The sequence below is a fragment of the Channa argus genome, chromosome 17, assembly GCF_033026475.1.
Source record: "Channa argus isolate prfri chromosome 17, Channa argus male v1.0, whole genome shotgun sequence".
In the NCBI taxonomy this organism is placed as follows: Eukaryota; Metazoa; Chordata; class Actinopteri; order Anabantiformes; family Channidae; genus Channa; species Channa argus.
Genome location: NC_090213.1, coordinates 20,342,661 through 20,396,625, shown reverse-complemented (window position 1 = coordinate 20,396,625; position 53,965 = coordinate 20,342,661). Strand labels below are relative to the sequence as shown.

At 39.5% G+C, this 53,965-nt stretch overlaps 2 protein-coding genes across 14 annotated transcripts; one reads left to right on the top strand and one right to left on the bottom strand.

Annotated features, from left to right (window-relative positions):
- The first annotated feature begins 703 nt into the window (after positions 1 to 703).
- Positions 704 to 4,160, top strand: lyrm2 (LYR motif containing 2). 2 transcript variants are annotated; one of them, XM_067481845.1, is made up of 3 exons: positions 704 to 780; positions 1,293 to 1,433; positions 3,256 to 4,160. In XM_067481845.1, the coding sequence occupies exons 1-3, from the start codon at positions 736 to 738 to the stop codon at positions 3,334 to 3,336; spliced, it is 267 nt and encodes an 88-aa protein (XP_067337946.1). In that variant the 5' UTR covers positions 704 to 735; the 3' UTR covers positions 3,337 to 4,160. The 2 variants fall into 2 exon arrangements, with proteins under 2 accessions (XP_067337946.1, XP_067337945.1); XM_067481844.1 differs by having other exon boundaries at positions 705 to 795.
- On the bottom strand, positions 3,754 to 44,971 carry ankrd6b (ankyrin repeat domain 6b). Of its 12 annotated transcripts, none has more exons than XM_067481834.1 (16): positions 44,513 to 44,970; positions 38,511 to 38,590; positions 36,349 to 36,664; positions 34,141 to 34,239; positions 32,845 to 32,943; positions 26,088 to 26,186; positions 20,583 to 20,681; positions 17,995 to 18,093; positions 16,234 to 16,332; positions 13,783 to 13,860; positions 12,461 to 12,565; positions 10,567 to 10,680; positions 10,255 to 10,425; positions 8,246 to 8,398; positions 6,621 to 6,734; positions 3,754 to 6,354 (listed from the first exon to the last, which is right to left on the bottom strand). In XM_067481834.1, the coding sequence occupies exons 3-16, from the start codon at positions 36,472 to 36,474 to the stop codon at positions 5,512 to 5,514; spliced, it is 2,298 nt and encodes a 765-aa protein (XP_067337935.1). In that variant the 5' UTR covers positions 36,475 to 36,664; positions 38,511 to 38,590; positions 44,513 to 44,970; the 3' UTR covers positions 3,754 to 5,511. The 12 variants fall into 12 exon arrangements, with proteins under 12 accessions (XP_067337935.1, XP_067337937.1, XP_067337939.1 ...); XM_067481836.1 differs by having other exon boundaries at positions 36,349 to 36,661; XM_067481838.1 differs by lacking the exon at positions 38,511 to 38,590 and having other exon boundaries at positions 3,754 to 4,341; positions 5,487 to 6,354.
- Between the last annotated feature and the right edge of the window lie 8,994 nt (positions 44,972 to 53,965).

The window sequence follows — 53,965 nt, the reverse complement described above, 5'->3', positions numbered from 1 at the left end:
GTAGCTGCAAAATAACAAAATTGAACAAATTTAAGTTGGAAGTTTAAGCTGCATAAAGGCCATTCAGGTGCAAGCTAATTATAAAACTTGTTTGTCTGTAATGTTGCTATTTCTTGGTTTAAAAGTATCTAAGTGCAACATTTCTGTGTCTCATTGTCAGACTTATTTTTCTATATATGTTATGAACACTGAAGCTTACTTTACACTCTGGCCAGTGTCAAGCTGGTAGGCTGAGTGTCATAATCTGTGTTGCCCTAACTGGATCAGGTGTGCTGACAGGTGGCACCGTGGATCGTGCCTTGATGTAGAGCTGGCCAGGAATGTTCTCCTCTCCAGGTGTTAGTTCTTTCTAACCCGCCTTTCTCATTGAAATGAAGCGTTGGTTAGACACACTCTGCAACAGGACTTATACCTCACCAGGACTTTCAGATGACTCACCTGTTGCAAAACACGGCTGAAATGAACATTTCTCTAGTTATGTGCACTGTTCTGTCTGGAAATGTCTTCACTGCTGACCAATAATACCCATAAAATAATTAGGAATAACTAACACAATGAATTAACTCACTTGTCACAGCACAAACTGAACATATATCTTAAACTTACTAAAGTACGTTCCCCAGTCTCCATGTTACACCTGTTCTGCTTCCTCCGCTCCGTTAGAGGGAAACACTGAGTTACTTTAAACGAATTGAGCGTCAGCTTCCGCCTGTGAGGCTCATTAGCCACGTTGAGATGGCCGCTACAAGGTTACCGCCAACGTTTCTTTCTTTCAAACAGGTAAAGGGACATCTGGTGTGTACATTTGAACTTTTAATGAAGCACTTGAAAGACAGGAGGAAGAAGTAAAAAAAAAACAAAAAAAACAACGACGTTATTTTGTTTGTTATTTCAGCGAAACAAACGAGAAAACAGTTTAAATTGATTTCGGGCTTAAATTTAAATGTATGCCTCATTTGAATTTCCACGTAACTGGTTCTTAATACTGGTTTCTGCTGCCAGTTACAAAAGGACAATACAAGTGTTTATGTCATTATCTTCAAAAACGCTAAAACAATTATACAGAATATGTCAGTGCATTTCAGTTCAATTCAACTTTATTTATACATCGCCAATTCACAACAAAGTCATCTCAGAGCACTTTACAGAATAATTTGAATGCGACAAACGCATGTTCTGACATGGAATGTCTTTAAAATGCCTAACGTTAGACAAATACGCTTTTAATGAAATGTAGATAATAAAGTAAATGGAAATTTCCTGTTTGGTCAAAGCTTCGGATTTCTTCTTAGTTTTTACAGAGACAGAAGATTTTGGGGATATACAGAAATATGCTGAGGACCATACAGAAAGTACCAGATGAGGTGGACAGGAAGTACCTCAGAGACTGGGCTAGAGATGAGTTCAAGAGGAATAAAGACACCACAGACGAGGTAAAGAACGTGTATGAACGTTTGCCTTTCCATTTTAATTCTGTCATGTAGAACAAACGAGAGACCAAACACAAGTGTTTGTATCACATGATTGATGAGGCAAACAAATTGCTGCTGCTCTGACTATATCATTACATGCTTTGAAAGGCTGGTCATTCAGCAAAATGTTGCCTTTAGTCCAGTTATGCATATCATTCATCCCACAACACCTCATTGCAATAGTCAGTCAGTGGGTCCTCAACTTTGCAACTGTGTGCTAAATGGTGCAGCAGAATCTCCGCTTCCTTCAGGATCTGAGGAGGACTGCTCTTTCAACCATTTATGCCACTTTCGTACTCATAGAGACACAATCGAGAGCACTGCGATTAGGTGCATCAACATCTGCTTTGGGAACTGAGATCTTCAGGCACGTCCAGCTAACGGCAGACCCTGGGGTACAACTAGACCATGCTGGAAAGCTTCTATATCTTATCTGGCCTGGTAACTTCTCAGTCCTGCCAGAGGAGCTGGAAAATGTTGCTGGGATGAGGGATGTTTTTTTTTTTTGTCCTTTCGGCTTAACCCGTGAGTTCAGTGTCGCCACAGCGGATCATTGTCCGCATGTGGATTTGGCACAGTTTTTACGCCGGATGCCCTTCCTGACGCAACCCTCCCCAATTTCTACCGGGCTTGGATCAGCACTAAACAGCTGGGGAGGGGGAATGGGCTGTTAGGGGTTCAGTATCTTGCCCAGAGACACTTCGACATATAGCCAGGGCTCTGGTCCGTGGACGACTGCCCTTACCAACTGAGCTACAGCCGCCCCGGGGTGAGGGATGTCTGAAAAACCTAAATAAAGTTGCTGCCATCGTGACCCAGCAGCAGAAGATAATGGATCTGTGAATGGAATTTTGTTTGTCTTGCTTATGTGTTGCACTAGGAGCAGCAAAGAGACAATTCCCTGTATGTGTAACAGAGTTAACTTGATTTGTGATATGAGTATGTTATACTGATATAACTGTTTGCGAGTGTGTTAATCAGGATATCAGAAAAACTAAATCAAACTTAAGCTGTAGATATGTTTGAGACATTTTACCACTAAAGAGCTCGCTGAGTTATTTTGGGGGTAGTATTAGACATTTGGCCACATGGTAAAAAACTTGTGCAATTCACCAATTTCATTGTGTTTAGTTATTTTTCTCTTGGTTACAAATTAATTACAAGCTTTCCATTTAGGTGCACAATATGTCAAGTGGTATAAGATGTAACTGCCTCTCCTGCTTTGCAGCTTCTCCTTTTCCGTAGTTCTACGTTCTTTATTCAGATCTTCATTCCAGTCTCATTCTGACAGTGTGACACCATCAACTCTGCACTTTGGAGAAATCTCTACTCCGATATCTCAATGGCTGTCATCCCTTGATCTCCTATGAGCTGTCAAATTCTTTGTTTCTCTCATATGACACTTTTCTGAATGAAACTTTTGGTAAAGCAATAAAGCTTGTTTCACTTGGTTTCTGGTAAAACCAAGTGAAACAAGCTTTATTGTTTGAGTATTAATTAAATTTATCAAATCTTAAAAACACAAAGCTTCTAATGAACAGGTGTTGTTTGTACACTTATAAGAAATGATTTATGCATGAAGCCCATTGTTTGCTTGAATGTCGGAAAACTAACATTTATTTATCTGGAAAAGTTTGCAAATAGGGTTCTGTCTTAACAACTCCAGACCATGATATGTGATTGAAAGATCCAGAAAGTGCTAGTAAATAAAGCTATGAACATGCAGTTATTGTCCCAGTATCCCTGTTCATTAAAGTCGCTGTTCTTCTCATTATTCTTTTAGGATGCTATCCGTATGATGATTACACAAGCTATAAAACATCTCGAGGAGCTTCAGAAATCTCTAGCACTGGCAAGAAGTTGATGACTGTGCTGTTGGGAATCCCCACTGTGGACAATATGTGGACTGATACTGGTGAAGGGACAAAGGTTGAAAATTAGCTTTCTGGCTAACACCAGCACATTTGTGCAATGCACCTAAAATAAAAACAGTGTTTGTAAAGACCCTCATGGGGTCTTTATGGAGAAGAGGCTCTTTACATGCTGAGGTAACCATGGAGACAGCACAGTACTCTTGTGACATCTGTTAAGGTGTTAGTCAAGTGTTGCATGGATGGATAGGAATAACCTGAGTTCATCATCTTACATCCTCTGCTGCTGGGTAAAGTGCAGTAAAGTAAAGCTTTTGAGTCTATCAGCTGTCAATAACCTGTAGGACTAACTGAGCTCAGTCACTAGACCAGTTCTTTTCTGCTATAACAAATGAGACCACAAGCAGATAAACATTCATTGTTTTTTTTAATAATTAAAACATGTTTGCTGGCACTCATTCAGTGTGGGTTAGCGTTCAGAGTTATCCATTTAAAACACGTATGAGCAGACCACCACTATTAATGTAGGGATTGTTCTCAGAGATACAATAATATACAGTTGATAATCAGCTGTTTGGGATCAGAATGTGGCTTTTCACTGACTGTAAATAAAGGATCCTCTGCTTGTGGCAGATACATTGGATAAAAGAAACAGTCTGCAGAATATCATCTTTACTGTCCATTTATGTGCCTTGTAATCACTATTTGATTCTCACACTACTTGTGTTAAACTATAAGTGATTAGGCATAATGTTTAATAACAACAGTACAATCAAATGTTTAGTGTTTAATCAATTTTACATTAAAAAATGTCAAACATTGTAATTTCCTATGAGTAAAACATACAAAAAAAACCTTGACATTTTTCTTCAGTCTCCAGGCCCAGAGAGGCAGGTCAGTGTACCTGTGCCATCCAGTCATTGAGGCGGCACACTGCATCTGCCAGTCCCCTCATTAAAAGCAGGAAACCTTGGATCCCTCCAAGCATCATTGTGGTTCTTTAAAGACACAAGGGATATTCCAGCACTAAAGACCAACAAAAAGCTCATTAGACTGTAATTTCCTACACTCAAATACGTCCCTGTGATCCAGTTTCACCGTAGTGTACATCATTAATGCCTGATGTTAATGAACAGTGTTTACACATTTTTTTCCCCGCTTGTTGTGTTAAATGAACCAGAAGTACACGACCTATAAAAAGTATTCACCCACAGCGCAGGTGAAAATCTGTCTACAACTAGCCATCACAAACAGAGTGAGTGTGCAGTGATTATACTTATTCACCATCAACTGGACATGGCCATAATCCATACTACAACCTTTTGAACACATTCATTTCACTTAGGAAAGCTTCATTTAACCTGCTGTGTGACTTAGTTATGACTTACGTGAGTCACTTTACAGAGGGGGAATACTGATGTAGTTTTATATATTTAATGTATTTGGTACAATTTTCACTTTGACATGAAATCTTTTTTGTACAGTTTTGTCAAAATGAAATTCAATATCAAAATCAATTGATATAAAATAAAAAAGACAATAATTTTAGTAACTGTGTGTATGTATCAACCTCATTGTTGAGGGTGTTTGATGTAACAGCACATATATAAATGTCACACTAGATCAGTAGTACATCTGGCTTTCAATGTAGATACAATTTTAGTTTATCTACAAAACACAATCACAAGAGCTCCACTCTCTATACTCAGTAATGTATGTAAACATACCAATGCAGTGCTAATATGACAATTGTGCAAATGTGAATGAACATTTTTAACATATATAGAGACAAAATAGCTGTGTTCCATTTTGTGTTTTTTGTAGTTCCAGCCCCCCCAGCATTAGATATGATTCACCATCATTATTATTGTGGTTGTCCAGAAATACATGACAGTTCCATTTTTGTTATAAATGATGCCCTTTGAAAAACGACACCACACTGAATTTGTATGGTTTTAAAGGTGAGTAGAGTGTTAAATGTTCTGCACTTATATAGCACTTTTCTACCTATTGGCACTCAAAGCGCTTTACACTGCTTCTTATTCTCACCAGAATCAACTAAGTTGAGGTTTAGTCTCTTGCTCAAAGACACTTCGACATGTGACTGGAGGAGCTGGGGATTGAACCAACAACTTCAGATTACCTTCCTGCAGCACAGTCGCCCAGTGTTAGTAGTCATCATCCCTGTTGCTCCTCAGCGTACGAAGCTCATCCTCCAAGAAAGCAATTCTTTGAATCAGAGTGGCTCTGTCTGCTTGAGCCCTCTGATCAGCCTGCCATTGAGCCTCCTGTACCTTCCTTTCGTACCACTGCTCCATTTGCGTCGACACTGCTTCAAAAAAATACTGGGTCACTTCCAGAGCATGAACTTTGTCCCGTTCCTGATCAGTGGTAGGTTTGTTTGGCTGGTCTCCAAAATCCTCAGTCCTCACTCCTGTTGCCTCTATGGACTTAGATCTCACCTGGAAATGCTTTTTATGATGTCTCTGTCTTTCCCTGCCTTGTTGCCTGTCTCTGTGCTCAGCAACATTCCTGCTGCTGCTGCGGTGCTGTGTGGCCGGAGATAGGCTACTGGTTCTGCCCCTGCTTGCACTGTACTCCATGTCCACGTCCTGCAGGTCCTTGTTTTTCCTCTGGGTGTCATCACATATCGCTGTACGCTCTTTTGGCCGAACCACCTGGACATTAGTGTCTTTGTCTTTGTTTTTAGTTGTTGAGGTCATACCTGGAGAACTCTCAACATGAACCACAATGTAGTGGTTGGATGAGGCCTCATCTGCCACACTGGGATCCCTGCAACTGGAGCCTATAAGTGCAGCGTTGTTGCACTTCAGGTTTGGGCTTCCTATGTGTCCAGCAGGCAGCTCAGTAAGTTCAGCTGTATCAACTTCATTCGGGCCCTCAGACATAGAAGGAGGCAGCTTAGTGCTGTCCAGGCCCTCTGTGAAAGAAATGTCCATGTTCTGCAATTTGGAAAGACACCAGCTCTTCAATTCACTGACCAGAGCAGCCTGCAATGTTAGAAGCATATACCATTTGAAATAATCTTTTATCTTTAATATCCCACCGAACACATTTTCAGTCAAGCATGACATGTTCCACTATGATCAAAGAATATGTGGATATAAAACATACCAAAAGTAAAATTTTCATAACACGCTGTGGAACTTTTTAAAAGTTCATATTTTTTTTTATGTGATTCACTCTTTGAATTGTATATGAACATTGGTTGTCAGATGAGTTTGACCGATACAGAGGTGACACTTGTTAGCATTACCTGTTTCTTCTCTACCTCCAGTTGCTCCTGCAGGGCCCACTGCTTAATCCTCTGCTGACAGGCTCTCTTCGCTGCTGACACTCTCTCCACTGTCTTCTTATCAAGAGAGCAGATCTGAGGGAAATACATTTATACATACACACACTCACACAGGTAAAGATGTCTTTGTTGTCCTAGTTAGTAACTGTATTAGTTGTACACAGTATTATAATTCAGTCTACATGCTATGTTCCATGGTCATATATTTGTGATATAATCATACACTGAATGTCACAAATCAATTCAGGTGATGCTGTGAAGCAGGGGTCGCCTGCAAGGACCACATGAGTAGCCCACAGGCCTGTTCTAAAAATAGCTCACCATAGCGCCACTTACCAATGAGCTGCATGTAATTTTTTTGTAGCTATTATTTTTTAAATCACATTTGATAGTTATTGTGAGAAATCATTAACATGATTAGTGTCTTCACATAGATGAATATCATTAATTATTATTATTATTATTAATAATAAGATATAATTAAAGGTAAATTGAGCAAATTTGTTATTTCAAAAGTGCGTATTAAACTGGTAGCCCTTCGCATTAATCGGTACCCAAGAAGTAGCTCTCAGTTTCAAAAAGGTTGGTGACTCCTGCTGTGAAGTAACACACATTATTTGTACATAGTAACGTAGAATTACTTTCTACTTGGAGCTAATTAAGAATGTGTAAAAATTAAATTTTGAGAATGGCCAAAACCCTTCTCATAATGGTAGAAGCGGAAAAATGGAGAAATATTTTTATGCAAATTTACAGGCAAATACAAAACTTTTTGGGAGGAGGACAATGATCCAGCACACTGTCAACTGAACAAAGGCCTTTATTTAGACTAGGTCTTAATCCCTGCACATGTACTTCACCTGCTGAAAAAGAGACTGAAGGGAGAATCTTTACTAAACTAACCAACTAAAGGAGGCAGCAGGAAAAGCGTATCAAAAGATAAAATAAACAATTTGGTGATGTGAGTCACAGGTTTGATTCAGTTATAAACAAGGGATGTGCAAAAAAAAAAATGTATTTATTCAGATTTATAAGTTTTATATTCTTTAATTTGTAAAATCACTCCATTCAAATACTTTGTTAAAATCTGGAATATCTGATACCAGAATATGACATTTTAAATGTTGTTAGAGGTTTAAAAAACAATTACTTGTATCGCAGAATAAGGATGTTAATTCACATCTGTGAATCACACTCATTAAACAACAATGGCAGTAGTGCAGAGACATTCCCTTCGAAACGTTTTTGTGTGAGGCTTGTCCTTCTAACTAATCAGAGGTCAAACTCTGTGTGTCACATGTTGATGAGAAAGGGTACATTCAACTTTTTTATGGGACATCACAAGCTTTGACACAACATCAGTATTTGACAACCTGGCTGGACTGATTTTGAGTCTGAATAATATAAATGCAAAATAATGGGAAACGTCAATATTTCATAGCAACACAGAACAATAAAGTAGAGGGGTTGCAAAAGGAAACTGTACAATTCAATATTAGTGAGTGTGATTCACAGCAACTGAGTCCTTTCCTTTGCTGAACAAGTAAATCAAACTGCTGCATATCTGTACTGTATGTGTACGTTACCTGATGTTTATTCTTGCAGTCCAGTTCACCCATTTTGATGTTCATCAGATCTTGGACAGTGTGGATCTCAGTCTTCATTTCTTCTTTAGTTGCCTTCAGCTGATTCTCCAGTTTATTGATGAGAGGTTCACAGCGGCAGCCGTTTAGAGGAGCCTGCAATGCAGTCAGCATTCAAAAAGCATATCTCTACACTTACTGTGAGGACTCGATTCAATTCTACTAGCAAGCACTGGCGAGCTTCACCATTAAGGGCTTTTTTGTAATGAGAATTTTATAAGCCACAGAATCTAACGAAGGAGAATTATGATCTTTTTTTAATTCCAGTCATTGCTTTTACTGCAGCATTTTGGAATAATCAGAGGCTTTTTAAGTAATTAATAGGACACAATAATTGTAGGGAATTACAGTATACAAGTAACATTTGCATGGAAAAGAATATCTGCATTATTTTGAGAAAGGATGCTTCCAATTTTGGCAATGTTCTACTGATGGAAGAAGGCTGTTTTAGAGATTTGTTTTATGTGTGAGTTAAAGGAAATATCTTGGTTTAAAATAACTCAAGCATCTTCCCTGTAGTACTGAATGTCAAAGCATACGGCATATTTAAAGAATTTTAAGCCCAAATACGAAGTTGGTTTTGTCTGAATTTAGAATTAGTAATTAACATAAGACATCCAGGCCTTTATATGTCTTTTAGGGATGCTTGAAGTTTGACTAACTGATTTCTTTTAACTGGTTTTACAGATAAATATTGCTGGGTATCATTTGTATAGTAATGTTTGAAGTGTTTCCTAATAATGCTGCTGAAAGGACACATGTATAATGCTAAAAATGGTCCCTGAACAGAGCCCTGTGGAACTCCATAAATGACTTTTGTGTGCATGGAAAATTCATTATTAACATGAACAAATTGCAGTCTATGTGACATATACAATTTTAACAATTTGAACCTCAACTTAGTTGCTCCCGGTGAGTGTTGGCCAGTGTTGGTGTTTGATTGTGAGTGTGAATGGGTGAATAAGAAGCAGTGTAAAGCGCTTTGAGAGCCAGTAGGTAGAAAAGTGCTATAAAAGTGCAGTACATTTACCATTTATTTGTGGGAGAAATCATAAAGAGAAGCTGAGAGTTGGCAAAGGAAAATTTAGTCACAAGAACATATAATTAAAGAGGCCACATTGAGCTCATTGTGACAGTAATTCTATTATGTGTAACTATTAGTCATAGAGGACCAGAAGGATCTTTATTTTGAGTTCCCATACCCACTAAATACAGCAACAGGAAAACTTCAGCAATTTGACCAATCAGACCAGATTTGGTTTGGGGCATTAAAGATCCAAGAGATAAATTGTAAATTACCTGCACTTATATAGCACTTTTCTACCTATTGGCACTCAAAGCGCTTTACACTGCTTCTTATTTACCCATTCACACTCACACACCGATGGGGGACAACGCTCACCGGGAGCAACTAAGTTGGGGTTCAGTGTCTTGTTCAAGGACACTTCGACATGTGACCGGAGGAGCCGGGGATTGAACCAACAACTGTGAGATTGGTGGATAACCGCTCTACCTTCCTGCGCCGCAGTCGCACATAAAATAACGTCCGCTCACTTGACCAGATAAGCTGTTATCTGTTGTTAGGCAACTATGATACAGCAACAGGAAACATTTGAAACATTTGAACTTTGAATGAATAATCATACAGCCTGTTTCCAATAGAGCTGAATAAATGCAACAATTCTTGCATAAAACATGTAATACTGGCTCCCTAAATTGTTTAATGGGCCAAAGGATAAAATGAATGAGTTGTCTGAGAGTCTCCTTTCAAATGCAGTTAGTGAAACCACATTGTCGTGCTAATTTTTGTAGGGCTTTAGCAATTTGCAAAAGGTTCAATAAATATCCCTCTTAGTTTTTCTCTACGCAAGTCACCAAATAAATAATGAATTTAATGAGCTACTACATGTTATATAAGTCTGACTAAACAGTTGAGAGTGCATTTACAGTACCTGCATGATTTTACCATCGCTGCCGCGGTACAGCGTGTAGAGCTGATAGGCTTTAAAGTTGTGTGGAGGGATAAATGCATGCGGGGAGGCTCCTTGCAATTTACTTTTCTTCTTGCCAAACAGTTCCCTGTGCCTGGTCCTTCTCTGGCAGTGCGTGTTAGACAAAAATGGCTGCAACACAACAGCACGCAAGATTAGTAATTATTCCAACTCTTCTTTCTGATGATAAAAAAGAGAAGACTTTGTCATCCATTGTCCATACATTCAAAGCACCAACATTCAGCTTCTCAAGCCTTGCATTCAGCGACTCACCTTTTCTTTCTGTTTCCTGTTCTTTTCCCTTTTGGTGTTTAAATCTGTCCCTTCAGTGTTCTTGCAGGCAGCTTTTTCACTGTTTTGGGTATCATCTGTGGCAGATGCACTGTCCTGGGGGAAACAGTAAGATGTTTGGGTGTTTTAGGTTAGTCTGGAGATTAATTCATCACACAGCAAAAAAAAGACAAGCAAACCTCATCAATGAGTTCCCAATATTCAAAAAACAGCTGAAAACAGAACTCTTCTGCTACCGATAGGGAGGGAAAAAGTACATGTGTATATTCTCCAGATGAGCTTTTCTTCATTATCCAGCTGCCATTAGGTCCATTATTATTCATGTAATGTTGTGTTTTTTCTGTAGATTGGCAGTTTATTGTGTTACTAAACGTGCTTGAGCAGCCATTTTTGGGGTTGATAATATTGAAGTCTCCTGCGATAACTATGTTGTTGAATCTCATAGTAGTAAGAAAAATATGGAAAAAGGTGGATCATAATTGTTGGGGCCATAGATGTTGGCAACGGATAAATGGTGATAAACCTTCATTCTGGGTTAATGATAGATGTTATGTGGACAAATGGAATCTTTGTAATAATTTATACCTCATTGTTAACTATTGTCTATTTAGAGTATATTTTTGTATGTCAAGTGTATCTCAGTTTTTATGATATGGTTGTCAAAGCTTGTAATTTTGAAAATGGTGTTATGTTGGAGTTATGGTAGACTTGTCATTTTATGCATAATGTGTCCACAATGAGATATGCATGTTTATTGTTTTGTCTTGTGTCATAATTGTAAAGAGGATTTTGCATGGTTTATTTCTTATGTTAATCGGCCATTGATTCTATATTTTGTGCCTCTCAACCAGTATTTTATGTTGGTTATCTCGAGTTTGGTAAAGATGGATCAGAGTGTTTTGTTTGAGGATTCTTAAGGGAGACCCACATATATATGCAGCAGAACAGTAGCAGTATTTTAGAAGCCTGGTGCACAGATTTTAGCTGTATAGTGACAGAAAACGCTGCTTTTTGACTTCTCTCTCTCTCTCTCTCTCTCTCTTTGCATGTGTCTGTGGTACAGCAGTGACAACACAGGGGGAGAGAAAGGAGAGACACATGAATCCACGAGCGAAAGTGACTTATTACGACTTCCACGAGACACTTTGTGTTAACTTAATTTTCTGTTGGACCTTAGGCAGACTTTGTTTAAAATAATCAGTGTGACAGAAATCTACCTGGGGAACCAGGTTTCCCTAATCCATCACCCTGATTTTGGAAACGAGCTTTCCCGAGAAAGGCGATTCTAACCTGGTTACTTAAGTCCATGTAAGGAGGCTTCCAAGTCTGATAGCTTCTCTCCAGAACAAAAGAAATCTCTTCCAGATATTATCAAATATGTTCCTCGGTTCCCAAAAAATAATAGTGTGATTAAACAGAGAGATGTAATACAGCAGTAAAAACACCTCTGTCCCAACTTCTGTCCTAAAGGTGGGGCAGACACCAACTTTAAATTTGTTTAGCCATGGAAAATGTCCCAACTTGCTGGACATTTAGTTTAAATTATGGGTCTTCATTTTTGCTATTTAAATTGTGTATAAAATTCAATTCAATTTTATTAATATTGCAACAATTCACAACAAAGTCATCTCAAGGCACTTAACAGAATAAAGTCAAGACTATAAAGATGTATAGAGAAAACCCAACAATTGGCAACAGTGGAGAGGAAAAACTCGCTTTAATGGAAGAAACCTGAAGCAGAACCAGGCTCAGGGTGGGCAGCCATCTGCCTTGACTCACTGGGGTGAGTGGAAAGTGAAGAGAGAACAGAAAAGAGCAACAAATGCATACAAATATAAAATACATAATTGCTTTAGCACAATAATTTACTTTTTACCTTACAGGTCTGTATCTCATCCCTGGGCACAGACTGAGCTCTGCCCTGAGCCTTCAGCTTGTCTCTACTCTTCCTTACACTCCTGCCACGCATAAAGGTGTGCACCTGAACACACAGAGACGAGATGTAAAAAAAGGAAACCACAACTGTAATTATAAGGTATAGCCGGTAAATAAAAAAAAATTATGTTTACTGAAGGTAAACATGCATATTTTGTAAAAAGCAAATTTCACACATAAATAGGGTTCACTATTCAGTTTTTTTAACAGACTTTTCATTTTTCTGAATTATAGTGCAACAAATCCAATACAATTCCAAAAATAAAGCCAGACTATTCAGAGAATAGACGCAGAGTTCCAGGATTGTTCATATTAAAATGACATTATTTAAATAATATAGAGAACAGTCAGATTGCATCAGAGCATCAAATGCAAATGCTCCGGGTACTGAAACTATAGCATTGGTAATGTCATCTATAAAGGCTTGAGTCAGTGGTTGGCAGATCCCTAATCTTAAACATAGGTTATTCTGTTTCTACAGGTTTCACCTACAGTTATGGCCAAGTACAAGAAGATTACCAAAATGGTGCAGCCTGTGATGCCAGTCTTTAGTCTGCACCAATCCAATATTTCAGATGTATATAATCATATCATACAACAACATCATGTGGGATTGATCTATGGGCAAAAAGATGCCAGTGTGCACTAGACAATATGAAACTTTTGGAACAGCATCCTTTTGATGAGAGGTATTAATGTTATATTAATTTTTTCAAGAAGAACTCTTTTAATTATGAAGTTAGAACAGTGACTTTATTGTTTGGCACTGAAAACAAAGCATTAACTAAAAAAATGAAACATGAATGAAATGAAACAATTGCAGTGATCCAGGTTCCACGGCAAATACCAGGCTATCTGTCAGACAGCTAAAGCTCGGTCCAGACCCAAACCCAATTGAAATGCTGTGGGGGGACCTTAGGAGAGCTGAGTTTAAGTGAATGCCCAAAAACCTTGATAAACTGAAGTCATGTAAAGAGGAATGGGCGAAAACTCCTCCAACGACGTGAAAGATTGATAAAGTCATACAGCAATGATTACTTCAAATTACTTTTACTACAGGTGCATCTAGAAGTTAATAAATGATAATAAATGTTGTTATTTGTCTGAGGTTATATTTGCCTCATACTAAGATGATCAGAGGATTGTTATTATGTTTTTACACAAAATAGAATTTTAATAGAATTAAAATAAGGACTAAAAACTTTTGCATCTTTAAGTGTTAACGCTGCCCATATTGTTCAGACTGGAAGTTCCATGTTTTACCTGGGTAGCTTTAGTTAGGAGAAGAGCCACATCTGCATTGTTGTGTTCTCTGGCCTGGTCCAGAGCAGTTTCACCTGCCTGCAGAACACACAGTCACAGACAAAACACAGTTTAGGAAGAAAAAGCACCACTTGAAAATACATAATTCTAAAACAATTGATGTATGCTTTCAACTTGTCCTTTTAGGGGTCGTCACAGCAAAATGTGTTCTGGACATTGATTGGCATGACTCTTTATGTTGGATGCCCTTCCTGCCGCAACCCTTCCATTTTATCTAGGCTTGCGACCGGCCCCCCACCCATCCACCCTTGGTGGCTACACCTGGTGGGTGGATTTGATCATGATGCTCTAACAATTGAGCCACTAGGTCCCCTTGAAACAATGTATATAATGATGTATTTAAGGTTACTAAATCATTTTTAATACACTTTTGGTGTGTAAGGGAGAAGTCAGCCTAACTCTAACCCTCAGGAAGAGAAAGAAGGTAATGAGAGGACATGTTTTTAAAGCTATTGTTAGCCAATTTTGCCCCCCACCAAAACCTCTTTGAGAATACATATGTAGATCAGTTTTAGTTTAGGGAGGCTTCTTACATGTTTGCTTAAAAACACCTACCAAGTCTGGTTCCAGCAATTCTCAGTGATATACAGTGGCAAGCAGCAATTCTCAGATGGGTCTCTTCAGTCAGTTAATGTGTTGATAAGAAACATGCTGTAACATTAGTACATTTTATTTTATTATGACTTGAGGTCCAGGTAGCAACATATACTGAACTAGCTGGTATAAATGTACCTTTTAAATTTTACTTTTTAATACTTCATTTACGATTCTGTAAGAATCACTATTTCTACTTTTACCAGAGTCACTTTTGTTATGGCCTTAAGGGGCCTGGACTGTCACCATTCTCAGGGTGACTGTGTAAGTGTGATTCCTTGTCTATGTAAATTAGACCTGTCCAACCCTCGTCAAAGATTGGAGGCCAAGGCTTTTTTGCACCTGTCCAATTCCGTCCTGATTGGTCCGGCATCTAGTCCAGAGAACTAGTCAACTTGTGCTCCACCTGCCCCGATTCTGTCTCTGATTGGACCTGTACCTTGCCCTTGCACCAATCAAGCTAGCACAGAAGATCTACACCTTCTATAAAACTGAAGCAGGCCTTAGAATTGGGGTAACTGGGATTTCATGTGAACAGCTTGCCTCTGACACTCTGTTGTGAACATTATAAGCCTGTGTTTGAGTAGTTGAAACTTTGTAAGCCTGTCTTTGTGCCTTTGGTGCTCACATTGTAAAAGCCCTTTAAAGTTTAGTCTGTGAAGAATGAGCTCTTGTTTCTTACTTTCTTTTTCCAATACCACAAGAATTTGTTAAGATTTAGTTTATTACTGATGGTAACTGTGCAATTTTCAACAACCTCTTAATAACCTTGTTATAATAAATCTGGCAGAATAACCACCAACATCTGGTTGTTTATGTTGCTTTTCAAGTAGTAAATTATTGAATGTTAATATGCCACAAAAAATATGGGGTCCAACCAGTCATCCAGGCCAAATGTTTAATTGCTAGGATTATATTTTGATGTAATAAAATGTTTGTTTGCTGCACCGTATACAGATGCTGGAAGTACAGGGGTGGTAAGGTGGTAGTGATCTCTGAGCGAATGTAGTTGGGGGGTATTTGGCTGTGTCGATTTGAGTGCCAATAGGTAGAAAAGCACTATATAAGTGCAGAACATTTACCATTTACATTTACCATATCTGTTCTGCAAAGCCTTTAGTTAAAACTGTGAAGAGATGGACCAGAGAGGCAGAGCAGCAGCTGCAGGACTGCTTTGACTGCACAGACTGGAGTGTGCTGCACCTGATAACCTGGATGAACTGACTGAGACTTTGACATTATATGTCAGTTTTTGTAAGGAAGTGTGTGACCTATCGCACACGAAAGACACAGCCAAATACCCCCCAACTACATTAGCTCAGAGATCACTACCACCTTACCACCCCTGTACTTCCATCTCAAGACATACAGGGAGCACTCCCTCAACCACCAGACGACACCAGGACTGCATACACCCCCTTTCCCCCCCGCACACCCAAACTGTATATACCCCATAAGCAAATTCCTTGTATGTGTTAGCATACTTGCCGAATAAATCTAAATCTGACTCCAAAATTCATCTACAACAGTTAGGTGGGGTTATAAAACATAATCACAATTATCATCATAATATGGATTAGTGTATTGAATATTTTATATACAAACAGCTTCACAATAAATGCAGATGCACATTACCAGCAATTATGTGCTCATGTGTATTCAGCATCTCATCTGTGAAGAATATCTTTACACTGTGATTCATTATGAGCTTGGTAAAAGAAAAAATGAGCTAACTCGATGAACCAATAACTAGGTTGATTAAGTGCAAATATAATGTAGGAGGCTGCAGGTGCTCACGTAGTTGCAGAGGTGGCTATCTGCCCCTGCCTCCAGCAGCAGACGTACTATCTTCTTATGATTCTGAACAGCTGCCACATGTAGTGCTGTGTCCCCAGCCTTTAGACATAAACACAGAACAAGAGCTGGTGATGTGAAAGTGGATCTTTTCAGAGCTCCATGACAACTAACGGTTGTGTTAACACATCCATCTTATATAAAATTACAAACACTATAAACTAAACATATAAAATATGCATTATAATTTGACAAACTACAACCCCTATTTAAAATAGTTGGGACAATGACTAAAATGTAAATAAAAACAGAATGCAATGATTTGCAAATTTCATGAACCCCTATTTTATTCAAAGTAGAAAAACAACATATCAGATGTTGAAACTGAGACATTTTACAATTTCATGTAAAATATTAGCTCATTTTGTATTTGATGGCAGCAACACATCTCAAAAAAGTTGGCACAGGGGCAGCAAAGGCTGAAAAAGTATTCGCTGCAAATAAAAAAACAAATGGAGGAGCATTTGACAACTAATTATGGCAATTGGCAACAGGTCAGTAACATGACTGTGTATAAAATGAGTATTTCAAAGAGGCAGAGCTTCTCAAATGGACAGAGGTTCCTCAATCTGCAACAAACTGTCTAAAAACAAGCAAAACAGTTTCAGAAAGCTGTTCCTTAACATAAATTTGCATACAGTATATAACAGTATGTAATATCATTAAAAGATTCAGAGAGGTTTTAGAGCAATGCACAATATGCCCCCATCCAGGACAATGTCTCTTTCGGGGAAGGTCTTGCATATTTCAGCAAGACAAATCTAAACCACATACTGCATACATTACAACAGCAGGGCTGAACTGGCCTTCCTGCAAGTCCAGACCTTTCACCAATAGAAAACATATGGAACATCAGAAAACAGTCAATCTGGCAACAAAGGTCCAGGACAGATGTTTACAGACAACTGTTAAAAGAGGAGTGGGTGCTGCACTATGGTAAACATCACCCTGTTCAAACTTTTTTGAGATGTGTTGCTGCCATCAAACTTAACATTTGTTAATATTTTCCTTGAAATGGTAAAGTGTCTCATATTCAACATCTGATATGTTCTATTGTGAATAAAATATGGTAAATGGTCTGCACTTATATAGCGCTTTTTCTACCTATTGGCACTCAAAGCGCTTTACACTGCTTCTTATTTACCCATTCACACTCACAATCACACACACATTCATACACCGATGGGGGAGCTGCTATGCAGCTGGCCAACACTCACCGAGAGCAACTAAGTTGGGGTTCAGTGTCTTGCTCAAGGACACTTCGACATTTGACAGGAGGAGCCAGGGATTGAACCAACAACTGTGAGATTGGTGGACAACCGCTCTACCTTCCTGTGCCACAGTCGCCCCAATATGAGTTGATGAGATTTTCAAATCATTGAAAATCTCTGTTTTTATTGTGTTTTACACACCATCCCAACCCCAACCTTTTTTAAAATTGGGGTGTAGCTTAAAACTCAGATTTTGTTTCTTAATTTAGTTTTACATGTAACAAGTATAAATATGGTAAGATATGTAGGGAAAGTCATTTTTTTATCTTATTTTTTTTTATATCATATTAGCAAAAAAAAAAAAAAAACAGTAGTTAACAGCACTGGGAAAAAGGTTCCAATGGCTAGTAATGTCCAATATTTCCTGACAGGAATGACTTCTTAGAATTTAGCTGGTTGAAACTGATCATTTTCTGTACAGTAAGTAACCCACCAGGTTCCTCTCTGACACAGAGCAAAAGGCTCCCAGCAGGGTGCTGATGATAGCCATATGGTTGTAACGGGATGCCACATGCAGACATGTATCCCCTCCCTGAAAAAGTGTATATAAAGATTAGCAATTTGACAGTATTTTAATGTATAACATAATGAAAACTAATTATAGAGCTTTGTAAAAACATAAAATAACTTTTATGGCATGATTGTGTATATTTTAGAAAATGTTAAAACTGTTAAAAGATAATCCTAGATGAAAGAACTTGAGTTCCCATCCGTCGTGAATATAGATAAAGAGGGGAAACGGTGTCAGCCCTCTCCATGCCATTGGTCAAAACTTGGTCACATGGTCAAAACTTTCCGGCAGCAAGCTGCCAGAGGACTAGAGTCATGTCATCAACACAGTTAGGCTTGACCAAAGGTTTGAGCTAACCACACGGACAGAGAAAATGCTTCTTCGATTAATGGTGAGATGAGTTTGGAATTGGGAGAAGTAAAGCTGAGGAATTCAACCCGAAGAACACTGTATCTACAAAGTACTTTTAAACACAGTAATTGTAGGGTCATGCTCTGAAGCTGTTTTACTGCCAGTATCACCATCAGCTATGTGGTTTAAACTTTCGAACACAAGACAATAACCCCAAACACATCAAAGGTGGTTGTCAGTTAGTCAGGTTAGCTTTGTATAACCATGAACAGAGAGGTTGCCCCTACTCGAACATCAACACCGTAAGGCTTGACTAAAGGTTTTACCCTGCTTTATCCATTTAGATCAATATATCCATAAGGATAAAGCAGAGGCAGGAACATAGGATAACGTTCAAGAGCGGAGGTAGAAGTACTCAGGTGGTGTGTAGACATTGTAATCTGAAAGAGATCAGTGACTGTAAAGCATTGGTAGGGGAGAGTGTAGCCAGACAACACAGGATGGTGGTGTGTAAAATGACTCTGGTGGTGAGGAAGATGAAGAGGACTAAGGCAGAGCAGAGGACGAAGTGGTGGAAGTTGAAAAAGGAAAAATGTTGTGTAGTTTTCAGGGAGGAACTGAGACAGACTCTGGGTGGTTTGGAGGTGCTTCCAGATGACTGGACCACTGCAGCTAATTTGATCAGGGAGACAGGTAGGAGGGTACTCGGTGTGTCATCTGGAAAGAGGAAAGCGGACAAGGAGACTTGGTGGTGGAACGAGGCAGTTCAGGAGTGTATACAGAGAAAGAGGTTAGCTAAGAAGAAGTGGGACACTGAGAGGACTGAAGGGAGTAGACAGGAGTTCCCATTTTTAAGAACAAGGGAGATGTGCAGAGCTGTGGCAACTACAGAGGAATAAAGCTGATGAGCCAAACAATGAAGTTGTGGGAAAGAGTAGTGGAAGCTCGGCTAAGGGCAGAGGTGAACATTTGTGAGCAGCAATATGGTTTCATGCCTAGAAAGAGAACAACAGATGCAGTATTTGCTTTGAGGATGCTGATGGAGAAGTAGATGAGATTTATGGATGTAGTGAGGGAGGACATGAAGTAAGTTGGTGTGAGTGAAGAGGATGCAGAGGACAGGGTTAGATGGAGGAGCATGACTCGCTGTGGCAACTCCTGAAAGGGAACAGCCCAAAGGAAAAGACGAAGAAGTTTCATGGACGATTTTATATCACATGTGGTGTTGTGGTTTCAAACGAGTTTTTTAAACTTTTACAGTGGGTAAAATAAGTATTGAACACGTTACTAATTTTTCTCAGTAACTACATTTCTAAAAATGCTACAGAACTTGTCAATTCAATTAGCTTTAATTTGTATTGAAGTAAATACCCTCTCATTTCTAAAACATGGCCCTATGGGCATTACAAAAAAGCAAAGACAGAGTGCTAATCAGACAATGTGTTTATGCAAAGTGGGGTTGACATTGATGGTAAAATTAAATGAGGAGTGTAAAGGAACACTGTTGAAGGCCTTGATAAGATAAAGAGACAAAATGAGAAGAAGACACGGATTGAGGAAAGGCCTTTTGGACCTCAAGAGGAAGATTTGGAATGATTAAAATCCTCTGGAAACTCTCCACACCACCGGAAGTGCACCAAAACTAATATAGGATATCTCAGAATCCACCTCACCTGGTGAGACTGCTAAGGGCAGTTAGGCTCTCAGGCCTGCAAATGATTCCAATACTAAGTAGACACCCAGACGAATTCACAATGAAGAAGCTAGAGACGCTTTCAATAACCATTTAATGTCTAAGTATTAAAAGTATTCACAGCCTAAATATTTTCCAGCAGCCATAACAACTATTACTATAAGAAGGAAGCTACTGTTAACCAGTGCGGCTCCATTAGTGTCTGTAGTTTCAGGCCAATGCAGGTGCTAGTGAAGAGGCAGCAGGGAAATATTTAATGTTTGCTTCACATTCACACACTAAGAAGAGCAGCTAGAATTAGTCTCTCTTTCCTTCTTAGCCATTGGCCAGAAACGTATTGTTAAAATGTATTGGATGTATTTATTTTTATTCATAATCTCTGTTTAAAAAAAGAAATATAAACATCTAATTAAAATATTATAAGGCAAATATTATAAAAAAACATTTTTAGTTGTTGGAGACTTACATGGTTCTTGCTGTCTGGCCTGGAGCCTCCAAGGAGCAGAACTTTGGAACTCTGAGCATGACCATTTTGACAAGCAAGGTGGAGAGCTGTGTTTCCTGCCTGTTAACAAGAGCAGATGGAGTCAAGATACACAACAATCATAATAAATGCAAAAAATATTCTACTAAGAAAATGTAATCTGATTTATTTAAAAATGGAAAGAGATCTAAAGCCAGGATTAAGTAAATATGGAGGTACGTTTTCTAAACTTAGGCCATTCTAAAATGGGTAAAATGCATTGAAATACTATGATGTGTGAATTTTTTTCATAATTACAGGATAAATGTTCTGTTTTCTATGCTAGTCTCTACTATCTATTCTTATTAACATTCTTTTCTGTCTATTCTTATCAACATGATAAAGAATTTATTAAAGTTGGGTTTATAATACGGTTTTGGGTTTATAATAGGTATAAAAAATCTGCAAATAAGAGATTTAAATTTTTTATATGTTTTTAAATTATATTTTTAAAAATAGAATTATACTTTGTCATTATGGGTTGTTGTTAAGTGCAGAAGGAAAAAAACGAAAAAAATCACTATTAAGTAAAAAACGGATGCCTGACACAATCCTCCCCAGCTTCTAACGGGCTTGGGACCAGAGCTGGACGGTTGGGGATGGGCTGTTGGTGGTTCAGTGTCTTGCCCAGGGACACTTCGACATGTAGTCACGAAGAGCAGGGCAGAACCTCCGACCCTATGGTGGCTACTCTACCAACTGAGCCACTGCGGACCCTAAGTACGCTGAAATTGTTACTTGTTAAAAAACAAAAGTAGTCGGGGCACATCGCAGCACATTTAGTAAGCCATTCCAGATGTCCCCAGCAACAATTTCCAGCTCCTTTGAGGGAATTGTGAGGTGATTCCAGGCCAGATGAGACATATAATCTCTCCAACTTGTTCTGGCTCTACCAAAGGGTCTCCTACCAGCTGGGTGTGGCTGGAAGTCCTCCAACGGGATGTTCACGAGACATTCTTAAAATATGCACATTAACATGAAGGAGCATCGACTCTACTTAAAGCTCCCTTTGAAAGTCCAAGCTCTGCACCCTTTCTCTAAGGCTGAGCCCAGTCACCCTTGAGAGGAAAGTCATTTCAGCTGCTTGTATTCGTTATCTTATTCTTTCAGTCATTACACAGGACTTGCCACCAAAGGTGAGGTCTGGAATGTAAATTGAGAGACTTGCCTTTTAGCTTAGTTCCCTTTTCACCACAATAATTTGGTACAATGTCTGTATTACTGCTGATCCCTCACCAATCCACATGTCCATCTCACAATTCATTTTACCCTTTACTTAGAAACAAAAACCCAAGTTGCTTAAACTCATTCACTATTGAGAAATCCCAGCTACTTCACACTAGCAGCAAACCATCCCAGTGCATGCTGGAGGTTAAAGTCTCAAGAGGCTTACAGAACTACATCATCTGCAAAAACCAGAGAAGATAATCTGATGTCCCGGAACCAGACAGACACCTCCCCCCAAGTTCTCCCCTGCTGAGTAGAACCTGGGTCTAGCCCTGCTTTCCCTTTCTAAGGTGTTTGATGGTTTTCCATAACTGATGGCCTGATGGCCTCCTTTACCACCAGCAAGTCCCCAGGCTGCTTCAAAATTGGGCATCAGCTAACTTCTGACAACAACTTAGACTGGCTGCTTCAACAGTGAAGGAATAAAGTATGGTCCACTCGGATTCCATGTGCTTAGCCTCCCCCGGGAATGCAGGAGAATTTCTTCTGTAGGTGGGAGTATAGATCCCATGGACAGGGGCCTCAACCAAGTATGCTGGGAAGAGCTGATTGAAGACGGTACCACTAGGTGACTCCATAGTTCTACTGGGGGACTGGGCAATGATGGAGAAACCTGGAGGAAACTGAATTGGTCTTGGAAAAGGAATTGGAAAAGAATGGTCTACTTGAACTGGGTATCTGGGATCTGGGAACCTGGGTTGTGCTTTATTATTCGACTCCTGTGCATGTCTGATGCAAAGACATAAAGAAAGAAAGCAAGATATTAAAAAATAAAACATATGTGAGATCAACTATTTTATCAATTCAGATGCATAAGGACTCAATATGGCAGCTAACGGATGGGCAGATTGCTAGTTAATGGGTTGTATGACAACACATCTGTTCCTTGTAGAATGTCGATTTAAAGCAGCAAAAAAGGAAAAATAGTTTCTACTACTAGCTTTCCAACTATAGTCAAAAACAAAAGGGCTGTGAACAAATCACAAACTCTTAGGTCAGAATGCATAACTACCATTTAATTACATTAACATAATAGTTTATAATTATAATAAGATTTTATAATTACAAAACAACTTTGAGTAAGACAAGGGACACTTTTTTTGCACTGTTTGCTTAAAGCAATGTGTAACGAGGGAGGGTCTGGCCTAAGGAGATCAACACCCTATATCAAGGTGTGCATAATTATTAGGCAGATTCTTCTCCTCAGGAAAAATGGGCCAAAAAAGAGATTTAACTGACTCTGAAAAGTCAAAAATTGTAAAATGTCTTTCACAGGGATGCAGCACTCTTGGAATATCTAAGATATTGGGGCGTGATCACAGAACCATCAAACGTTTTGTAGCAAATAGTGAACAGGGTCGCAAGAAACGTGTCGAGAAGAAAAGACACAAATCAACGGCCAAAGATTTGAGAAGAATCAAACATGAAGCTACCAGAAACCCATTATTCTCAGGTGCTGCCATATTCCACAACTGCAACCTACCTAGAGTGTCAGTTCCTACGCAAACCTATTTGTTACCCCCTTTCTACCCCACACTTCCACACCGGAGCCTTATGAACGCATGCAAAATGGCTCGACCAGATTTTATAGGATTGTAAACTAAAAGCGAGGTCTCGCCAGTATGTGGGGGGGTGGCATCTTTTTTGTAGAAAAGAAGGATAAAACCCTATAGGGATTAATTAGTCCGCACTTATATAGCACTGAACGGCAATACCATAAAAAACAGCATGTTCACCAAAGTAGATCTATGCAGGGGAACAAATGGACAACTGCTTTTAACACTACATAACTTCAGTCTGACTAATTCCCCAGCCTTGTTCCAGGTACTGGTGAAAGACATTCTCAGGGACTTGATAAACCATTATGCTTTGTCTACTTGGATAATATCTTGATTTTCTCCAAGAAAGAATATGTCAGTCTAAATGACTCAAACAAAGACCCATAGTTCTGTTGAGCCCAGTATTCTTTTAATTCTCAGCAGCGATGGCAAGAAAGCATGGCTTTTTTTAGATATAAAAGTGTAGCCATTAGAGAAAGAATTCACAAGATCCTCTCCATATCTTTGACAAAGTACTTGCAAAGCAATTGTGTGACCACCTCTGCAGGAAAAACTTGCTTGAAGATTTAGTGTCAGAATTAGTGTCAGAGTGCTGTACAGTATATTGCGGACAACAGTCACAGCAACAGGGTGTTGTAATAGCTTCAGCCATATCTGGGTCTTGCTTTTGTCCATTTGTGGTTGGCTGTGTTTTTCTTGTCCTGCAGGAAGTCGGAGGGTGGAGCTAAGTATTAGACATACAGTACACCTGTGTCAGCTGGGTTGTGATTATAAAGGAGGCCTCAAAGATCTGCTCACTCTCTTCCCCTGAGCCTGCCTGCTGAATCCACTCTTTGTCTTGTCTTACAACTAGAAACACTTTTTACAATAACCATTCAACATTGCATACAACACTGAATAGCTCACAAACATAATTTGGATCTTTATGTATTCCATTAAAACATGTTAAATTATTGGAGAACTTTGTGTGGTCTCCCTCGTATGTCACATACTGTTGAGCCAGGCTGTGACAAAATGGGGGCAGATCACAATTTGACCAAAATTGTCCTCTAATACTTTGTGAATTGTTTGTGCTAATACTCCATTTGTGTCATTATTTTATAGTAAATCTATAGTGTTTGCCTTTTGAATATACAGTGACTTTGTGACTTTATTTATCTGTGCTACCAGTAAACTATTTAAGGTGCAGTTTGTTTCCTGTTTACTCATCACATTTTTTTGGTTTAGGATGAATATAATGAGAGTAAAATGGCGCTAAAACAATTTGCATTATTTATTTCAGCTTTGTTCTTGTGTTTTTTTTCCATGAGTCAGAAAACACCCAGACTGCACCCAGTTGCTGCCAGCTGAATATTGCGTGCGTTATCAAAATAACTTTAGTCTGATTAAGATTAAAAAGCATCAGCAGGCCACAGTAAGGTAAGACCAGTTACCCTTACTTGGGAATTAAAAATGATGCATATGATTTAAACTGGACATTGTTAGATCAATGTGATCACATAAACAGTGATACACCATAGAATATAAGCCTCGTTTTTCTTTAATGTAAGATGCTTTAAAACTAATAAATCTGGCTACATCTGTAGGAGTTCACCCAGCAATGCCAATAAATGAGATAGATAGATAGATGATTCTGGGGAAAGATTTGCCTGGCAATAATGTTTGGCCTCGTAGTTCTTCACCAATGAAATCAACACCTGTGTTTGAAAGATTTGGATTGCTGTATTTAATTACTGTAAGTTTCCTGATGTATTTACATCTTGTGCTGTCACACAGGCCATTGCTAGAGCCCATTCACGTTCTTAACTCAGTGAAGAAGAGTGTGGTTTGGGTCCAATTCAGAGTATTAAGCCTGCTCCGCTTTGCCCAATTCCTGCAGTGGGCAACCGGTTTGAACATCTGATAATTGACAAAAATCAGGATCAAAATATCTATAAACTGTTATGTGCCAAGTACAGTATGTTCGTATTAGATATCATCAATCTATCTTTAGAAACAGGCTATGTACCACAGGCCTATAAGTTAGCTGTAAGCAAACCACTACTTAAAAGACCCTGTCTTAACCCAGGTGTTTAAGCCAATTACAGACCAATATCCAATCTCCCCTTTATTTCTAAAATTTTTGAAAAAGTAGTTGCAAAAAAATTATGCCACCACCTGTACAGGAATAATTTGTCTGAATACGTTCAGTCAGGATTCAGAAATCATAGCACAGAAACAGCACTGGTAAAAGTCACCAACGATCTTCTCATGGCCTCAGATAATGGACTCGTCTCTATGCTTGTTCTGTTAGATCTTAGTGCTGCATTCGATACCATTGATCACAAAATTTTATTACAGAGACTGAAACATGACATTGGGATTGAAGGAAATGCACTAGGTTCGTTTAAATCTTATCTGTCTGATAGATTTCAATTTGTTCATGTTAATGATGTAATGTTGGATGGACAGCCAGCCTCTCACCTTCCTTCTCCTCTCCTACCCTCCTATTTCAAACAATAAAGGAACCTAGCTATGAAAGGTTATGTCTGAGCTTAGAGCCACCTAAAGACGTACTGAAATATGTGCAATGGCACCGATGTGCTGATTACAGAATTACTGCTGTTAACAAACATATAATCAATGACACGATCCAAAGCTGAAAACTCTATGGTAGAATTACCTTGTTTTTTGCATGAACGTTGGCTCCATTCTTTACCAGCAGTTTGACACATTGGCTGAAGCCATGCCAGGACACCTCATGAAGAGCAGTGTTACCATCCTGATGCAGCCAAAGACAAAAAGACACAATCAGCTACACTGATGCACTGAAATTTATTCCAGTACAACTGTCAGAGACAATTCTTTCCGTTCCTTGAGATGACTTTGTGAATTGGCGCTATATAAATGCAGTTGAATTGAATTGAATTTCATACCTGTAGAGCTAGGTACTGAACTTAGATATTTTCTATGGTCACGACAAAAAGTTATGAAGTATTAAAAAATGCCTTGTCATTTATCATCAAAATTTGATTCCTAACAAGGGATTGACAGTTTGAGCCATTCACATATACATGTGAATATGTAAATATGGTGTTATTTATGCAGTCTGTGCTCTTTCTGACTGGGCTCAGCTTCTCCAAGCACACAATGGATTGAATTGAAAAAGTCTTTTAGAGGGAAGTTAATAACTTAAAACTTTTAGTTATTTTTAAAACTTGATACAAATGCTCATGTCTAAAGACAAATCCCGTCAGTGATTCAAAGACTTCATAAAAAGCTATAACTAGGTCTGATATTTTTTCCTTTTAATTTTTGCTGTGAATAGACTAGTCCCATCTTCTACATTACCAGGTAAAAGGCTGTAAAACATTGCCACTCATTCATTCACACACCGTGCAAGATGCTGTTCTGACCTACCGGGAGAATTTTTGGGTTTTGGGTACACAGATGACAAAATAAGGTTCTCAAGTAATCCAGTGAAGTTACAGCGTTCAATAGTTTTAATAGAAATATACTCCAACACTTATCCTAATGTGGAAAGATGTGGTGGAAACCTCCCGTGACAAAGACCCACTGACAAGTGCTGGCAGAGGTGCAGACATTTGCCTTTTCAGGGCTGTGACACACCAAGACACCGCCTGCGAGAATAGGATTGTCCTGTAATGTCTATGGCCCAACACTTTGTGGTATGTCCAGCACAGTTTGTGCTTCTCAGCTGTTCTGACATGATAAATTGGCACTGGCCCATTAGTGAGTGAGACCACCCCTACTAGCTCTTCAGCTTAATGAATCAATGCACTAGAATCAAGATGAACAGCTTACGGCATGTCCCTTCAGTGGTCGCTGCAGAATTCTGCTTACTAACCCAGTGCTCATGTTCCTCAATGTAAAGTTATGAAGACTTTGAAAATCTCACCAGCTACAGTGTATAATATCATCAAAAGATTCAGAGAATCAGGACGAATCTCTGTGTGCAAGGTCAAAATTGGGCCTTAAGGTAGCTCCGCATTAAAAATAAGTATTATTCTCTACTTGGACATCACTGCATGGGTTCGCCATGCAATCCACAAATTTAAGTTGAAGCTGTATCATACAAAGAAAAAGTCATATGTTAACACAACACAAACCAACGCAACCATGGTTTCTGAGCAAAAGCTAATATAAATGGTCTGAGGAAAAATGGAAAACTGTTCTGTGGTCAGATGAATAAAAATTTGAGAGGTTGATACATTTTTTTAAATGACTCTGTTCTGTGTACTTAAAAGGAGAGCGACCATCCAGTGTATTATCAGTGGACAGTTCAAAAACCTGCATCACTGTTGGTATCGGGGTGCATTAGTGTCTATGGCCTGGGCAGCTTACACATCTGGAAAGGCACCATCAATGCTCAAAAGGACATAGAGGTTTTAGAGCAACATATACTTCCATGTAGCTAACATCTCTTTGAGTGAAGGCCCGTATTTCAGGAAGATAATGCTGAACTAGTGTGAACGTTGGACTCGTGCTATAAGTGTAACACTTTCTGTTTCTACATACTCTTGGGTTTCTACCAAAGGACTGTTTACTGATTAATTACAGCGCTTATTTTACTTAAATGAGTTATTTCTCCACACAAGAATTAATACTTGAGTCGTGACATACGCTTGTATTACACAAGCACCTGCTCTTCTAAAACATAACTAGTTAACGTTTACTAATTTTACCTATTTTAGCTTCGCTATCTTAGCAGTAATCCATAATCAATTGCTTCTCTGTCTCCCTCTGTCTTTCCTTCTCTCACTTGCTCAGTGTGTCTCATGTTCAGTTTTTCCTCTGCCTCCTTTAGTGATAATGTTATATTTATCAAGTGTAAGGTTTTTGCAGCTGAGGTGAAGCTCACGGAATTGGAAGTGCGGCTCCGCACCATGGAAAATAGTCCAGCTAGTCAGGCCCCGGTAGATGGTGCGGGCCGACCTAGCGTAGCCGCTGTTAGCTGCCCCCCAGCAGTTCTCGAGCAGGCAGGAAGCCAGTCCGGCTGGGTGACGGTTCATAAGAGATCTAAAGCTAAACAGACGCCCGAGGTTCACCACCAGTCGGTTCACGTTTCTAATCAATTTTTCCCACTTAGCAAAACACGTGCTGCGAAACAAACTCTGGTAATTGGCAGCTCTATAGAAAGTGAAAAAGCTGTAAACAAATTTAAAGAAACGCTTCTTTCATCATTTTCTTCACCATAAGCCAATACAATGGAAAGTAGCCACCTTAATGTTACTTTTGGCAATTATCTTGTTGACAATTCTGCAACCTCTATCGTGCAATACTAAATAGTGTTGCCGCTCTAAAAAAGAAGGCAGTAAACCAGAAGAGGCATCTCCATGGTATATTTCACAAACACGCAACTTAAAACAGGCAACACGAAAATTAGAAAGGCAGTGGAAATTTAGAAGAATTTAATTTAGCCTGGGAAAACTATTTAAAAATATACAAATAAGCTCTCCATGATGCCAGAACAGCATATTATTCATCATTAATAGAGGAAAACAAGAACAACCCCCGGTTTCTGTTCAGCACCGTAGCCAGGCTGACTAAGAGCCATAGTTCTGTCGAGCCTAGTTTTCCCTTAACTCTGAGCAGCAATGACTTCATGACTTTGTTTATGAATAAAATTGTAGCTATTAGAGAAAGAATTCACCAGATCCTCCTAAATATTACAGATAGATCTTCATATACAACAGTACAAGAATCATCAATAAGGCCCCAATCCCTCTTAGACTGCTTTTTACCCATAGATCTCTCTGAGCTAACTTCAGTTATTACCTCATCTAAACCAACAACCTGTCTGCTAGACCCTATTCCAACTAAGCTGCTCAAGGAAGCTTTACCCTTAATAGATACGTTCATATTAGATATCATTAATCTATTTTTAGAAACAGGCCATTTACGACAGGCCTATAAGGTAGCTGTAATTAAACCACTACTTAAAAAACCCTGGTCTTGACCCAGGTGTTTTAGCCAATTACAGACCAATATCCAATATCCAGGTTGGTTTAAATCTTATTGGATAGATTTCAATTTTTTTATGTTAATGATAAATCCTCCATGCACACAAAGGTTAGCTATGGAGTTCCACAAGGCTCTGTGTTAGGACCAATACTTTTTACTTTATATATGTCACCTTTAGGCCACATTATTAGAAAACAACATACATTTTCATATGCAGCTTTCTATGGAACCAGATAGAAAAAAATCAATTAATCAAGCTTCAAGCCTACAAGACATAGGCCTGGATGTCCCACAATTTCTTACTTACAATCTCAGACAAAACTGAAGTCATACTATTTAAAAATCTCAGAAATATGATGTCCACCCATATCATTACTCTAGAATGCATAAGTCTGGCCTCCAGTACTACTGCAAGGAACCTTGGAGTTATTTTTGAACAGGATTTGTCCTTTACCTCACATATAAAACAAATCTCTAGAACAGCCTTCTTCCACCTACGGAACATTGCCAAAATTAGGAGCATCCAGTCTCAAAGTGATGCCGAAAAACTGGTCCACGCATTTGTTACCTCTAGGTTGGACTACTGTAATTCCCTACTTTCAGGATGCCCCAGTAACTCCCTAAAGAGCCTGCAATTAATCCAAAATGCTGCAGCAAGAGTGCTGACTGGAACTAGCAAGAGAGATCATATTTCGCCTTCACTAGCTTCTCTCCATTGGCTTCCCATTAAATGTAGAATAGAATTTAAAACCCTGCTTCTTACATATAAAGCTCTGAATGGTCAGGCTCCATCATATATAGAAGACCTCATAGCACCATATCATCCCAGTAGACCACTTCGCTCTCAGAATGCAGGCCTACTTGTGGTTCCCAGAATTTCAAATGTAGAATGGGAGGTAGAGCCTTTAGCTATAATCATGCTGCTATAGGCTTAGACTGCTGGGGACCCTCCACTCAATGCACTGAGTTCCTTTCTCTCGTGTCACCCCACAATTAAGTCTGTGTCTTTTCTCCTATGGTTGTCTTTCTCCTTCTCGGTCTCCCTTTCTCTGTTCCTTTCTGCCGGTGTCCTTGGCTTTGGAGCTGTGTTTTCCAGTGTGCTGCTACTGGTCCTACCAAGATGCCCAATGTTTTGTTGTTCCTTTTGTTGCCCTTTTCTTTTCTCTCTCCACTTTCCATACAAGGCAGATGGCCGTCCACCCTGAGCCTGGTTCTGCTGGAGGTTTCTTCCGTTAAAAGGATTTTTTCCTCTCCACTGTTGCCTAGGGCTTGCTCAAGGGGGATTTGTTGGGTTCTCTCTATACATCTTTATAGTCTTGCCTTTATTGTGTAAAGTGCCTTGAGATGACTTTGTTTTGAATTTGTGCTGTATAAATAAAGTTGAATTGAATTTAACCACATACTGCATCTATCACCAACAGAAAAATTTGGCACATCACTGCACAACACTGCAATTTGGCAACAAAGGCCCAGGACTGTTGAGTAGCTAGAATCCTGGACCAGACAAGAATGGGACAACATTCCTCTCCTAAAGCTCCAGCAACTGGTCTCTTCACTTCCCAGACATTTACAGACAGTTGTTAAAAGAAGAGGGGATGATACATAATGATAAACTTCACCCTTTTCAAAATGAGTTAATATTTTACATGGAATGGTAAAATGTCTCAGTTTCAACATCTGATATGTTGTTTATTTTCTATCGTGAATACAATATGATTTAATGGCATTTGCAAATGATTTGTGACGGCCCTCGGCCCTGTTGAGTCGTTTTCTGTTCTACTCGCAGGTAGCCGGAGGTGGGGCCAATTAAGGTGGTTGAGGGAACCTGGGCCTAGTGTCCTACTTCCTCTAAATCCCTAGCATCCCTTAGAGACAGACAGCTTGCCAGCTGGCATGCTCTCTGCCGTGCAACTTTTGTTCGCTTTGTAATTTTGATTTGTTATGTAACTTTGTTCCATTCATCCATGCACGCACTCATCAGTGATTGGACTGATTAAGTTATTTTGGATTATTTTCTGTTTGTTTAGCCTTGTTTTTTGCTATAATAAACTCCTTATTTTTGGCCTTCACTTAGCGTATTGCTTTTTTTTAATGACATCATTGAACTGTGTTTTTATTTATGTTTACACATCCTCCCAACTTTTTGGGAAGTAGAATCTTTATTGGTCGTCATTGAGCACATCAATACATATATGTATATGTATTTAGACATCATGTATGTTATTATTCTGCAGTGTAAGTAATTATAAGGATAAAGGGAATTGATACCATTGATAACTCCTAAACTCTTGGTAGTCAAAATCATTTCTAAGAGATAACCAATCAAACTAAACATAGTATTTATTGGGTCAAGTGATTTAAAAAAATCTGCTAGTAAGAATACAATTCAAAACGTCACAAAATAAAACCTAGTACAAAGCTCTGATTAGGCAGCATATTGCACATTAATATAATGAGCATCATTGCCATTTGGTGGCACTGTGGTTCCATCATACATTTACGAACATTTCCAACAAATATTTGTTGTTACGAATTTTCCTGATTTTTAACCAGACTTTAATCAAACATCAGATAATCACTTAGGGGAAAGTATCATTCAGGTTTTGTGAAACTTGTGGCATAAATCATAAAGAAACCAGACATGTAACAAAAAGCCAATTTCAGTTGGTCATGCAGTAATGATGTTTTTACAACATCTGGCTTGTATCAAGGTAGGAGTGGAGAAGAAAGCCCATGATCCAAGTTTACCCTGAGTTAAATCTGGATAAGGAATCAGAGAGTGGTGTTCTTTTAGGAGAGTGTTGATAATTTACAGTTATAAAGTAACTGTAACTGGATCCCATGTCCATGTGCATTTAAATGTCAAAAGTAACAGAGACTTTGGGCATGTTAAGAAAGTGGAATTTAGCTTTTTGAGTCACAGTTTGGGAAAGAAGGGGGTCCACTCTTCCTCTTCTGGGAGACAGGTTAAAAGTCAGTTTGTTATCTTGGGCTGGAATCTCTGCCACCTTGTGTATGCTAGAAAAATACATTTTTAGGGGACAAGGTTGTCTTTTCTTTTTAAAAATACAATTACTCTATTGCATCTTCTTTTCCCTAGTTGGTATTTGACTACAGTGTTTTCCTTTCCCTCAGTTTCTAAGTATAAAAGGTGTACATTATGTAGTTACAGGGTGCTGTAATGTAGGTATAAGCTGAGCACCACTTACAGACTTTAAACTGTAATCACATTTGTTATGCTGAGCCAAATGACGAGACAGACCCTTTGAATGAGAAACTTTGAATGCCTGCATCTGTAATCCAAAAATCAAAATTACTTTGCTATTGCAGTTTATTTTGCATAGAAACCTTTTAATATGAAAGATGACTTAATGAGTATGACAAAGTAACGGTCAACAAGTACAACACTGTGTCTGTATGTGTTTGTGCAGCTGTTACTATCTTTTGAACTGTACCTTGTCCTGTCTGTCCAGTGCACATCCTTCCTGGATGAGAGCCCTAATAACATCAGTGTTTCCCACCATGGCAGCCCGGTGTAATGCTGTCTGCTTCCCCTGCCAACAGAAACGCACACGCACGCACACACACATGCACACAAACACTGACTAATAATAAGACAACAACACTCGACAACAACATTAAGTGGATGCAAATTTAGGTATGAGCGACATGCGAAGCAGAGGGGAGTGGACAGCCCTGGGGAACACTGCATACAGCTGATTTGCTGTATGCAGGATGTGACTTTCCACATTCTCACCTGCTGTGACCTGTTGGTCAGGAAACTGGTGATCCACTAACAGAAAGGGGGATAAATAAAGCTGGAAGAGGTGGAGTACAGGAAATCTGGAATGATGGTGTTAAATATTGTGGTGAAATTCGCAAACAGTATACTTGAATTTGTCCCAGGGCAGTCGAGGTATTCCATGATGTAATGGGTTCCAATATTCCAATATTGACTGCATCATCCCTTGACCTGTTTGCCCTCTAGGCAAATTGTATGCTCCAAATAACTGTACTCTCTCCATCCATATGCACACTGACCTGTCTGTAAACAGTTGTTACTGTGATTAATGTTAGTTGCTGAGAGTTCGAAAAAGTCTTCAAACAAGTTTTTTTTTTTTCTGTCCTTTTAGCTTATTCTGTACCTAAGTTCGGGGTCGCTACAGCGGATCATTAGCCATACTGCCCGGCTGAGGATGGGATGGGGTGTTTGGGGTTCAGTGTCTTGCCAAGGGACACTTCGACATCATGTCAGGAAGAGCGGGGTGCAAACCTCAACCAACCAAGTTCATAAGTAATCTCGTATAATAAGGACTGTATATTCTTAATGTTACTAAGTCTATAGCTTCAAAATAAGTGCTGCCATTCCTTGATGCTATTTATTGGTGTTAACAAAAGGAGCTACATTCTACTTTAGCTTGGTCAGTGTGAGATAGTATCTGAAAGGAAATGTGTGAGCATCATGTGATCTGGGAGGTGCGGTGTGTCTAGCACTAGAGCTTTGCTATAATTTTACTACTCATTGTAGTATTATTTTTAATATTATGTTTTATGTTTTTGTAAAGTGCTTAGGTCATTCCTGATTGTTGTCAAGCACTATAAAATTATGTTTACATTACATTACAATATCTTCACATCAACCATAATGGATTGCTTTCAATCCACTGGATCAATCAGGACTGCAAAGCAAGGTGCAAGGTGCAAGTGAACAAAAATTGGAAACATGACACTGCATAGATGATCCTACTTACATCATCTTGGATGTCCAGATCACAGCCAGCTTTGAGCAGGATCCCCACAACCTCAATATGTCCTTTGTAGGCAGCCAGGTGCAGGGGACTCCTGCCATACTGTCAACAGAAAACATACAAACAATAACTTACCCACATTTCCCTCCAGTTAACTACATTTGGTGGGTTTTGTCCCAAGGCTCCACGAATCCTCCTCCCATTTATGCACAGTCAACATTTAATATAGCAATGGATCTGGCAAAGTACAGGCAGATATATCCTTGTTATGCATGCACCCCACTCAAGTCTGATAAATGAAACATTTACCCCTAGTGGACATTAGGGATCGAAGTACCGAATTACACTGACGTTCATTTCGAAACTGTAATTTTAATTTTAACTAGGGAAGTTGCAATCCATCTTTTTTGATCCAATAAAGATACATTAACTTTTCAGAGATTTGAATACCGAATCTGACTTCCACAACAGATTGGTTGTGGCCCGGGTTAACAACGACTGTGACCGGTGTTGTGGACCTAATGGTTGCTATTGGATATTGGGCTACTGTTGGTCAAAGAAGAAGAGGAGGAAGACGTGTTCGTAAGTAGAGAGAGAAAAAAAACCTGAAAGTGTAGGACCATGGAGATGCCTCTTCTGGTTTACTGCCTTCTCTTTCAGAGGGACGATAGTATCGAGTATTGCACGTAGCGAGATTCGAGGCTCAGATGGTTTGGGCATGGAGTTGCCAGACAAGAGAAGAAAAGGGAAAGAGGGACCATTCACACTTAAACACTGATGGTGCTGCTGCTATGCTTTTATTCAATTACAAATGACCACTGACCCTGTGATTGGTGGACGACTGCTCTACCTTCTGAGCCACAGTTTCCATTTAAGGGTTATAATGGCTTTACCTAAATTAATTTGGAGTTTTTGTCATCTTTATTTTTAGGGCATCAATTTACAACAAAATTATCTCAAGCTTTTTACATAATAAAGTCAAAACTATAAATGTTTTTAGAGAAAACCCAACAAATCTGCCTTTACCAGGCCTTACGTATCCATCCATTCACCCATTATCTGTATCCTGTTCAGGGTCACGTGGGTGCTGGAACCTAACTCAGCTGTTTTTGGGCTAAAGATGGGTTACACCATGGACAGGTCTCTAGTCTATCTGAGGGCAAACACAGAGAGACAAGCTCACACAGACAACCATTCACACTCACATTCACACCTATGGGCAAATTGGACTCACCAATTAACCTAACATAAATGTTTTTGGACTGTGGGAGGAAACCAAGGTCCCCGGAGGAAACCCACACTTGCACAGGGAGAACATACAAGCTTCCTACAGAAAAGCTGCACACAGCTGGGGATGCAAACCCACAACCTTCTAGCTGTAAGAGAGAGCAGCCAACCAAACACTCAACCACATGTTATTCACCTTTTTTTTTTTTTGGTCCTTTCGGCTTATCCCGTGAGTTTAGGTCACCACATTTTGTTCGCCATATCATCATCCTAATGGTTTGGTAATTTACTGAGAACTATTTTAGATTTTTGTTATACTTGGTGATATATTAGTAGAACTATATTTCTGCAGCTATGTGAAGAGAGACATTTCTGTCTCTCCTCTCATTGCATCAGGGTTTTAATGCAGGTCCATTATCAAACTCTGTTATAGCACACTCAAGTTTAATAAAATATACTATAGGCTGTAAATATTCCAAAGCCTGAATGATTACCAACTTTTACCTTGAAGACATTGGAAATAATTAATGGAATGTTTTTTTAGTATGTTACTTGACACAAAATGACACACAATTGAGAGACGGGCTACTACTACCATTTCCTTATCGGACTCCAATAGCTTCACTTAAATGTGTTGGGTTTTAGTTTGATGATTTCTAACAACAGTCTTACAGCTCTGCAGAGTAAAATGCTTAATTTTTACTGTCATATGATATTGAAGACCTTCCATAAACTAAGTGAAATAGGCAGAAAATAATGGCAATTTTAGTGGCACTTATGTCTATGATCAAATCACATGGATGTAGAGCTCTTTATGAACAGGTGTCACTGATCAGTCAAAGGAACTTTTTTGTTATATACAGGAAACTTAAAAAATATAATTGTTATTTTTTTGATACAGACCAAATCTTAAATCTATGCAATCTGAGAAAAATACAATAAACACAGAAACAGTCACTAGCACAGTCAGGACCATTCACTCACCTTGGTGACAGCTACTTTTGCACCCTTGTTAATAAGCTGGACTACATTATCAGCTTGTCCTTTGTGTGAAGCTACAAGGAGGCGCTCAGAAAGTCCAAGGACCTCAGCTGCATCCTGCTGGCTCATGAAGCAGGGCAAGTGATATTGCTGTCCTCAGACACAGTGCTGACAGTAGCTGAAGATCTCCAATGCCCTCTAAGTCATGGTGGGCTCAGTAGTAAACAGAAGTGTCAAACAGCGCTGGAGTAGATGCCAATGCTGCTGGTCTGTTGCCATCAACAAACTGTCTAAATCCTCCACATCATCCTTGCAGCTGCTAGAAAGAACAGGAAATACATCTAGTAAATTAATGCCAGAATGTGCTCTACTCATAGTAAGACTATTAACAGACAGACTACTTTCTATGCTTTACTTATGTGTGTTGTTATTATTTGTTGTAATTATTTGTAATATGTTTTCTGTTTTGCGACTAATATTCTTAAGAGTTTTTTCCTGATATAATACAATAATTTGAACATTTTACAAGCCGAGTAACCATAGACACACAGAGGATTGGGATAAAGAGTTAAAACATTTTCAGCTCATTGCTGAATGTATATCTCCCAGTGTTTCACCTGGAAAAGTTCTTAAGCATTTATTTTTCATGCAGCCCTTTGGTTGGTGAATTCCATGCAAGGGTCATATAACAAAGTGAGTATTTTTTATTTTAAATATTTTTTGTCCTTTCGGCTTATCCCATGAGTTCAGGGTCGCCACAGCAGATCATTGTCCGCACGTTAAATTGGCAGTTTTTATGCCGGATGCCCTTCCTGTCGCAACCCTCCCCAATTCCTACCGGGCTTGGACTGGCACTGCACAGCTGGGGATGGGAAAGGGCTGTTGGGGGTTCAAGTGTCTTGCCCAGAGACACTTGGACATATAGTCGGGAATGTCTCTGGTGCCAGAAGGGATCGAACCACTGACCTAGTGGATGAGTGCCTTTACCAACTGAGCTACAGCCTGAGTATTAATAAGCTTTATTTATCGCACGCAAATAAAAATTAAATATAACTGATTTCTCCGATTTATGGATTTGTTCTCGCTATGGCTGCTCTCTCCTCATTTACTTACTATCTCTCTCAACTGCTGCTCTTGCTCTCACAGAGCTGGGGAGGAGGTAAAATTCAATGGTGCTTTTAAGGACAACAATAGACAAAGTGCATGTAGGACAGTTAGTTTGCTCACTACATTATCAAGAATGGCTCTCAGATCTTCACTGTGCAATGCAAATTTCTTTTCAATTAATTTCAGACAGCGTTGAAATTTTACCCCTCTGGCACCAAATCAAAGTTAAAGTAATAAAAGTGTCCTTTTAGGTGCACAAGCTAAAAAATACTTGTGGGTAAAAACAAGTGGGTAATGTCCTACAAATTGTACCCAATACCCAATATTTTGATTTCTTGTGAACAATGACTCTCAAGAGCAATAATATGTTACATTCAGATCACAAAGAATTTTTTATTTTTTGTTATTTATACAGATAGACTAGTACCTATCCTGTCCTATCTTATCTACAGTCCTGTGACTGTGGCGTATCATCGGCATAGCAATCATAGGAAAAGATCTATGGAATAAAGGAATGTGGTATAGATGGAGAAAAGAGGGCCAAAAAGGGAGACCTGTGGCACACTGGTGGAGAGGCAGTGTGAGTTAGAAACTTGCAAAGATATCTTTAAGGTTCATCCAGAAAGGTAAGACCTAAGCAAGACAAGCGCTAAACCAGAGATGCCCAAGTCTGAGAGTGCAGACAGGTGGATCTGGTGGTTTACAGTGTGGAAGAATAGATTGAGTAGAAATAGGATGTGCTGCAGGTTTTGGAGCCCCCAGGGATACCAAGACCATCAGGAGTGTCATTTCTGCAGTATGACTACTCCTGAAGCCAGACTTATCAAAGAGGTTTCTCAGACAAAGAAAATCTGAGGTTTGTTTAAAAACTAGTTCAAGGGTCTTGACCAGAAATGAAAGAAGGTGCGGAGGGGTCATTTGACAGTAAACACCTTCATGCTGTCAGTGGAGTTGCTAACCTGGTACTGGCAGTATTCAGTTATTCCCTGAGTGACTCTGTGGGAAAAAAGTGCAAGCATGTTCTGATATTTGGTCAGAGCTGTCTTGTCTTGTACCACCTATTGTCAGCAGTTCTGAGTGCAGTGTGTTGTTCATGGATCAGATCAGTGAGCCAGGGATTAGGAGATGAGGGATGAGTCTGAAAGACAAAGGGCAGAGACAATACAGACAGACTGAAAGTGAGATGTAGAAACTGAAGAATCGATGGCTGAGTTTGTGTCGAGGGTGAAGAGGACCTGTGGTGGAGGTATGGCGGCTTAGACCAGAAAAAAAAACTACTCAAGACTGAGAGAGATGATGTAGCGTTGGAAAAAATTAAGAGGTATGGGACAGTCTAATGAGAAAGCTAGTGAGCTGAAGAAGGGATTATATGATGCAGTTTTGAGTTAGAATTTTGAGGTCCAGGTGGTTTCCAGCTTTGTAGTTTGGGGAAGTTTCCGCAAATTTCAGATATAATGACGTAAGAGTGTTGAGGGTAGGGGAAGGGTTAGGAGGGTAGGAGGCTGTAGGGAAAACGTCAGTTTGTCAGTAATTAGAAAGCCAGCCCAACCTCCCCTTCCTGATGGGAGACAAGTGAGAGACAAGGTAAAGTTGGAGGAGACTACAGCTGGGATGGTTAATCCTCTGTGGAGTCTCTGCAAGTTCCAGAAGTTGCAGAATAGCTGACTGTGTAGAGAAAAAGCCGTAGTCAGCATTGTTTGACTGCAGACTGATAGTTCCATAGAGCAAGACAAAAAGAGCTGGGAGTGGAAGTCCTGTGGGTGAAGGTGCACAGGTGCACAAGGTGATTATACGACTACACCTAAGAGGTTTATTCACCACTGAGGAAACTGTGACACTAAATAAAATAGGCAAGTGATGAGAAAAACATCATTCATATATTTCAGCGACAAAAACAAGTTGGTAGAGCCATGCACCAACCAAGTCAGAGTAGGAGAATCAATATTATTTAATTCTAGTCTTTAATTCTACCACATGATTTTAAGCATATACAAGTATTGGCACCATTTCCTGTAGCCCAACTTTTGGGGGGTTTTGTTTTGTTCTGAATTATCATACTTCGTAACATAGTATGTAACATTGAAGGTTTCCCTCATCATTTTACGGAATACGTAATAATACTTAATACTTTGTTAATTCCCTTCATTTTATCCATGCACTATTGCTTTTAAATACTTTTTTTTTTAATTCTACCTGCATTCTAATGTTATATGCAAAATTTTCACTATGGTTTACTTTGTATAGCTCATTCCCTTCTTCATAGCTCATAAATATTCCATTTCACATTTTATGTCAACATTATAACTGTTTATGTCCATCCATCAATATTCCAACCCACTTGCATGCTTGGGGTACATCCTGGACAAGTCCTCTGTCTATTACAGGACCATATAGAAGCATAAAAGCATTCACACTCACATTCAAAACAGGGAGAACATGCACAAAGGCAGGTGGATACTTGAATTCTGATCAAAATAATCATAATCCCAATGTCTATAATGCATTTTTGTGGGTTTGATACTATTTTGCTGTTTTATCCTATATTTTATTTGTATAGGTTTAATTTGAAAAACAAACAGGTTTTAATGCATGCATAGGTCGCTAATAAAATCGACTGAAAAAAAAAGAAACCTGGCCACACAAAGTGTAAAGTACCAAAGAATGCATGACAGATCTCCCAGGCATCTGTCCAAGAACTCTCAGTTCATTGCTATTGAGTTAAAACGGGTGCTAATGCACGTTGCTAACATTTAAATGATAACTCCTTGCCAGCTAAAAATGTATAAGTTCAAGGGCGAAATCCCCCTTTAACTAGACTGCAGTTCATTCTTCAGAAGACTCAGTCCTGTGGACACCCCCCCACACACACACAAACACACACACAAACACACAGGGTTGTTACACCAAGTCTTCTGACATGTAGCTAAGCAACAAGGCTTTTGTGCAAACTTTGAGGAACTCAGGACTTGCTTTTCACATGGCTTAGGAAGGAGGCCCTACTCACTCCTGAAACTTTCCCCTCCCACATACACAGAGCCACATGCTTTTATTTTCATACCTATAAAAAAGCGGGCAATCAGCCATGACAAAATTACAACAGCTCTACTACGGCTTTATATTGTATTTTTTATGTTGCATTTTTTTTAACTTACTAAATTTTGAACACTAAAATGGTACAGAAATACATTTTCCTCCCATCAAATATTGACTAAGGATACTGATTTGCATGTAAAAGATATATATATTGTTTGGCAATTACAGTGTTTCCAACAGAATTTGATTTTATGTGTGGTGGTCACTTACATTTAATTTATTTTTATCTGGGTTAAACAAGCATTAGTGCCAAAGATGCTTAGTGTAAATAGTACAATTAAATAATACTGTATTATACTGTATAAAGTGATAAAAAAATAGATATTGACTGTATGCAATTTATGTTTTTTCACATTAAAAGCCTACTGAATTTGCATATATTTTATAACAGCTACTCACTTCAAGTAGGCTACTTACGATCCTGATTTAGAACTACAAATTAATTTATTGAAATTAGTTAAACATTAGTTCAACAACTGGCAGATTTTGATGTAAGATCAGCTGTTGGTTTACTTATGGCTTCACTTATTGCCATTAAGCTTCCCTTTGATTTTACTATGCTAAAATATCTCTCTACTTCTAGAGATGAAAAATGCATCCAGATGACATCACTTGGTGGAACCTCCAGTTCAGATTATGTCATCTTGTTGTTCATACTACTTTCTCAACCTGCTCTTGGAGAGCTCCACCCCATGACATCTCCTAATAATGAAAAACTCCACCAGGTGATGTCATCTGAAGGAGTTTTTCAGCTAGAAGCACAGAAATATTTTAAGATAGGGAAGTTTAAAGGTATTAATGTACATATATACTCTAAACTAAAGCCATAGAAAGCAAGTTGAGAATTGGAACTAAAGACACGGTTCATCTCTGTTCAGAGGTGTTAAAGAGTTATACTTCTTGCCTAATATAGACTCTTATTGGTACAGGATAGCTACAAGTACCTTGAGATCACACAGTTAAATGGTAACCAGAAGAGGCCACAAGGAAAGCAGCCACTATCGAGTACCTACAAAGAGTAATGCAAGTCCTAAGGAGTCAGCTGAATGGACCGAACAAAATCCAGGCAATTAACACCTGCACCGTCCCAGTCATTAAGTAACCAGCTGGCATAATAAGGTGGCCAAAAGACGACATGGAAGCCACTGACATCAAGACAAGGCAGCAAAAAAAAAAAAATGGCCAACGAAACTCTTTGTCAGTTATTATTTCTAAGTAGAAACCAAGTTTTTTTCTCACCTTCAAATGAAACAGACTCACAATCTTGCTTAAATGTGAGGAGAACTGATGAGCAAAGCACACCGGCTCTCCAAAATGTAATATGTGTCAACTCTACCAAAACATGAAGACTCCTTTTGAAATTGACATTCATAAGGCTAAATTAATATTTTTACCAGATGGCTGAAAATCTTGTGACTGGTAAAACATCACCTTGAAGTAGGCTATTTTACTATAATTTCGGTTCCAAAACAAGGTTCTACCTGCAAGCATCTCTGGTGCAGAGATGAGCAGCAGGTGCTGCTGGCGCATCGAGAAAGGAACCATCTTCTATTTACTAATATCTGTAACAACAAAGAATTTGCAAATAAGTCAGCATATTGTTTAAAGCTTTTTCTGTTAAATATATATCTTTAAATTCACGATTAAATTCAGAAAATAATTTAATTTAGATGTAATGCAAGGGTAGAATAACACTTCCGCCTGTATGTATTTTATTATCAATTATTCAAGGGGCCATAATTCTCACCAATGTCATGTTAATGTTTTAACCTGCAAAACATAATATTTGTGTCCATTTGTATCAATTAGCTTGTTAAATATAAGGTATAGATTCAGACTTTAGCTGTTGTATTAATGTGTCAGATTAAACATGTTTTTTCTGCTGTTCATCTAATTATCTGGTTTAATCATGACATGTGATATATATATAGCTCATATATACCTATAGCTCAACTCAGGTCAGGCAGTTGTCTATGGACCACAGGTTCAGTGGTTCGATCCCCAGCCCGGGCTATATGTCTAAGCGTCTCTGGGTAAAATAATGAACACCCAACAGCCCATTCCCATCCCCAGCTGTGCAGTACCTGTCCAAGCCCGGTAGAAATTGTGTGAGGAAGGGAATCCGGCGTAAAAACTGTGCCAATTCAACATGCGGACAATGATCCAGTGTGGCGACCATGACCTCGCGGGAAACATTTAATGCAAAAGTTAAAAGATTATAAGACAAATTCAGTAATTGATTTAAAACTAAAATCCTTTAGTAATATGAATAATATACATACTTTTTTATGAACCTGATCTTAATGGACGACCCTTTCTACAAGCTGAGGTACAGTTGCTCAAACTTGGTTATTTGAAAAAAGCATTACTAGAGTTTAGTTACTATTGTTAGCTCTCAACTTTGTTTTGTAAATTAATAATATATACTTATTGAAAAATCCCTGGTGATTTTTTTTGTCTTAATGCTTAAGCTTAATGCTAAGCCCTGCAGCCTCTTCTGAGCTGCTGTAGACTCGCCCGAGCCCCCACTACAGTTTCAAAGAGCTCTTGGCTTTTCCTTGTCTTGTCATGATAACCAAAGACGTGTAAACAACTGTGAAACTGCCTGGTGAGTAATGTAAGAATTGCATTGTAAACTAATGATACAGTCCTTATGCCTTAGGCCATGTTCTTTGTTGCGAGAAGGTTTTTCCAGTTTGAAAAAAACAGGAGACCTACACACAGATCAGAAATTACTCTTGACCCTGACCGTCCTCTGGAGCACAAATTACGAGTGATTCTACACCACTGGGTTGAGAATGTTCCTGCAAGGGCAGCCAAAAAGAGAAAGCAGTCACTAAACCGTAGGTTAGCTTAACTGGACTTTTTAAATCAACTACAATTTCACAGAAGCACTTACAAGCAGACAGAAAAGAAGAGAATAACAATTACACTAATGTGCAGATTTGTACATCAGACAAACCAAACACCACTCAACAGAGCCAGGTCCTCTGGACAAGACTCCACAGTCCATCTGAATCTGTATGACAATAGTCACTTCTTTGAAGACAAGACTGTCCACATTTTGGCCAAACAAGGCTGATGTTTTGTAGGGACGTCCCAATGCTAATATCAGCATTGGCCCAAACCTGCCTTTATGTACATGTGCTCCTACTCATAAAATTTCTCAAATGCTGCGCTGGATGCCACGATGAGGTGAGGAATAAATGAATGAATGAATAAAAAAATTAAAAAAAATAAAAGGCGTAATTTATAGTCGTATAAAACGGATGAGGACAAAAATCAAGCTCTGCTTTGCTAATGTCTTAAGAACTAGATTCTAACAGCCTAGATACAAATGTTTGTGAATGACTTTTTATTGGGGGTTGAGGAGGATAAAGTCCGGATAATCAGGAGCATTTTACTCGGACATTTTCATTGTCACATTCACTGCTTCTGGACAAACTCGGGAGAATTTCCAGATATCAGTGGATGTGTGAAATACATATACAATCCATGACAACCATGTAATAGCCATAACAGGGAATCTTGAAGAGTGTTATGGATGGTGTAAAAAAAACAAAAAGATAGAGACTTACACTCTTTATTTATTACCATATCTGCACAAGTATTAGTTAATAAACCTGCAAGATATAGTTTATTATAGATTTATTATTTAATAAACCTGCACTATACATACAAAAACAAGAGTTAAGAGGAAGCTCTTCGAACAAAGTAGTTAAAAAAACAATAATGATGAGGGTCAGTGAATTCAATCAAATCACTAGAGTTTATAATTCACTCTGCTAACTTAAAAATATATTGATTTCCTCTAAAAGTCGGGAAACGTAGCGTTAATTGAAGTCAGCAACATTCCGAAGCAGACTTCATGTACCTCCAATGTTCGCAGTACGAGAGCAGCCACTTAAACCCGCGTATTTAGGATAAAAACACACAGAAAATAAATGGAGTATATACAGAGACTAACCTTAAAGAACAGCCACACAACGTGCAAACTCCAACCGACACAGTCTTAACTAATCCAAGATTGTCGCTGGTTTGTTTGAGGGTAAAACCAAAGGGTGAAAAACACACCGTCGCTTTTGGTGTCGCTACGTTTGCGGCTCTTGCTGCTGCTGTTGTTGTTGATTCTCTGCTTGCTGAGCTGCTCAGTCACAGCGAAAACTAGCAGACGTAACTGCGAGATGCAAGATGAACTGCGCCTCCCCAGGAAAACGGACGAGTGCATGCGGCGTCACAATACTCACATCCCGTATAGACTCACTATGTTAAATACTACATGTCACCAGCACCATATTATTTAATCGCGAAACTTTACTTGTTTGTTGATCTATGTGACAGAGATATTCATGATGCTACAAAGGTGATGCTTGTTTGTAGTTTAGCCATTTCTTTGACCAAAACTTTCTTTTTGCGTAATGAGTATGACGTGGCTGCAGAAACAAAAACTGTGGACTGTCGACAAGAAGGTGACTGTCAAATTCAGCCGGAAGTTGTAAATTGTTTTTTTAACGGAAGTTGTCCACAAAGGCGCATAACCCCCAAAACTTGTTTCCTGGCGTTTTTGCGCCTTTACAGCCGATTTAGAGAACATAGAAGTAAAAAGACTTCTTCAATTAAACAAACTGGTTGTAGGAGATGGCTGGACAAGTGGGTATTAGGATTTTTATTTGACAGTAAAATTACCGCAATATTTATTAAGTCGAAAATGGAATCCCACAGGGTGCTGAATAATAACATTATAAGTAATAATATATTGAACAGGTAGAGCAAGCAATAGGAAAATCACTGTATGTAGATGATAAGGAACTACATACAGAAGAAAATACAGGCTGCAATTAAGATAGCGGAAGAATGGACAAAGAAGCAGTTTAAACGCCTTCAAGTTTTAAGTGATATCTTTCTATGGGTGAGAGCTGTGTTGCTTCTACTGGAAAGAAAAAAACTCATCATACAGAACCTGAGTCAGTCAGATCAGACATACAAAAAAGTCTGCTCAAAGGGAACCTAGGTATAGAAGAATGCAAGAGAAGGGACAGAACAGAAGTGTCTTGGTAAGGAATTATTGCAGACACTGAAAAGATGGCCTTAAATGTGACAACTACATTTACAATGGACCAAACAATACAGTGCATTTGCAAAGACCTTGTAACCCACTGTAACCCACCCAAGTCAAACCGCAAAACAAATAAGCGCTGCACAAACAGCTCCTCACTGGATCTAGCTCTGTTGAGTTACTGAGCTTTACCACTTTAACATGGCACATCTCCTGCTGAGCTTAAAGGACACTAGCAGTGTGCCACAATTCCCTACTCTGCAGAAGAATAGCAAAGTGAAACAGATAAAAAGAATCTGAAAAAGAGACAAAACAAAAAACAAAAACAACTACGAAAACTCAGAAAGTCAGAGCCGCTGGCAAGCCATGACACAAAAATATGAAAATAGAGGATATCACACCTGGAACAAGAAAGCCATGGTTTTTAAAGGAATAAATACAAGATTTTACACTTTCAGTACAGAAGGACCTTCAGATCCTCAGGAGGAATCAAAGAAACTTGTGAACTGCAAGGACAGATGGATGAAAACTCAAATAAAGATCCAGGCTAGACCATATCATCTGAGTGGTACCGGACAATAGTGGAACAGCTGAGAAGACTCACTTACATGCGGTGAGAAGATCCAAACACAATGTCAAAGCACCTGACAGACAGAATCTTGAAAGTACATGAACTTTAACAAGTGAAGTAAACTACTTGTTCATTTATTAAAAACTGTATACTGTACTTGCTCATGTTTGTGGTTTAAGAGAAAGGATTAAAGTTGCTAGTTAAAAAGTGGGTTGTGTAGAGTTTCAAACCCACTTCCTGTCCCTTTGACATTTTACCAACTTCTTTTATTTGTCATAGACCTAACCATGGACTCTGCCCACCTTCCTTAATTGGCCCTCCTTGCACCAGTTCACCCACTCACGCCCCCCCCCCACACCTGCTGTCTGTTCCTAGACCTGTACTCTGCCTCTCTTCTTGTCTCTTTCTCTCTCTTCGTATCAGTGTCTGCCCTTTATTTTCCCTCACTCTCTGGCTCACACTCTCATTTCCTCTCACCCTGTTTTTCCCAGCCCTGCTTCCCATTTTCCTGCTTTTGTTTTTTAGTGCCTCAGTCCTACTTCATACTGTATCTGTACTTATCTCTCTCAATTTACCCACCTCATCAACCCTGATTGTTTGCACCTGTGCCCCTGTCTACTTTAACCCCCTCTTAGAGGAAGTCCCTGCCGGATTCTTTTCTGAACTGACAGGATCTGGATCTCCCGTTCTGTACAGAGCCATCCCACATCCCATTTTCGTGGACTCTTTGTTTACTGGATTTATTGTGAGTTGGTTTTGGACTGTGGTATAAGTTATTTCCTTGCTGATTAGTTTTCATTACCCCCTGCGTGTTTTGTTCCCCTAGCCTGCTTTGTGTTCCCTCTTCTTAGTTTACTAGGTCACCCTCACACTGTCTTTCTGTATTTTCCGATTGCTCTCTGCCTGCCCTCATGTTTAGTTCATGCTTAGTCTTTTGATGTATTTTAGCCTCCTAGTTTGTTCCACTCTGGTGTATGCTTAGTCTCTAGTTCATTCAGCCTGGTTTACGTTTAGATTATTTAACTATTCATTATGGTTCATTTCTCTGTGTGAGAACTCAGTAACTCTTAACTTAAAAAAAAAGTTAGTTGCTGTTCATAATCCAAATAAATTCCGTCTACACTTTTCTTTGTTGTCCTTGCTACTATTGGTCCATACATGTAAACTGAAATTGTGACACTATGGGTCAACTAGTCAAACTCAATATTGAGGATGCATAGGATAGAATGAGATGGAGGCGGAGGGATTTGCTCTGGCGACCCCTGAAAGGAGACGTCTCAGTCATTAATCTTGACATGTTGGGTTTTTTGTAAATTACTCTCTACTGAAACAACACTTCCTTTATCCTTAAATTCTGTTCTGGTATCTATTTTACATGATATATAACAAATATAACAAATTTGTATGTCAGAATTATCCATAGCTCAATAATGATAACTCTGACCTTTTTTTGTACCCCTGCCAGTCTTGTCCTTAAGGTGCATTCAAGTCTAGGTTCTTTCTATCTATAAGATCAGTCAGACTCCTTGTTCATTTTTGAACAGACACTGCCTTTGGACTATGTAATGTATGAAACTTGCTGTTTTTTTTTTTGTTTTGTTTTGTTTTTTACATAAGTAACATTGGAATTAGACCTATGGTATCAAAATTAGGTATGGTTTGAATTTTATAAATTCCCTTTCCAAATCATATTATGCTTATTGATTTTGGTTGTTATGAATTTCCTGTTTTGACTCTTCTTTTCCTTTCGGCTGCTCCCTTTCAGGGGTCGCCACAGCGAATCATGTGCCTCCATCTAACTCTATCCTCTGCATCCTCTTCACTCACACCAACTAACTTCATGTCCTCCCTCACTACATCCATAAATCTCCTCTTTGCTCTTCCTCTAGACCTCCTGCCTGGCAGCTCCAACCTCAGCATCCTTCTACCGATATATTCACAGTTTCTCCTCTGAACATGTCCAAACCACCTCAATCTGTCCTCTCTGACTTTATCTCCAAAACATCTAACATGAGCTGTCCCTCTGATGTCCTCATTCCTGATCCTGTCCATCCTCGTCACTCCCAAAGAGAACCTCAACATCTTAAGCTCTGCTACCTCCAGCTCTGCCTCCTGTCTTTTCTTCAGTGCCACTGTCTCTAAGCCGAACAACATTGCTGGTCTCACCACCGTCTTGAACACCTTTCCTTTCATTCTCGCTGATTTTATCACACAACACACCTGACACTTTTCTCCACCTGTTCCAACCTGCCTGCACTCGCCTCTTCACCTCTTTTCCACACTCACCGTTGCTCTGAACCGTTGACCCTAAGTACTTAAAGTCCTGCACCTTCTTCACCTCTGCTCCCTGTAACCTCACCGTTCCACCTGGGTCCCTCTCATTGACACACATGTATTCTGTCTTGCTGCGGCTAAGCTTCATTCCTCTGTTTTCCAGAGCACACCTCCACCTCTCTAGATTTTCCTCCACCTGCTCCCTGCTCTCACTACAAATAACAATGTCATCTGCAAACATCATAGTCCAGGGAGATTCTTGTCTAACCTCATCTGTCAGTCTGTCCATCACCAGAGCAAACAAGAAGGGGCTCAAAGCCGATCCTTGATGCAGACCCACCTCCACCTTGAACTCCTCTGTCACACCTACAGCACCTCACCACTGTCTTACAGCTTTCATACATGTCCTGCACCACTCTAAGATACTTCTCTGCCCTCCAGACGTCCTCATACAATACCACAGCTCCTCTCTCGGCACCCTGTCATACGCTTTTTCTAAATCTACGAAGACACAATGCAACTCCCTATGACCCTCTCTGTACTTCTCCATCAGCATCCTCAAAGCAAATACTGCATCTGTTGTTCTCTTTCTAGGCATGAAACCATATTGCTGCTCACAAATGTTCACCTCTGCCCTTAGCCGAGCTTCCACTACTCTTTCCCACAACTTCATTGTGTGACTCATCAGCTTTATTCCTCTGTTGTTGCCACAGCTCTGCACATCTCCCTTGTTCTTAAAAATGGGCACCAGTACACTTCTCCTCCAGTCCTCAGCATCCTCTCACTCTCCAAGATCTTGTTAAACAAACTAGTCAAAAACTCTACTGCCACCTCTCCTAGACACTTCCATACCTCCACAGGTATGTCATCAGGACCAACTGCCTTTCCACTCTTCATCCTCTTCAACGTCCTCCTCACTTCACTCTTACTAATCTTTGCTACTTCCTGCTCCACAACAGTCACCTCTTCTACTCTTCGTTCCCTTTCATTTTCCTCGTTCATCAACTCTTCAAAGTTCTCCTTCCATCTTCCAATCACACTCCTGGCACCTGTCAATACATTTCCATCCTTATCTTTAATCACACTAACCTGCTGCACATCCTTTCCATCTCTATCTCTTTGTCTCGCCAACCTGTACAAATCCACCTCTCCCTCTTTAGTGTCCAACCTAGCATACAAGTCCTCATATGCTCTTTGTTTGGCCTTTGCCACCTCTACCTTCACCTTACGCTGCATCTCCCCGTACTCCTGTCTACTCTCTTCAGTCCTCTCAGTGTCCCACTTCTTCTTAGCTAACCTCTTTCTCTGTATACACTCCTGAACTGCCTCGTTCCACCACCAAGTCTCCTTGTCCGCTTTCCTCTTTCCTGATGACACACCGAGTACCCTCCTACCTGTCTCCCTGATCAAATTAGCTGTAGTGGTCCAGTCATCTGAAAGAACCTCCAAACCACCCAGAGTCTCTCAGCTCCTCCCTGAAAACTACTTGACTTGTCTGTCTACACTCTCCCCTACCAATGCTTTACAGTCACTGATCTCTTTACAGATTACATTATCTTGTACGTCACCCTATGTTCCTGCCTCTTCTGAAAGAAAGTGTTTACTACAGCCATTTCCATCCTCTTTGCAAAGTCAACCACCATCTGTCCTTCTGCATTCCTGTCCTGAACACCAAACCTGCCCATAACAGTCTCATCAGTCTCTGTTCCCTTCACCTACATGCCCATTGAAATCTGCACCAATGACCACTCTCTCACCTCTGGGGATGCTCAGCATCACTTCATCTAACTCACTCCAGAATTTCTCCTTCTCTTCTAACTCACATCCTACCTGTGGGGCATAACCACTCACAACATTGAACATCACCCCTTCAACTTCCAGCTTCAGACTCATCAACCTGTCTGATACTCTTTTCACCTCTAGAACATTCCTCACAAAATCCTCTTTCAATATAACTCCTACTCCATTTCTCTTCCTATCTGACCCATGGTAAAACAACTTGAACCCTGCTCCTAAGCTTCTAGCCTTGCTACCTTTCTACCTGGTCTCCTGGACACACAGTATGTCCACCTTCCTTCTCTGCATCATGTCGATCAACTCCCTAGCCTTCCCTGTCATAGTACCAACATTCAAAGTCCCTACTGTCAGTCCTACATTCTTAGCTTTCCTCTTCTCTCTCTGCCTACGAACACACCTTCCTCCTCTTCTTCTTTGTCTTCGACCAACAGTAGTCCAATTTCCACCGGTACCCTGTAGGTCAACAGCACCGGTGGCGGTCGTTGTTAACCCGGGCCCCGACCGATCCGGTATGGAAGTCTTTGTCACGATTCGCATGTTTGATTTGGCATGTGTTTTACGTCGGATGCCCTTCCTGCCACAACCCTCTGCATTTATCCAGACTAGGGACTGGCACAAGAAGACACTGGCTTGTGCCCCCTTGCGGTTGCATTAATTTCCTGTTTTGACTAAGACCCTAAATATTTTTAAGGGTTTATTGAAAGATTGCACTTGTTCATTACTGACCCATAATCTCGGCACCAGAATGAGAATACAACGCTGCAAAGGAGAGCCGAGTGTTGTCAATAGGTTTTTATTACAAGAAAAAAAAAATCATACTACTTGAGTAACTCAGACCTGAGATGTTGCAAAAGGGCACCTTCCTTATGTATAGAAAAATGTAAGAAGGGTCAGAACGGCAGTGAATGGATCTCATGAATAGTCTCAATATTTAAAAATTACGATGACAATGGGCCATACCACAATTGTTCACTGTATGCCTAGTCAAAGCATACGAGAAAAAGGAATGCACGTAGTTACCAGCTCCACAAGAGTCAAAAAGGGAACAATGATTTAGATGCTTTTGAATCGGAGATTATTCTCATTCACACTGGCTGTAGCTCAGTTGGTAAGGCAGTTTTCCACTGACCACAAGGTCAGTGGTTTGATTCCCAGATCCAAAGTGTCTCCGGGCAAGACACTGAACCCCCAACAGCCCTTTCCCATCCCCAGCTGTGCAGTGCTGTGCAGGTAGAAATTGGGGAGGGGGTTGTCAGGAAGGGCATCTGGCATAAACATAGGGCCAAATCAACATGCGGACAATGATCTGCTGTTGCGACCCTGAATTTACAGGATAAGACGAAAGAACAAAAAAAAAACAAAAACGTATTATTACTGTATTATTATTCAATTAATTATGAGGAATGTGAAAATGCAACCGCAATGGGGCACAAGCCAGTGTGTTCTTGTGCTGGCCCCAAGTCTGGATAAATGCAGAGGGTTGTGTCAGGAAGGGCATATGATGTAAAAAAGATGCACAATTAAAAATGGGAATCAGGTTAGATGGAGGTACACGATTTGCTGTGGCGACCCCTGAAAGGGAACAACCGAAAGGAAAAGAAGATGAGGAATGTGAACTTGCTGACAAGCAGTATTGATAAGCAATCCTTATTGCTTATCAGTGTAACAGATAACAGATTCTGTTTCTTATGACATGTAACATTACATTAACAAAGGACACCTGACCTTATAAGTGGAAATTATCAGAAAGAGGAGGGGCTACAAGAGGACCACTGTGTGAATCAAGAATGATTTAAGGGTAAACATCACATTACTACCTTCAGAGACCCTCAGCTACTCAAGAAGGCAAATTAAGCTTCATGGTAAACTATATAAATAAGTTTATTTTATATAGTTAACCATACATTTAACCATATCGACCAAAGGGTCGTTGGTTCGCACCCCGCTCTTCCCGACCACGTGTCGAAGTGTCTCTAGGCAACACAGAGCCCCCAACAGCCTATCCTCAGCCGTGTAGTGCAAGTCTGAAGCCTGGTAGACATTGGGGAGGGTTTGGTCAGGAAGGGCATCTGGTGTTAAGACTGTGCCAAATCAACATGCAGACTAAAAAAAAAAAAAACTATTGTTATTAGCACATTTTGTTTATATTTTCTGGAAGTCATATCTAGGTAGAAGAATATGTGTAATGCCATTTGCTCAAGCAAATATAGTAAAATCAAACAAAAAATTGTGAAACTGTTATCTTGTTTTCAGATAGTAAGAACGTTTATTAGCTTGTATGTGTGGAAAAAATAAGTTACAATAATATTTACAATGCAACTTTAGTGGAATTATTGTAGAGTAACAGGTTGAACAGTAAACAGTGTATGAAGCCAGATACAGCTGTTAACTGTCATAAATAAATGACCAAATTTGATAGAGGTGAAGAGGCGAGTGCAAGCAGGTTGGAACGGATGGAGAAAGTGTCAGGTGTGATAAAAGAGTATCAGCAATAATGAAAGGAAAGGTGTTCAAGACGGTGGTGAGACCAGCGATGTTGTCCGGCTTAGAGACAGTGGCACTGAAGACAAGACAGACAGACATCATATCTCTTTTTACTTTATATATGTCTCCTTTAGGCAACATTATTAGAAAACACTCCATAAATTTCTACTGCTATGCTGATGATACCCAGCTACATTTATCTATGGAACCAGGTGAAAATAATCAGTTAATAAAGCTTCAAGCATGTCTACAAGACATAAAGGCCTGGATGTCCCACAATTTTTTTTTCTAAACTCAGACAAATCTGAAATCATAGTATTTGGGCCCAAAAATATCAAAAATATGATGTCCAACCATATTGTTGATTGAGATCATATTTCACCTTCACTAGCTTCTCTCCATTGGCTTCCCATAAAATCTAGAATAGAATTTAAAACCCTGCTTCTTACATATAAAGCTCTGAATGGTCAGGCTCCATCATATATAGAAGATCTCATAGCACCACATCATCCCAGTAGACCACTTCGCTCTCAGAATGCAGGCCTACTTGTGGTTCCCAGAATTTCCAAAGGTAGAATGGGAGGTAGAGCCTTTAGCTATCAAGCTCCTCTCCTGTGGAACCAGCTCCCAGTTCAGATTCAGGAAGCAGACACCCTCTCTACTTTTAAGTCTAGGCTTAAAACCTTCCTCTTTGATAAAGCTTTTAGTTAGTTATAGTTATGCTGCCATAGGCTTAGACTGCTGGGGGACCCACCCCCGATAGTTGTCTTTGTCCTTCTCTGTCCCCCTCTCTCTGTCCCTTTCTGCAGGTGTCCCCAGCTTTGAAGCTCTGTGTCTTCCAGCATGCAGCTACTGGTCCTACCAATCTGCCAGATGTTTTGTTGTTGCTTTTTGTTGCTTTGTTCTTTTCTCTCTTCACTTTCCACTCACCCCAACCACTCAAGGCAAATGTCTGTCCACCCTGAGCCTGGTTCTGCTGGAGGTTTCTTCTGTTAAAGGGAGTTTTTCCTCTCCAATGCTCAAGACGTACATACACACTGCTGGACACTAATAGTGACTCTAAACTATTTGAACGGAAATAAGAGCAGGTATTTTGAGTACATTTCTGAACAGAAAAGAAAGTGAAAACGTGTTTGCTGTGTATTTGGTATTACCTGATACAAGTCAGAAGTCAAAGTAAATAGTCTGCAGTTATAAAGTGCTTTTCTAGCTTTTGGCACTCAAAGTGCTTTACACTG

Excerpts from the sequence above, each read along its gene's own strand:
- lyrm2 (XM_067481844.1), top strand. The coding sequence starts at position 736 with ATGGCCGCTACAAGGTTACCGCCAACGTTTCTTTCTTTCAAACAGGTA. Across the intron at positions 796-1,292 it reads AACAGGTAAAGGGACATCTG|TTTTTACAGAGACAGAAGAT; the intron begins GTGTGTACATTT and ends ATTTCTTCTTAG. Across the intron at positions 1,434-3,255 it reads ATAAAGACACCACAGACGAG|GATGCTATCCGTATGATGAT; the intron begins GTAAAGAACGTG and ends TTATTCTTTTAG.
- ankrd6b (XM_067481834.1), bottom strand. The coding sequence starts at position 36,474 with ATGAGCCAGCAGGATGCAGCTGAGGTCCTTGGACTTTCTGAGCGCCTC. Across the intron at positions 16,333-17,994 it reads CTGTGTCAGAGAGGAACCTG|GCTGGGGACACAGCACTACA; the intron begins GTGGGTTACTTA and ends TTATGTCTAAAG. Across the intron at positions 10,681-12,460 it reads ATGAGATACAGACCTGTAAG|GACAGTGCATCTGCCACAGA; the intron begins GTAAAAAGTAAA and ends TGTTTCCCCCAG.